At 44.6% G+C, this 72,089-nt stretch overlaps 1 protein-coding gene and 1 long non-coding RNA gene across 2 annotated transcripts; both read right to left on the reverse strand.

Moving 5' to 3' along the window:
• Nucleotides 1-9,686: 9,686 nt before the first annotated feature.
• UTS2 (urotensin 2) lies at nt 9,687-15,199 on the reverse strand. The gene is made up of 5 exons (XM_077256381.1): nt 15,143-15,199; nt 14,792-15,089; nt 12,174-12,299; nt 10,734-10,777; nt 9,687-10,004 (listed from the first exon to the last, which is right to left on the reverse strand). The coding sequence occupies exons 1-5, from the start codon at nt 15,197-15,199 to the stop codon at nt 9,885-9,887; spliced, it is 645 nt and encodes a 214-aa protein (XP_077112496.1). The 3' UTR covers nt 9,687-9,884.
• Nucleotides 15,200-16,585: 1,386 nt separating this feature from the next.
• LOC143768891 (uncharacterized) lies at nt 16,586-41,778 on the reverse strand. The gene is made up of 3 exons (XR_013214103.1): nt 41,737-41,778; nt 40,696-40,820; nt 16,586-16,644 (listed from the first exon to the last, which is right to left on the reverse strand). It is a non-coding gene; the product is annotated as an uncharacterized LOC143768891 (long non-coding RNA).
• Nucleotides 41,779-72,089: the final 30,311 nt, after the last annotated feature.

Here is a 72,089-nt window from a genome sequence, read left to right on the forward strand (position 1 = left end):
TTGTGGCTCCGCTCTGCTTAGCTTCTGCAGAAATCTCTTGCTGCAGCTCCTCTCCACATTCCTTGTGGTTCTGCTCTGCTTAGCTTTTGTTGCTACGCTATCTCTTGCTGCTCTTCCGCTCCTATCTGCAGCCTTCCTCTTCTCTTCCTGTGTGAACAGGTCCCAATCTGCTCCTTCATTCTCTTTTCCTTCTGACTTGACTTGTTTCCGTACCTGCACCTCCAGTGTGAACAGGTCCCTACCTGTTCCTTCATACTACATATTCATACCTGCACCTCCTGTGTGAACAGGTGCCTACCTGTTCCTTCATACACCACACCAACCTGCCCTGTGTTCTCTGCCGTGCCTGCCAGCCCTGTGTTCTCTGCCATGCCTGCCAGCCCTGTGTTCTCTGCCATGCCTGCCAGCCCTGTGTTCTCTACCATGCCTGCCAGCCCTGTTTTTTCTGCTGTGCCCGCCAGCCCTGTGTTCTCTGTGTTCTCTACTGTGCCTGCCAGCCCTGTGTTCTCTGCCATGCCTGCCAACATGTGTTCTCTGCCGTGTCTCTGCCAGCCCTGTGTCTCAGCCGTGCCAGCCTACTCGTCTGAGTTTCCGCTGTGCTCTTCTGCCAGTCCTGCCTGAAGCCCGCACCTGTCCTAGGGTTCCTGTTCTCCAAGTGGGATCAGCAGCCACAGCCAGACACCACCCTGGAGTAGCACCTGGCAGCTGCCTGCTGCACAAGCCTGTCCTCACCATCAGAGGCTCCAGTGAAAACCCAGGCAGCTGTCATAGTCATGCCCCTTCCAGGGCAGTCTGGTTTGTGGCACAGTGGGGCCACAAACCCCCCAAGCTCACGCCCACCAGTCAGGGCATGAGTGTGACAAATAGTAGGTTTATGCACCACAGCAACCCTTTGAAGGAACCTACACCTTGAGGTTCGAGGGACTCCAGAGGCGCTAGCAGCTTCAAATAAGTGTTTACTGCTTTGTAATGGTATTTTAGCAGCTGCTCTCTTAATCCAATGAATTTGGCAGAAACCTTCCTCATTATGCCTTTATCTGCATGAACTCTGTCTGTGCTCTGTTTCAGTCACAAATCTCTTCACAGCATGATGATCACTTTTAAGTTTTCGTGAAATATCTAATGTTTTCATACCTTGTCCAAGGCATTGCACTATTTAATGCTTTTCAGCAGCAGAGAGATCCTGTTTATTTCCCATATTGCTCCTTTAATTAAAATCACCTGGAAAACTAATTATCACGTGTTTAATATTGATTTCAGTGATCCATTGAGCCCTGAGACACAATACCATCCAGGAGTTTATTTGAAAAACAAAACAATTAAATCTTTATGACACTTAAATCCAATTTGCATAATAATTTGGAACACGGTGTATATAATTCTTCCTACCTCTACACCTGCACACCACTACACAGCAACGCACTGCTCTGCAATGCACCTCTCTATACTGTCACCCACAAGCTTCCACCCACCATGCTGTCCCCCAAGCATTGTCCCTTCTTCATAATGTCTCCCTCAATATACCCATTTCCATACTGTTAACCACAAGCTGCCCCTCTCCATACTGTTCCTCACACTTCTCCTCTCCATAATATCCCCCACAAGATACCCGTTTCCATACTGTTATCCACATTCTTCCCCTCTTCATACTGTTCCGTACAAGCTGCCACTCTCTTTAATGTCACATACTCCTTATCTATACTGTCCTTCATGATATGCCACCCTCAATACTGTCCCTCACAATCTGCCTAATCTCCTTACTATCCCTCAACATTGTCCCCCGCACGCTGCTCTCTCTCAAAATGTTCCCACCTCATGCACCTTGTCCCACTATACTGCCACCTCACACTAACACCACCATCCCCCTCCACCATCTAGAATAACAGTCTGCTGTATATTCAGCTTCTTCTGTGTGCTTAGCATCCCACTACCTGATAAGTTATTCGCCTCTGCCGGGTTATATTATATAGGAGCAGTATTATAGTAGTTATATTGTTGTACATAAGAGCAGTATTATAGTAGTTATATTCTTGTATATAGGGTCAGTATTATAGTAGTTATATTCTTGTACATAAAGGGCAGTATTATAGTAGTTATATTGTACATAGGAGCAATATTACAGTAGTTATATTCTTGTACATAGGTGGCAGTATTATAGTAGTTATATTCTTGTACACAGGGGCAGTATTATAGTAGTTATATTCTTGTACACAGGGGCAGTATTATGGTAGTTATATTCTTGTACATAGGGACAGTATTATAGTAGTTATATTCTTGTACATAGGACCAGTATTATAGTAGTTATATTCTTGTACATCGTGTAGCGTGGCTAAAGGGTGTCTAATCGACGGGAGATATGTGTCGCATAGATGGCTTGCCGCTGTGATGTAGCCATAGCTACATATATGTCTGTCAGGACCTGTGGTGATGTCACAACCACATGCCTGATCATGTGATGGGTTCTGGGTGTGGTTAGACCTATAAAAGAAAGCCTAATACTTAACACAGTGGATATGTGTGGAGCTGCTAGGCTCCTGAGTGTGTTAAAGTTCCAGGTCTGAGCCTGGTGGACTGGACACTTTGTTTTTCCTTTTCCTGTACTAAAGGCTATTTGTTTGCTGTTATTTTGCCACATGGTTTATGATGTAATAAACCTATGAACTTTTTAAAGGAACGTGCCTCCCTGAAGTGTCAGCCATCGCACCTGAGTGAGTGAAACCCCTACAATTGGTGGTAGACGTGCGGGCAGCGTCCCCAGCGGAGACGAAAAGTCTGTTATTGAATGTCCTGGGTCAAGTCTGTTGTAAGCCAGCCGAGGAAAATGGAGGAACTGCTGAAACACTTGGTCCAGTTGCAGTCACAGCAGGAGCAACGGCAGCAGGTACAGCAAGAGACCAACAGGCTGTTGATGCAGCAGAAACAACAGAGCCAGCAGGAGCAACGGCAGAGCCAGCAGGAGCAACGGCAGCAGATGCAGCTTCTGGCAACCACCATCCAGAGCAAGACAAGCGCCCCAACCCCAGGTTTGGCTGATGACACCCACGTCTAGAAGACGGTAAGACGCGCATTACAGAAAATGACTCCCGGGGATGATGTTGAGGCCTTCCTGACGGTGTTTGAGAGGGTCGCTGAGAGGGAAAAACTTCCGCCAGAGCAGTGGGCAGAGGTGTTGGCACCTTACCTGACGGGGGAACCTCAGAAGGCATACTATGATTTGACCTTGCAGGATGCCAAGGAGTATGACAAATTGAAAGCCGAGGTTCTCGCACGTTTGGGGGTGACACTGACTGTTAGGGCACAGCGAGTTCACTCCTGGGCTTATCACCGGGACAAACCGCCTCGCTCCCAAATGTTTGACCTATTGCACCTGGTCCAGAAATGGCTGCAGCCAGAGTCCTCTACGCCTGCACAGATGGTAGAACGAGTGATGATGGATCGGTTTGTGCATTCCCTCCCGAGGTCCATACAGACTTGGGTGGCCCAGGGTGATCCCCAGAATGCCGACGAACTGATCGGACTGGTCGAGAGATACCAAGGGTTGGAAGGCTCCTCCTGGAGACAACCCATGCCGTACTGGGGGTCCCAGAAGAGAGCGGAGTCCCAAAAAGGGGTGGTGCGTCCAAGGTCACAAAGGGAGGGGGAGGTGGTGCCCAAGGTCCCTACGGGTGATATTATTTGTTGGAGGTGCCACGGGCCAGGACATATAGCTGCTCGTTGTTCCCAGACCACTGAGCAGATGGACTGCAGCATGGGACGCCGTTGTTCATACTATGCGTATCCAGCCTGCAGTGTGAACTCTCCGCCCAACGAGGGACCTCAAGCGTGTCCCGTAAAGGTGAACGGTCGAGCAGTAACGGCACTGTTAGACTCGGGGAGCCTAGTGACCCTGGTGAGGGCCACTTTTCCTCTCCACCTACTCCCGGGAAAGAAGGTCGGAGTGCGGTGCATCCATGGTGATGCAAAGGACTACCCTGTGGCTAGGGTGGACATTGAAACGGCATGTGGCACTGAGTCCCACATAGTCGGCGTCGTGCAGGACTTGTTGCACCCTATAATTATTGGCCGGGATTTCTGTTTGTTTTGGGATTTGTGGGGAAAAGGTTCTGAGCTCCCTAGCAAGAGTAGGGAACCAGTGAACCCTGGAAGGGTATCACCACACCCAGAGACAATCCCCTGCATCTGACACTATGGAGTTATAGGTAACCGGTGAAAATTTTGGGACTGCCCAACATAGGGACCCCACTCTGAGGGAAGCCTTTAATAATGTCACAGTTATTGACGGGGTGGTACAGGAGCCGGGAGCAGACACAAGGTTTACCCATTTTCTGATGGGTGGGGAGTTGTTGTACCGGGTCACGAAAATAAGGGAGGAGTTGGTAGAGCAGTTGGTAGTACCGGGTCCATATAGACGGAAGGTGTTGGACATGGCCCATTCACACATCTTGGGTGGACACCTAGGGGTGGGAAAAACGCAGGAACGGATTGTGCAGAGATTCTATTGGCCTGGGTGTCACCGAGAAATAGTGAACTATTGCAGGTCCTGCCCTACATGTCAGCTAACTGCTCCCACTCCTCATTTCCGGAACCCCCTTGTGCCACTGCCCATTATTGAGGTACCGTTCGAGAGAATTGCCATGGACTTGGTTGGTCCCTTAGTTAAATCAGCCCGAGGCCATCAGTATATATTAGTCATCCTGGACTATGCCACACGCTATCCTGAGGTAATTCCCTTGAGAAATTCTTCCTCAAAGAGTATAGCCCGCGAGTTGGTCCATGTCTTTTCCCGGACAGGTCTGCCGAAAGAGATCCTGACTGACCAGGGGACACCTTTCATGAGCAAGGTGATGAGGGAGTTATGCAAAGCCCTGAAAATCTCCCAGTTGAGGACCTCGGTGTACCATCCCCAGTCAGATGGTCTTGTTGAGAGGTTTAACAAGACACTGAAGAGCATGCTGAGAAAGGCTATAGAGAAAGACGGTAGAGACTGGGATTGTCTCTTACCCTATCTGATGTTTTCCATTCGTGAAGTTCCACAGGCCTCCACAGGGTTCTCACCGTTTGAGCTTCTATATGGCCGACATCCGCGAGGACTCCTGGATGTAGCCAAGAAAACCTGGGAAGCCGAAGCCACGCCCCACAGAAGCCTCATTGAGCATGTGGCCCTGATGCAGCAGAGGATTGCAAAGGTGATGCCTATTGTGAAAGAACACCTCCTCCAGGCACAAGAAGCTCAGGCCAGAATCTACAACCGGTCTGCAAGAGTGAGGCAGTTCAATCCGGGAGACCGAGTTCTTGTGTTAGTTCCGACGGTGGAAAGCAAGTTCTTGGCCAAATGGCAAGGGCCATATGAGGTTGTCGAGAAACATGGTGAAGTAAATTATAAAATTCACCAACCAGGAAGACGGAAACCATTCCAAGTATACCATGTCAACCTCATCAAGCCGTGGCAAGATAGAGAGCCGACAGTAACTCCGTCGTTGTTAAGCAACCCAGAAGGTGAGGTTGGAGCGGTTACTATAGCGGAGACGCTATCGAAGACCCAGAAACAACAGTGCCAGGAGTTACTCCAGAAAAACAGGGACCTGTTTTCAGAGTTGCCAGGACACACGAAGGTCATAGCGCACGAGGTCCTAACAGAGCCACATGTTCGGGTGAACGTGAAGCCCTATCGTATTCCTGAGGCTCGACGAGAAGTTATCTCCAAGGAAGTGGAGCGTATGTTGAAGCTTGGAGTCATTGAGGAATCCAAGAGTGGTTGGTCGAGCCCAATTGTCCTGGTCCCAAAACCTGATGGAGAGTGGAGGTTTTGCAACGACTATCGGAAGTTGAATGAGGTCTCCAAGTTTGACGCTTATCCCATGCCCCACGTTGATGAGCTCATCGAAAGGCTTGGACCTGCCAGGTACATAACCACCTTGTATTTGACGAAGGGGTATTAGCAGATCCCCATGGCACAGGAAGCCAAGGAGAAGACGGCGTTTTCTACACCAGATGGATGTTTCCAGTATGTCCGGATGCCGTTTGGCTTACAGGGAGCTCCAGCGACCTTCCAGAGGGCTATGGATAGAATCCTTGCACCCCATAAGGCATACGCTGCTGCGTATCTGGATGATATCGTCATCTTTAGCCCGGATTGGGAGAGTCATCTGGAAAAGGTCCAAGCGGTGTTTGATGCTATAAGAGAGGCCGGTTTTACAATAAACCCGAAGAAGTGTGCCTTGGGTAAAGAAGAAGCTAAGTACCTTGGATACTTAGTGGGTCGTGGAGAAATAAAACCCCAAATCAGTAAAGTGGAGGCAATTCAAACATGGCCAAAACCAGTTTCCAAGAAGCAAGTTAAAGCCTTCCTGGGTATCGTGGGATATTACAGGAGGTTCATCCCAAACTTCGCCACGATGGCTGCGCCTCTGACTGACCTGCTAAAAGGGACAAAATCAGTAATGGTTAAGTGGTCCGAAGAAACAGAGTCAGCCTTCCAAGGAATGAAAGAGGCTTTGTGTAAGCAACCCGTTCTGATGGCCCCAAACTTCAAAAAAGAGTTTATTCTTCAGACAGATGCCTCAGATGTCGGGGTGGGTGCAGTCCTTTCCCAGGAGCTACATGGGGAAGAGCATCCTGTCCTCTATCTGAGTAGGAAGTTGTCCTCGTCTGAAAAGAACTACTCAGTCGTTGAGAAGGAGTGCTTGGCCATAAAATGGGCGGTGGACACATTGCGGTACTATCTGCTGGGATGTAAATTTATATTGATATCCGACCATGCCCCACTTAGGTGGATGAGGGAAACGAAGGGTAGAAATGCTAGGGTCACCTGTTGGTTCTTAGCCCTGCAGGACTTCTGTTTCCATGTGGAACATAGGGCCGGAAAGCTGCACGGTAATGCTGATGCCCTGTCAAGAATCCCTTGTCTAGTGGGGGAAAATGCCAAGCCCCACGGCTTTAGGCAGAGGGGGAGGTATGTAGCGTGGCTAAAGGGTGTCTAATCGATGGGAGATATGTGTCGCATAGATGGCTTGCCGCTGTGATGTAGCCATAGCTACATATATGTCTGTCAGGACCTGTGGTGATGTCACAACCACATGCCTGATCATGTGATGGGTTCTGGGTGTGGTTAGACCTATAAAAGAAAGCCTAATACTTAACACAGTGGATATGTGTGGAGCTGCTAGGCTCCTGAGTGTGTTAAAGTTCCAGGTCTGAGCCTGGTGGACTGGACACTTTGTTTTTCCTTTTCCTGAACTAAAGGCTATTTGTTTGCTGTTATTTTGCCACTTGGTTTATGATGTAATAAACCTATGAACTTTTTAAAGGAACGTGCCTCCTGAAGTGTCAGCCATCGCACCTGAGTGAGTGAAACCCCTACAATAGGTAGCAGTATTATAGTAGTTATATTCTTGTACACAGGGGCAGTATTATAGTAGTTATATTCTTGTACAAAGGATCAGTATTATAGTAGTAATATTCTTGTACATAGGTGGCAGTATTATAGTAGTTATATTCTTGTACATAGGATCAGTATTATAGTAGTTATATTCTTGTACATAGGTGGCAGTATTATAGTAGTTATATTCTTGTACACAGGGGCAGTATTATAGTAGTTATATTCTTGTACATAGGATCAGTATTATAGTAGTTATTCTTGTACATAGGTGGCAGTATTATAGTAGTTATATTCTTGTACACAGGGGCAGTATTATAGTAGTTATATTCTTGTACACAGGAGCAGTATTATAGTAGTTATATTCTTGTACATAGGGGCAGCATTATAGTAGTTATATTCTTGTACGTAAGGGCAGTATTATAGCAGTTATATTGTATATAGGAGCAGTATTATAGTAGTTATATTCTTGTACATAGGATCAGTATTATAGTAGTTATATTCTTGTACAAGGGAGCAGTATTATAGTAGTTATATTCTTGTACATAGGGGGCAGTATTATTGTAGTTATATTGTTGTACATAGGGACAGTATTATAGTAGTTATATTCTTGTACAAGGGAGCAGTATTATAGTAGTTATATTCTTGTACATTGGAGCAGTATTATAGTAGTTAAATTCTTGTACATAGGGGCAGTATTATAGTAGTTATATTCTTGTACATAGGGGGCAGTATTATAGTAGTTATATTGTTGTACATAGGGACAGTATTATAGTAGTTATATTCTTGTACAAGGGAGCAGTATTATAGTAGTTATATTCTTGTACATTGGAGCAGTATTATAGTAGTTAAATTCTTGTACATAGGGGCAGTATTATAGTAGTTATATTCTTGTACATAGGATCAGTATTATAGTAGTTATATTCTTGTACATAGGTGGCAGTATTATAGTAGTTATATTCTTGTACACAGGGGCAGTATTATAGTAGTTATATTCTTGTACACAGGGGCAGTATTATAGTAGTTATATTCTTGTACATAGGGGCAGTATTATAGTAGTTATATTCTTGTACGTAAGGGCAGTATTATAGCAGTTATATTGTATATAGGAGCAGTATTATAGTAGTTATATTCTTGTACATAGGATCAGTATTATAGTAGTTATATTCTTGTACAAGGGAGCAGTATTATAGTAGTTATATTCTTGTACATAGGGGGCAGTATTATTGTAGTTATATTGTTGTACATAGGGACAGTATTATAGTAGTTATATTCTTGTACAAGGGAGCAGTATTATAGTAGTTATATTCTTGTACATTGGAGCAGTATTATAGTAGTTAAATTCTTGTACATAGGGGCAGTATTATAGCAGTTATATTCATGTACATAGGGGGCAGTATTATAGTAGTTATATTGTTGTACATAGGGACAGTATTATAGTAGTTATATTCTTGTACAAGGGAGCAGTATTATAGTAGTTATATTCTTGTACATTGGAGCAGTATTATAGTAGTTATATTCTTGTACATAGGGGCAGTATTATAGTAGTTATATTCTTGTACATAGGGACAGTATTATAGTAGTTATATTGTTGTACATAGGGACAGTATTATAGTAGTTATATTCTTGTACATAGGAGCAGTTTTATAGTAGTTATATTTTTGTACATAGGAGCAGTATTATAGTAGTTATAATCTTGAACATAGGAGGCTGTTTTATAGTAGTACCATTATTGCAAAAGAGGAGCAGTATTATAGCAGTTAGATTTTTATTAATATGGGGCACTATTATAGTGACGTCAAGACTTTCAGCCACATGACTAATTGAGCGTTAAAAATGGGAACCTAGGATATTTAGATCTATTTGGAATAGAATATCCAGCCCTCAGATCCTTGGTCATTATTCAGATACTCAAATGCTCAGTTTAAGGCCACGATCACACTCTCACTATTTGGTCAGTATTTTACATCTGTATTTGTAAGCCAAAACCAGGAGTGGGTGATTAATACAGAAGTGGTGACGTGTTTCTGTTATACTTTTCCTCCGATGGTTCCACTCCTTTTTTTGGAATACAAATACTGATGTAAAATACTAACCAAATACTGAACGTGTGAACGTGGCCTAAACCACATAATTGGTGTGGCTAAGCTACTGCATGTTCAAGTGAAACAATGTGAAAGCAACCTTGAACTTTTTTTGTAAACCATGTTTTTACTATTGTGCTGTTTGCTTTTATAAGACAATTTTGATCATTTTTGGCAATATGGATCAAATAAATTGACTCATCATAATATTGTTATTATTACTTTTATTAAATAGCTTTCATTGAAGAAAAGAAAATATTATACCAAATATCAGCAAAACACAAAATATTGTTTCTGAAATGTAAAATTTTGCAGAGTTCGTCTTCTCATCCGTTATTCCGTCTTCTGTTGAGATGAGGCATCGTTGTGAATACAGTGGTGTAGAAATAAGCATAAATCCTATAGATATTTCATGTTCCTCACATTCAGACACAGTATTTCCAGAAACATTCAGACAAATTCCCTGCTCGCTTCTTATGAGGTTTACGCTCTTTAGATTGTAGGCGGCTCAATAGTGATATTTGTGGCTGCTTGTCAAGTAATTTCTGTAATATAGAAAAATACAATATTTGTTATTCTTAATTTCACTCCCATCATGTACTGAGTTAGAGAACTTTCTCTTGTGCTCATTATCTTCTGTTGAATAACATAGTTTGAAATATAATTCACAGGAAGTGAAAGTCTATTTCATAACTTCTAACACTGGCCCTATGTACAGCAATAGAATTATAGTAATGCTAACCCGAAGTACAATATTATAACTACTATAATGCTGCTCACTAAATACAAGAATATAACTACTATAATACTGCCACCTATATACAAGAATATAACTACTATAATACTGCTCCTGTGTACAAGAATATAACTACTATAATACTGCCTCTATGTACAAGAACATAACTACTATAATACTGCCCCTATGTATAAGAATATAACTACTATAATACTGCCCCCATGTACAAGAATATAACTACTATAATACTGCCCCTATGTACAAGAATATAACTACTATAACACTGCCCCTATGTAAAAGAATATAACTACTATAATACTGCTCCTATGTGCAAGAATATAACTACTATAATACTGCCCCTATGTACAAGAATATAACTACTATAACACTGCCTCCTATGTACAAGAATATAACTACTATAATACTGCTCCTATGCACAAGAATATAACTGCTATAATACTGCCCCTATGTACAAGAATAAAACTACTTTAATACTGCCCTTTATATATAAAAATATGACTAATATACTATAACCCACCTCTTTCATAACATCATCCATATTATAATTTCCAAGGCTTAGTCCTAGTTAAAAGGAGAAATATATTTATTAAAGTACAATTGAATAATTTGCTAACACTACAAATAATTCATTATTTATGTGACAACTGATGTGTATGTCAATTTGCCTAGTTCCATGTCCTTGTCTGAGATTGTTATCAGCTATAGCTAGTACCTGAAGAATGAGGGTATTTTAAAGGGATCACTCAAAGACTGTTCCACCAGACTGAAAATTGATGTCTGCTCTACTAAATAACTGAAGACCAGGAGCTGCTTGTCTAAACCATTGAACTCTAAGATCTGTTCTACCGAAACAATAGAAGACCAGGAACTACTCAAAAATGGTGACTTTTCGCTAAATAATTGCTCCACCAAATTAGTGAAGACTAGTGATGAGCGAGTATACTCGTTGCTCGGGTTTTCCCGAGAACGCTCGGGTGGTCTCCGAGTATTTGACTGCTCGGGGATTTAGTTTTCATCAAACCAGCTGAATGATTTACAGCTATTAGCCAGGCTGAGTACATGTGAGGATTCCCTAGCAACCAGGCAACCCCCAAATGTACTCAGCCTGGCTAGTAGCTGTAAATCATTCAGCTGAGGCGATGAAAACTAAATCTCCGAACACTAACAAATACTCGAAGACCACCCGAGCGTGCTCTGGAAAACCCGAGCAACAAGTACACTCGCTCATCACTAGTGAAGACCTATTTGGACCCCACCAACTTTCTGAACATGGAGGACTGCACAAATACAGGCTTCTTTTCTATCTGAGAATGTGTGCAAACTGTTAAGCGCTGCGGAATATGCTAGCGCTATATAAAAGTAATGATTATTATTATTATCTCAGTGTAGATGCACTTTCTTCTTACATACTAATACAAGCAGCCTGAGAAGAGTAAGGAAAGGATGACCAATGATCCCTCCCCATGGCCTCTACAATGGTAAACTATAGCTTTAATTTTCCTTCTACAGTTAAGCAAAGAATTGCAAAACTCAAGAGAATGTAATTATTTGGTTTGGACTCTCTTAAACTGATACTTTATCAAACCCTTTTCAATTCCTGAAAAAATATTTACAATTTTCTGAGACTGTTGAGCTTGCTTGACCCCATCAATGAACCTGCGTCTATCTAAAAAACGAGGAGCTGATGCCCTATTATCAGTGGGATTTCCAACCACCCCCCCCCAACTGACAGCAGGGTAATAGGGGCCCGATTCTCGAAATAGTTTCAGCTCCCATTGTTGGGATCTGCACTAGAATATGCATGAGTTGTGAACATCCTGATAAAGATCCTTAGTCCCAGTGCAAAACACATTGGGTCTTTGAGCTCTTTAAGGCACCCGGACCTAAGTGCAACTATTCCCCCTATAGCAATGCCCCAGCTTCTTCTATTATTCATGAATCATTTCATATACTGCACCTTCTTTGCTGAAAATGTCATCTGTATCAATATCTGTATCTCTGCCCTTGTCCAGAAATGAGGGGAGATTCTGTAATAAGTGGGTGTCCTCCCAGCTGCTCACGTCCCCAAAATCCATCTTTGAATCTGTGAAAGGGAAGACAGAATAATAGAGAACCTATTAATTAATTACCTAAAATCTTAGGACAAAGAAAATCTACAAAAAAAAATCTACTGTTATTGATGACAAATAGCTAAATGTTTGCCATCAAAAACCTGTACAAAACAGAATCAGAATTGGTGTAACAGGAGGTAATGATAATAATTGTGAAAGATGTTAGATGATGATGGCCATCCTAGGAGATTGATCTGAGTGTAGACATAAAAATGCTTCCGCTCACTGACAGCACGTAACAATCAATATAAATCTTCTAGATAAAGAGACTGTAAACTATTTGCAATCAACGATACAAAAAGCAAACAAATAAAACTAAGAAGAAGAAATGCAACACATAAGAATTAGGAAAAAAACATTCACTGGTTAGTGACAACATGCATCATAAAGGTGCTGCCAGATGGGCTTTATCTGCAGTCATGACTCACAAGACATAACCTGTCGCTATACTCTTTCTTCACCTGCCTGGCTACATAAACCTCCATCGTTTCCATTCGCCACTATTTTTAAAGGGAGATCATTTTTCCCATTGTGAATCACAGTTAGTCAAAGTAAAAAGTTTTTAAAGATGTCCGTGGTCTAGTGGTCCATATATTGCCCAAATTCAGTCTAATATCATTTATGATATTTTCTATTGCCAAATATAAATTATTCAAGGTTTTATACATTTCATACACTCAACAAAAGACCATACTAAACAGCGTCGGACTGAGGTCCAAAGTCCCACCGGTAATGGTCAATGACAGGTAAATATTACATAATCCTTATGAACAAATGTACCTATGTCCATATATATTCATTTACTGGGTAGTTTGTGAACAATTAGATGCTGCTTATTTCTGCGCAGGGGCCCACCGGGAAATTCACCTGTTCTGCTATGGGCCAATGATTTTTGTCTGAAAACAGAGAGACCACACTGATCAATAAAATGTCAGGAAAAGACAGGTTGACATGTTTTGTGATCAGTCCCTTTAAATTAGATCTTTTTAATTAATCCCTCATTTATATTATTATTATTTATTTATATAGCACCATTAATTCCATGGTGCTGTATATTTGGAATGCATAACTAAACAAAAAGTACAATTCCTTTACTCCAAGATTATAAGGACACTAAATATATAACATTTTTTTTTTTTTAAATGTGTGAGATGAATTTTCTGAGGATTATCTGTTTCGTGTCTTATGAAATTTCATTCACATTACTTCCTGGACTGATGTATTTCTCCCACTTTAATATATTGTAGCAAACTATTAGGACAGCAGAAATATGCTAAATATATACTGAACGTGCTGCTACTGCTACATGTACAATATTGTCTAGAATGGACGGTATTGTAGCAAACCCTCAGCTGTGAGACATACAAAGGATGCAAGCATGTTTTCATTCACTGGCAGTAAGCATTTATTCTGAAACACAAAAAATATTAGAAAGTTTCAGAATGTTTCATTAAACAGGAATGAATGATAACCTGGGGGGAAGGTGGGTAAAATAAATAATTAGGGACCAAAATTGCACATGCAAAATATATATTGTTTCTACATACATATAATAAACCAAAATTACGCAGAAAAGTGTTCAGTATGTAAAATCTATGTCACAGCTGAAAATATGAGTTGTTTATATATATATATATATATATATATACACATATTTATATTAACTAATGTGTATTTATATAAATATACAGACAATATATCTCAATATAGATATGTATATATGGATATATATCTATGTACAGTATATAAACATTTATATATATCTATACAGTGAAATGCAATATGACAATTGATGGTAAGATATATGTACATGTGTCTATATGTTTGACATAAATTAATGGATATGATAATAATTGCATGCAATTTGTATAACACTGAATATCACATAATGAATTGTTAACAATGATTTTTGAAAAGCACCTTAATAAACTGGATGAATGAAGAAACAGAAAATGATAGAAAATAAAGTAGAAAATATTGAAGAATTAATAATTAGAATTTTAAACACATTCCACTAATTTTTGCTCCAAATTGTAAGTCTTTCTGCAGATTTGACATTCATGTGTCCCCTAGGTTTATATGACTTTGTTACTATGATGTGAGAAGTCTGAAAATAGATTAAAAAAAATAAAATAAAACTATTAATGAAGGTGACTGTAAATGACTTTGCTATTCCGACTCTCCCTCGGTCCCTCTGGAATATTCACTTAATTTCTTATTACAGTAATATCATCTTAAGAAAAGTAATTTCCTTTTATTGGAAAAAAAAATTACGTGTGGATAATTTTAAGTACGAGACTAATGGAGACATTTTATTCCAGTTTAAGTTTGAGCATTTGACCCTTCGTTATGATCAATCATTAGGAATTGGCTGCAGGATAATAAAATGTTCGGTTAAATATTCTTGTTAAAGAAATGTTATTAGTTGGTGAAGGGGTTTGGATAAAGTTCTAATTTTCCTTACCTGGTATTCGGTAGGAAATCTCATTGGGGTCCAATATTGGAAGTGATCGGAGTGGGCTGAAGACAATTGCAAGGATGAATCCGCAGGAGAAGAGCTTGTGCATGGCTGCTGGACCAGGATGCAGATGCTTCTCTGTCTGGTTTCCTTTAATTGCCGGGTTTATCATTAAAGTATCATTTCTTATATAGAGTTCTATGACGACATAGGAAACATCACTCTCCTCCAAAAGACAGATGACGAGCCAATGGTTCCTTCCCCACAGAATTCTTAATGCGAGACACTTTGCGTTGATGTCATTCTTCAAGGTTCATAGACAATAAATTTACTGTCTCCTAGGCCCTTGCTACAAACCGTTACAGCAAATGTGCCATAGCCAATGAAGCAAAGTAACTTTCTCTTATAAATCATCGAGCCAGGAAAGGGTCAACTCTTGGTGGAGGAGATGACCGGGGCAATGAGGCCAGTGATTTATGGGCCTGCACCTAGTTTGACGTAAGAGACTGGACTTTGAAAAGTGGATTTTTTACGGAGGTGGATAGATGAGGTGTCAGGTGGTGTTTGGGGGTGTCACTGTTCTTACAGTTAGAAGATGAAATGGTCGTTGCTCACATTCGGTGAATCGAATGAACTTGTTATTAATAATAGATTTTACGTTATTTTTTTCCCAGTGCTTTTAGAATAATCAACCAGTGCATGATAGTGCTTATCCCTTTCCTTCCTACACAGATTAGAATAAAGTTAAAGCAAGGATGCCAGAGCACGTTATGCCAAAAAAAGACAAACATGTTGAACAGGTAAGTGGATCTGTCAGTGGATTTCACAATACAAACTGCATACTGCATATATATTGTTAAATAGATACTGCATCTGAGACCTGATAAGGCTAGTGGCCAGGATGAGGCTGGTGTACTTACTTTGAAATTCCAGATTGGCTGTATAATCCTTTTAAAAAATTTTAGGTGGACTCATAAAATACTCGTTTTAATATCATCATAATACAGCCGGGGCAGCATGGTGACTCAGTGGTTAGCACTGCAGCCTTGCAGAGCTGGGGTCCTGGGTTCAAATCCTACCAAGGACAACATCTGCCAGGAGTTTGTATGTTCTCCCTGGTGTTAGCAGGGGTTTCCTCTGGGTTCTCCGGTTTCTTCCCACATTCCAAAGACATACTAATAGGGATTCTAGATTGTGAGCCCCAATAGGGACAGTGCCAATAATGTTTGTAAACACTGTGGAATCAATGGTGCTATATAAATTAATAAAATAAATGAAAATAAATAAATTCTGACATGGATTTGCACACCAGCCTCTAGAGGTTAAAATTAGTTATTTACTGACGCATGCAATGGGTATTGTGAGATCTAGTAAAATAACTGAGTTAAATGAATTGGCTAATTTTCACAACCAATTTCAAATAGGAACAAAGCACAGTCTCCTATGAAGCTAAGCTTTTGACACCAGAGAGCTAAAATGGCAGTGGCGAAACCCTTCAGAAAGCACTGGTAGGAGCTGAGGTGTGCACCCACGATTCCTCTATTTAAATGCCACTGTTGATAGCAGCATTCAAATAGTTAACAGCAGCGTTCAGAGCTTAGATCCAGCCACTACTATTAGAAACAGATGCTAGCTGTGAAACAGCTGGCACTTACCGCCTGTCGAGAGGAATTGGCTCCTGAGCCAGATCCACACACTGCAACCCCACCTGCAACATTACAGAAGATGAGTTTTAATGTAGGGATCTCAGGGGGAGGCAGGAGTGGGAGTCACATTTTGAAAAACAGGTTCTTTGTTTGTGCCTTTTTAGACTTTGCTCTATTCTGCTTACCACACCAAGTTAGACATCCCTTCCTCACCTATAAAATAAATGTAACAGTAACCAAAATTAAAGGCCCATTTTCCTGCAGTTTTATGTAACACTATAAATAAAACACAGAGATACCTTCATGAGTACAGAAAATGTAGTAACTGTTATACAAGTATAGACTCCCATCTTTCTGTGTACCACTAAATATAAAGGTTGCATGCCTCTAACATGTATACCCATGTTGTAATCCTACTTTTTCAGATGGCAAACTACTTTATTAACATAGTTATGGATAGCTACATGTGTACAGCATCAAAATCATCATCAGAACATGAATACAGAACCAAAGCCAACATCAGTACATGAATATAGAATCAGAGCAAGTGTCAGTATTAGGGTTGAGCGACTTTCATTTTTTTAAGATCGAGTAGGGTTTTGGGAAACCCGATTTTGTCCAGAGTCGAGTCGAGTGCAGTCGGCCGATTATCGCTAAAAGTCGGGGATCGACCGAAACACGAAACCCAATGCAAGTCAATGGGGAAGCATAGTCGGCAGTGAGTGGAGGCCAGGAAAACACCTACAGTGCCCATTTTAATGCCAAAAACATCCATTCTTGTTTCTGAAGCTTGCCAATCTTAATTAACTGTATAATAATAGTTGGGCATAGGGAATTGGGGGAAAGTTGTGGGGGGAGTAGGGCTGGCTCAAGTTTTTCGTGGGCCCAGGAAATGCGGACTACGTCACGGCGGTGTTGCAGGGAAAGGTAAGTATTTAAACGTTGCAAGTGCTGTGATCCTGAGCAAGCAGGGGGGGCCCACTCGTTTGCATTGGCACTGGCACAGGGCCCCTCAAAGTACGGCGGTGTGTTTGCATGGCGGGGGCGCCTCCCACCAGCAGCGACACTTTTGCGTACTCTGAGGGGCCCTGTGCCAGTGACGTCGCCAACGAGTATGCCCCCCCACCTGATGAAGGAACCTGCACTTTCATCTGCACCTTCCTCTTTGTCCCTGTGTAAGGTGGTATAACATGCGGGAAGGGGAACCTTACTTTCAGCAGGGTCAGATTCTGGCTGTGTAGAGTACAAGGGGAATGTAGTGGTCTAGGTCAATGTACCAGCAGACTCATTTAGCAGTGGCTGGGCAATGGGCAGGATGAGGAGGAAACAGATATAGGGCCAAAGAATAAAGTAGGCTAAATGCAGTTCAAAATTGGTAACAGGACTAAACAGGCGGCATTGCTTTGTTCAGTGGAGTAGCAAACCCAAGAGCAGCAGACACTGTTTCAAGGGCATAACCACACTAGTAGGCCAAATGCAGTTTAATATCTGATAGTATAGGGCGAAAGCCAGAATGTGGAAGCTCAGCTTTGTTCAGTTGAGGACAACACCAGGGAGGGGCAGAAGCCGTTAGTAGGCCCTAACCACCATTTTTTTTTTTTAAAAACCACTTAATGAGAGCCGGAAGGTTGAAGCTCAGCTTTATTTAGTTGAGGACAACACCAGGCAGGGGCACACAGACAGACACCTTTAGTAGGCCGGAAAAGCCTATTGCATTTTTTAAAATGGTAATTTGGAGCAGAAGGTTGAAGCTCAGCTTTATTTAGTTGAGGGCAACACCAGGCAGGGGCACACAGACAGACACCTTTAGTAGGCCGGAAAAGCCTATTGCATTTTTTAAAATGGTAATTTGGAGCAGAAGGTTGAAGCTCAGCTTTATTTAGTTGAGGACAACACCAGGCAGGGGCACACAGACAGACACCTTTAGTAGGCCGGAAAAGCCTATTGCATTTTTTAAAATGGTAATTTGGAGCAGAAGGTTGAAGCTCAGCTTTATTTAGTTGAGGGCAACACCAGGCAGGGGCACACAGACAGACACCTTTAGTAGGCCGGAAAAGCCTATTGCATTTTTTAAAATGGTAATTTGGAGCAGAAGGTTGAAGCTCAGCTTTATTTAGTTGAGGACAACACCAGGCAGGGGCACACAGACAGACACCTTTAGTAGGCCGGAAAAGCCTATTGCATTTTTTAAAATGGTAATTTGGAGCAGAAGGTTGAAGCTCAGCTTTATTTAGTTGAGGGCAACACCAGGGAGGGGCAGAAGCCGTTAGTAGGCCCTAACCATCATTTTTTTTTTTAAAAACCACTTAATGAGAGCCGGAAGGTTGAAGCTCAGCTTTATTTAGTTGAGGACAACACCAGGCAGGGGCACACAGACAGACACCTTTAGTAGGCCGGAAAAGCCTATTGCATTTTTTAAAATGGTAATTTGGAGCAGAAGGTTGAAGCTCAGCTTTATTTAGTTGAGGACAACACCAGGCAGGGGCACACAGACAGACACCTTTAGTAGGCCGGAAAAGCCTATTGCATTTTTTAAAATGGTAATTTGGAGCAGAAGGTTGAAGCTCAGCTTTATTTAGTTGAGGGCAACACCAGGCAGGGGCACACAGACAGACACCTTTAGTAGGCCGGAAAAGCCTATTGCATTTTTTAAAATGGTAATTTGGAGCAGAAGGTTGAAGCTCAGCTTTATTTAGTTGAGGACAACACCAGGCAGGGGAACACAGACAGACACCTTTAGTAGGCCGGAAAAGCCTATTGCATTTTTTTAAATGGTAATTTGGAGCAGAAGGTTGAAGCTCAGCTTTATTTAGTTGAGGACAACACCAGGCAGGGGAACACAGACAGACACCTTTAGTAGGCCGGAAAAGCCTATTGCATTTTTTAAAATGGTAATTTGGAGCAGAAGGTTGAAGCTCAGCTTTATTTAGTTGAGGGCAACACCAGGCAGGGGCACACAGACAGACACCTTTAGTAGGCCGGAAAAGCCTATTGCATTTTTTAACCCCTTCACCCCCAAGGGTGGTTTGCACGTTAATGACCGGGCCAATTTTTACAATTCTGACCACTGTCCCTTTATGAGGCTATAACTCTGGAACGCTTTGACGGATCTTGGCGATTCTGACATTGTTTTCTCGTGACATATTGTACTTCATGTTAGTGGTAAAATTTATTCGATATAACTTGCATTTATTTGTGAAAAAAACGAATATTTGGCGAAAATTTTGAAAATTTCGCAATTTTCCAACTTTGAATTTTTATGCCCTTAAATCACAGACATATGTCACGCAAAATACTTAATAAGTAACATTTCCCACATGTCTACTTTACATCAGTACAATTTTGGAACCAAAATTTTTTTTTGTGACGGAGTTATAAGGGTTAAAAGTTGACCAGCAATTTCTCATTTTTACAACACCATTTTTTTTTAGGGACCACATCTCATTTGAAGTCATTTTGAGGGGTCTATATGATAGAAAATACTCAAGTGTGACACCATTCTAAAAACTGCACCCCTCAAGGTGCTCAAAACCACATTCAAGAAGTTTATTAACCCTTCAGGTGTTTCACAGGAATTTTTTGAATGTTTAAATAAAAATGAGCATTTAACTTTTTTTCACACACAATTTATTTCAGCTCCAATTTGTTTTATTTTACCAAGGGTAACAGGAGAAAATGGACCCCCAAAGTTGTTGTACAATTTGTCCTGAGTACGCTGATACCCCATATGTGAGGGTAAACCACTGTTTGGGCGTATGGCAGAGCTCGGAAGGAAAGGAGCGCCATTTGACTTTTCAATGCAAAATTGACTGGAATTGAGATGGGACGCCATGTTGCGTTTGGAGAGCCCCTGATGTGCCTAAACACTGAAACCCCCTACAAGTGACACCATTTTGGAAAGTAGACCCCCTAAGGAACTTATCTTGATGTGTGGTGAGCACTTTGACCCACCAAGTGCTTCACAGAAGTTTATAATGCAGAGCCGTAAAAATAAAAAATCATATTTTTTCACAAAAATGATCTTTTTGCCCCCAATTTTTTATTTTCCCAAGGGTAAGAGAAGAAATTGGACCCCAAAAAATGTTGTGCAATTTGTCCTGAGTACGATGATACCCCATATGTGGGTGTAAACCATTGTTTGGGCGCATGGCAGAGCTTGGAAGGGAAGGAGCGCCATTTGACTTTTCAATGCAAAATTGACTGGAATTGAGATGGGACGCCATGTTGCGTTTGGAGAGCCCCTGATGTGCCTAAACATTGAAACTCCCTACAAGTGACACCATTTTGGAAAGTAGACCCCCTAAGGAACTTATCTAGATGTGTGGTGAGCACTTTGACCCACCAAGTGCTTCACAGAAGTTTATAATGCAGAGCCGTAAAAATAAAAAATCATATTTTTTCACAAAAATGATCTTTTTGCCCCCAATTTTTTATTTTCCCAAGGGTAAGAGAAGAAATTGGACCCCAAAAAATGTTGTGCAATTTGTCCTGAGTACGCTGATACCCCATATGTGGGTGTAAACCATTGTTTGGGCGCATGGCAGAGCTTGGAAGGGAAGGAGCGCCATTTGACTTTTCAATGCAAAATTGACTGGAATTGAGATGGGACGCCATGTTGCGTTTGGAGAGCCCCTGATGTGCCTAAACACTGAAACCCCCTACAAGTGACACCATTTTGGAAAGTAGACCCCCTAAGGAACTTATCTTGATGTGTGGTGAGCACTTTGACCCACCAAGTGCTTCACAGAAGTTTATAATGCAGAGCCGTAAAAATAAAAAATCATATTTTTTCACAAAAATGATCTTTTCGCCCCCAATTTTTTATTTTCCCAAGGGTAAGAGAAGAAATTGGACCCCAAAAAATGTTGTGCAATTTGTCCTGAGTACGCTGATACCCCATATGTGGGTGTAAACCATTGTTTGGGCGCATGGCAGAGCTTGGAAGGGAAGGAGCGCCATTTGACTTTTCAATGCAAAATTGACTGGAATTGAGATGGGACGCCATGTTGCGTTTGGAGAGCCCCTGATGTGCCTAAACATTGAAACTCCCTACAAGTGACACCATTTTGGAAAGTAGACCCCCTAAGGAACTTATCTAGATGTGTTTTGAGAGCTTTGAACCCCCAAGTGTTTCACTACAGATTATAACGCAGAGCCGTGAAAATAATTTTTATTTTTTTTCTCAAAAATGATTTTTTAGCACCCAGCTTTGTATTTTTACAAGGGTAACAGAATAAATTGGACCCCAAAATTTGTTTTCCAATTTGTCCTGAGTACGCTGATACCCCATATGTGGGGGGGAACCACTGTTTGGGCGCATGACAGAGCTCGGAAGGGAAGGAGCGCCATTTGGAATGCAGACTTAAATGGATTGGTCAGCAGCCGTCACGTTGCATTTGCAGAGCCCCTGATGTACCCAAACAGTACAAACCCCCCACAAGTGACCCCATATTGGAAACTAGACCTCCCAAAGAACTTATCTAGATGTGTTTTGAGAACTTTGAACCCCCAAGTGTTTCACTAAAGTTTATAGCGCAAAGCCGTGAAAATAAAAATTCTTTTTTTTTTTCACAAAAATGATTTTTTAGCCCCCAGTTTTGTATTTTCACAAGGGTAACAGGATAAATTAGACCCCAAAAGTTGTTGTCCAATTTGTCCTGAGTACGCTGATACCCCATATGTGGGGGGGAACCACTGTTTGGGTGCATGACAGAGCTCGGAAGGGAAGGAGCGCCATTTGGAATGCAGCCTTAAATGGATTGGTCTGCAGGCGTCACGTTGCATTTGCAGAGCCCCTGATGTACCCAAACAGTACAAACCCCCCACAAGTGACCCCATATTGGAAACTAGACCTCCCAAGGAACTTATCTAGATGTGTTGTGAGAACTTTGAACCCCCAAGTGTTTCACTACAGTTTATAACGCAGAGCCGTGAAAATAAAACATCTTTTTTTTCCCACAAAAATGATTTTTAGCCCCCCAAATTTTTATTTTCCTAAGGATAACAAGAGAACTTGGACCCCAGAAGTTGTTGTTCAATTTGTCCCGAGTACGCTGATAACACATATGTTGGGGTAAACCCCTTTTTGGGCGCACGGGAGAGCTCGGAAGGGAAGGAGCACTGTTTTACTTTTTCAACGCAGAATTGGCTGGAATTGAGATTGGACGCCATGTCGCGCTTGTAGAGCCCCTGATGTGCCTGGACAGTGGAAACTCCCCAATTCTACCTGAAACCCTAACCCAAACACACCCCTAACCCTAATCCCAACGGTAACCCTAACCACACCCCTAGCCCTGACACACCCATAATTCTAATCCCAACCCTAATCCAAACGTAAATGTAATCCAAACCCTAACCCTAACTTTAGCCCCAACCCTAACTTTAGCCCCAACCCTAACTTTACCTCCAACCCTAGCCCTAACCCTAACCCTAACCCTACCCCTAACCCTAACCCTAAACGTGACTGAAATACGTGGCACTGAAATACGTGGCACTGAAATACGTGGCACTGAAATACGTGATACGTGGCACTTAAATACGTGGCACTGAAACACGTGGCACTGAAATACGTGATACGTGGCACTGAAATACGTGGCACTGAAATACGTGGCACTGAAATACGTGGCACTGAAATACGTGGCACTGAAATATGTGATACGTGGCACTGATACGTGGCACTGAAATACGTGGCACTGAAATACGTGGCACTGAAATACGTGGCACTGAAATACGTGGCACTGAAATACGTGGCACTGAAATATGTGATACGTGGCACTGATACGTGGCACTGAAATACGTGGCACTGAAATACGTGGCACTGAAATACGTGGCACTGAAATACGTGGCACTGAAATACGTGATACGTGGCACTGAAATACGTGGCACTGAAATACGTGGCACTGAAATATGTGATATGTGGCACTTAAATACGTGGCACTGAAACACGTGGCACTGAAATACGTGATACGTGGCACTGAAATACGTGGCACTGAAATACGTGGCACTGAAATACGTGGCACTGAAATACGTGATACGTGGCACTGAAATACGTGGCACTGAAATACGTGGCACTGAAATACGTGGCACTGAAATACGTGGCACTGAAATACGTGGCACTGAAATACGTGGTACTAAAATATGTGGCACTGAAATACGTGATACGTGGCACTGAAATACGTGGTACGTGGCACTGAAGTATGTGATACGTGGCACTGAAATACGTGGCACTGAAACACGTGGCACTGAAATACGTGGCACTGAAATACGTGGCACTGAAATACGTGGCACTATGACTGTCAGAAAATGTTCATTAAACGGTTAGGGGTGAGGTTAGGGGTAGAGTTAGGGTTAGGGTTTGGATCCCTTTATCACCTTGATGGTGGTGGGTGGCTTTTCAGTGTGTTTAAATGCATGCGTTTTTAACGCAAACAAACGCATGTGCTTAAAAACGCAAGAAAATACTGCAGGTTGTATTTCTGAAAATGAACGCATGCAGAAAAAAAACGCATGCGTTTGAAAACGCGACCAAACGCGTACAAAAAAACCGCATGCGTTTTCAATGTTAAATATAGGGAAAAAACGCATGCGTTTTTTTGTGCAAAAAACGCTGCAGACAAAAACGCAAGTGTGAAACCAGCGACGCTCTTTATAGCAAAAAAGTTTTTGCGTCTCCACATTTTGAGACCTATAATTTTTCCACATTTTGCTCCACAGAGTCATGTGAGGTCTTGTTTTTTGCGGGACGAGTTGACGTTTTTATTGGTAACATTTTCGGACACGTGACCGTTTTTGATCGCTTTTTATTCCGATTTTTGTGAGGCAGAATGACCAAAAACCAGCTATTCATGAATTTCTTTTGGGGGAGGCGTTTATACCGTTCCGCGTTTGGTAAAATTGATAAAGCAGTTTTATTCTTCGGGTCAGTACGATTACAGCGATATCTCATTTATATCATTTTTTTATGTTTTGGCGCTTTTATACGATAAAAACTAAAATATAGAAAAAATAATTATTTTCGTATCGCTTTATTCTCAGGACTATAACTTTTTTATTTTTTTGCTGATAATGTTGTATGGCGGCTTGTTTTTTGCAGGACAAGATGACGTTTTCAGCGGTACCATGGATATTTATATCAGTCTTTTTGATCGCGTGTTATTCCACTTTTTGTTCGGCGGTATGGTAATAAAGCGTTGTTTTTTGCCTCGTTTTTTTTTTTTTTTTCTTACGGTGTTTACTGAAGGGGTTAACTAGTGGGGCAGTTTTATAGGTTGGGTCGTTACGGACGCGGCGATACTAAATATGTGTACTTTTATTGTTTTGTTTTTTTTATTTAGATAAAGAAATGTATTTATGGGAATAATATATATTTTTTTTTTATTATTTATTTAGGATTTTTTTTTTTTTTTTTTTTACACATGTGGAAAAATTTTTTTTTAACTTTTTTACTTTGTCCCAGGGGGGGACATCACAGATCATTGATCTGGCAGTGTGCACAGCACTCTGCCAGATCGACGATCTGCTGTGCAGGGCTGCAGGCTTACCAAGTGTCTGCTCTGAGCAGACACTCGGTAAGCCACCTCCTTCCCTGCAGGACCCGGATGCCGCGGCCATCTTGGATCCGGGACCTGCAGCCAGGAAGGAGGTAGGAGACCCTCGCAGCAACGCGATCACATCGCGTTGCTCCGGGGGTCTCAGGGAAGCCCGCAGGGAGCCCCCTCCCTGCGCGATGCTTCCCTATACCGCCGGTACACTGCGATCATGTTTGATCGCGGTGTGCCGGGGGTTAATGTGCCGGGGGCGGTCCGTGACCGCTCCTGGCACATAGTGCCGGATGTCAGCTGCGATATGCAGCTGACACCCGGCCGCGATCGGCCGCGCTCCCCCCGTGAGCGCCGCTGATCGGTGATGACGTACTATCCCGTCGGCGGTCATACGGGCCCACCCCACCTCGACGGGATAGTACGTCAAATGTCGGGAAGGGGTTAAAATGGTAATTTGGAGCAGAAGGTTGAAGCTCAGCTTTATTTAGTTGAGGACAACACCAGGCAGGGGCACACAGACAGACACCTTTAGTAGGCCGGAAAAGCCTATTGCATTTTTTAAAATGGTAATTTGGAGCAGAAGGTTGAAGCTCAGCTTTATTTAGTTGAGGACAACACCAGGCAGGGGAACACAGACAGACACCTTTAGTAGGCCGGAAAAGCCTATTGCATTTTTTAAAATGGTAATTTGGAGCAGAAGGTTGAAGCTCAGCTTTATTTAGTTGAGGACAACACCAGGCAGGGGAACACAGACAGACACCTTTAGTAGGCCGGAAAAGCCTATTGCATTTTTTAAAATGGTAATTTGGAGCAGAAGGTTGAAGCTCAGCTTTATTTAGTTGAGGACAACACCAGGCAGGGGCACACAGACAGACACCTTTAGTAGGCCGGAAAAGCCTATTGCATTTTTTAAAATGGTAATTTGGAGCAGAAGGTTGAAGCTCAGCTTTATTTAGTTGAGGGCAACACCAGGGAGGGGCAGAAGCCGTTAGTAGGCCCTAACCACCATTTTTTTTTTAAAAAACCACTTAATGAGAGCCGGAAGGTTGAAGCTCAGCTTTATTTAGTTGAGGGCAACACCAGGGAGGGGCAGAAGCCGTTAGTAGGCCCTAACCAAAGTTGAAGGCCAAATGCAGTTTAATTTCTGATACTATAGGCCGAAAGCCAGAAGGTGGAAGCTCCAATTTAGACAGTGGAGGACAATTTGAATTAGGGACTGCAGACAGACTTAGTAGGCTGTCCCCTGTGGACCATGCATCCACCACATTAACCCATTGCGCCGTAATGGACACGTAATCTTCCGTGGCCATGCCTACAGGTCCATGCGTCTGTTGTCAGGTGCACCTTTGTACTCACAGATTGCCAGAGTGCATGGACAATGCGGTCTTCTACATGCTGGTGGAGGGTTGGGATGGCTTTTCTCGCAAAAGAAGTGTCGACTGGTTAGCTTGTAGCGTGGTACAGCGTAGTCCATCATGGCCTTATTAATAGTAAATAAAATATATAACTAGGCTCTATGAACTTTTAAATAGGTTCCAGGGGTACACGGGCAGCATTGGTGTGGTCAGTGGAGGAGTATTGCAAGTAGGGGCTGCAGACAGGCTATCAAAGGCCTAAAATACCAAACAGTAGGCACTCATGGCAGTTTTATATCGGTTACATGGATACACAGGCAGGCACTCCAGGCAGCATTGTGGTCAGTGGAGGAGTATTGCAAGTAGGGGCCGCAGACAGGCTATCAAAGGCCTAAAATAACAAACAGTAGGCAGTCATGGCAGTTTTACATCGGTTACATGGATACACAGGCAGGCACTCCAGGCAGCATTGTGGTCAGTGGAGGAGTATTGCAAGTAGGGGCCGCAGACAGGCTATCAAAGGCCTAAAATAACAAACAGTAGGCAGTCATGGCAGTTTTACATCGGTTACATGGATACACAGGCAGCTAGGTGGTGAGTGGAGGAGTATTTAAATTAAGGACCGCAGACAGGCTATCAAAGGCCTAACATAACAAACAATAGGCTCATGGCAGTTTTACAGCGGTTACATGGATAGACGGGCAGGCAGCTTGGTGGTGAGTGGAGGAGTATTTAAAGTAGGGACCGCAGACAGGCTTCAAAGGCCTAACATAAGAAAATGGGCTGGCTGTAGGCACTTTATAATTGGTTCCAGGGGTACACGGGCAGCAGTGGTCTGGCCAGTGGAGGACTAGTGGAAGGAGGGACCGCAGACAGGCTTCAAAGGCCTAACATAAAAAAATGGGCTGGCTGTAGGCACTTTATAATTGGTTCCAGGGGTACACGGGCAGCAGTGGTCTGGCCAGTGGAGGACTAGTGGAAGGAGGGACCGCAGACAGGCTTCAAAGGCCTAACATAAAAAAATGGGCTGGCTGTAGGCACTTTATAATTGGTTCCAGGGGTACACGGGCAGCAGTGGTCTGGTCAGTGGAGGACTAGTGGAAGGAGGGACCGCAGACAGGCTTCAAAGGCCTAACATAAAAAAATGGGCTGGCTGTAGGCACTTTATAATTGGTTCCAGGGGTACACGGGCAGCAGTGGTCTGGCCAGTGGAGGACTAGTGGAAGGAGGGACCGCAGACAGGCTTCAAAGGCCTAACATAAAAAAATGGGCTGGCTGTAGGCACTTTATAATTGGTTCCAGGGGTACACGGGCAGCAGTGGTCTGGCCAGTGGAGGACTAGTGGAAGGAGGGACCGCAGACAGGCTTCAAAGGCCTAACATAAAAAAATGGGCTGGCTGTAGGCACTTTATAATTGGTTCCAGGGGTACACGGGCAGCAGTGGTCTGGCCAGTGGAGGACTAGTGGAAGGAGGGACCGCAGACAGGCTTCAAAGGCCTAACATAAAAAAATGGGCTGGCTGTAGGCACTTTATAATTGGTTCCAGGGGTACACGGGCAGCAGTGGTCTGGTCAGTGGAGGACTAGTGGAAGGAGGGACCGCAGACAGGCTTCAAAGGCCTAACATAAAAAAATGGGCTGGCTGTAGGCACTTTATAATTGGTTCCAGGGGTACACGGGCAGCAGTGGTCTGGCCAGTGGAGGACTAGTGGAAGGAGGGACCGCAGACAGGCTTCAAAGGCCTAACATAAAAAAATGGGCTGGCTGTAGGCACTTTATAATTGGTTCCAGGGGTACACGGGCAGCAGTGGTCTGGTCAGTGGAGGACTAGTGGAAGGAGGGACCGCAGACAGGCTTCAAAGGCCTAAAATAACAAACAATAGGCTCATGGCAGTTTTACAGCGGTTACATGGATACACGGGCAGCTTGGTGGTGAGTGGAGGAGTAGTGCAAGGAGTGTCTGTCCCAGTACTCCCAAAATATAAATAGATGTTAATGTCTCGCAAAACAACCAAAACAAAAAAAAAGGTGGCATACTTAGGTACAGGGGTGGGCTCATCTGCTGAGTTTCTGACATAGTAATTTGGCAGTAACTATTTAATGGTGCCAATATAGGACACAGACACAGACTACTTTAAGTTGCATCATAGATGTCTACAAATTTGTATTGTCAGTGCCAGACATTGAATGATGTCAGCGAATAGACTAAAGATTGGTGGAGCTGTGCGACATAATTTTGCACGTGGTAGAGCACATTTTGAGCTGGGGTAGGGGGGAACTCTCTTGAGGCCGGCGGGACCGCCCCAGGGCCCCTCATGTTACAACGGTGTGTCTGACGTTGGGTGCGCACCACCACCGCCAGAGACACTACATTGTACTATGAGGGACCCAGTAGCAATGCCGTCAACCAAAAGCGAGCACACCCACCTCTTCAGACAAACAGCAGTCTCACGGGTGCTTGCGCCAAGTCGCGATACCACGGCCCCGTGTGGGGAGTTTTGCCATTTAGGGAGGTGTAAACATGTCGTATGCTGTACAATCAGCTGCAGCAAATTAGACATTAGAAAAGTAATTCACAGGCAAGAGCTTTTCATAGGAAAGCTAGGTGTCGGCCGGGCAAGGTGGGGCAAAAGATTTCGAAATCCAGTTGTGGTTCATTTTAATGAATGTTAGATCGTCAACATTTTGGGTAGCCAGACGAGTCCTTTTTTCGGTTAATATTGAACCTGCAGCACTGAATACTCTTTCTGATAGGACACTTGCTGCCGGGCAAGCAAGCTCCTGCAATGCATATTCTGCCAATTCTGGCCAGGTGTCTAATTTGGAGGCCCAGTAATCAAATGGGAATGACGGTTGAGGGAGAACATCGATAAGGGATGAAAAATAGTTAGTAACCATACTGGACAAATGTTGTCTCCTGTCACTTTCAATTGATGCAGCAGTACCTGTCCTGTCTGCGGTCATAGCAAAATCACTCCACAACCTGGTCAGAAAACCCCTCTGTCCAACGCCACTTCTGATGTGTGCACCCCTAACACTCCTAGTCTGCTGCCCCCTGGAGCTCGTGTGAGAACGATCACGTGCGCTGTGTGCTGGGAATGCCTGAAGCAAACGGTCAACAAGAGTTGATTGTTTGGTTGCTAATATTAGTTCCAAGTTCTCATGTGGCATAATATTTTGCAATTTGCCTTTATAGCGTGGATCAAGGAGGCAGGCCAACCAGTAATCGTCATCGTTCATCATTTTCGTAATGCGTGTGTCCCTTTTTAGGATACGTAAGGCATAATCCGCCATGTGGGCCAAAGTTCCAGTTGTCAAATCTCCGGTTGTGATTGGTTGAGGGGCAGTTGCAGGCAAATCTACGTCACTTGTGTCCATCAAAAAACCAGAACCCGGCCGTGACACGCAACCAATTTCCTGTGCCCCCGGGAAAGGTTCGGCATTAAAAATATACTCATCCCCATCATCCTCCTCGTCCTCCACCTCCTCTTCGCCCGCTACCTCGTCCTGTACACTGCCCTGACCAGACAATGGCTGACTGTCATCAAGGCTTTCCTCTTCCTCTGGTGCAGACGCCTGCTCCTTTATGTGCGTCAAACTTTGCATCAGCAGACGCATTAGGGGGATGCTCATGCTTATTACGGCGTTGTCTGCACTAACCAGCCGTGTGCATTCCTCAAAACACTGAAGGACTTGACACATGTCTTGTATCTTAGACCACTGCACACCTGACAACTCCATGTCTGCCATCCTACTGCCTGCCCGTGTATCCTCCCACAAATAAATAACAGCACGCCTCTGTTCGCACAGTCTCTGAAGCATGTGCAGTGTTGAGTTCCACCTTGTTGCAACGTCTATGATTAGGCGATGCTGGGGAAGGTTCAAAGACCGCTGATAGGTCTGCATACGGCTGGCGTGTACAGGCGAACGTCGGATTTGTGAGCAAAGTGCACGCACTTTGAGGAGCAGGTCGGAGAACCCAGGATAAGTTTTCAATAAGCACTGCACCACCAGGTTTAAGGTGTGAGCCAGGCAAGGAATGTGTTTCAGTTGGGAAAGGGAGATGGCAGCCATGAAATTCCTTCCGTTATCACTCACTACCTTGCCTGCCTCAAGATCTACTGTGCCCAGCCACGACTGCGTTTCTTGTTGCAAGAACTCGGACAGAACTTCCGCGGTGTGTCTGTTGTCGCCCAAGCACTTCATAGCCAATACAGCCTGCTGACGCTTGGCAGTAGCTGGCCCATAATGGGACAACTGGTGTGCAACAGTGTCATCTGCCGATGGAGTGGTTGGCAGACTGCGTTCTGTGGAAGAGCTGTAGCTTCTGCAGGAGGACGAGGAGGAGGAGGAGGAGGGGGTGCGAACGCCTACAGCCAACTGTTTCCTAGACCGTGGGCTAGGCACAACTGTCCCTAAATTGATGTCGCCTGTGGACCCTGCATCCACCACATTCACCCAGTGTGCCGTGATGGACACATAACGTCCCTGGCCATGCCTACTGGTCCATGCATCTGTAGTCAGGTGCACCTTTGTACTCACAGATTGCCTGAGTGCATGGACGATGCGCTGTTTAACATGCTGGTGCAGGGCTGGGATGGCTTTTCTGGAAAAAAAGTGTCGACTGGGTAGCTCGTATCGTGGTTCAGCGTACTCCATCAGGGCTTTGAAAGCTTCGCTTTCAACTAACCGGTAGGGCATCATCTCTAACGAGATTAGTCTAGCTATGTGGGCGTTAAAACACTGTGTACGCGGATGCGAGGATAAGTACTTCCTTTTTCTAACCAGAGTCTCATGTAGGGTGAGCTGGACTGGAGAGCTGGAGATCGTGGAACTTTCGGGTGTGCCGGTGTACATGGCAGACTGAGAGACGGTTGGAGACGGTATTGTTTCCGCCGGTGCCCTAGATGCAATATTTCCTCCTACAAAACTGGTGATTCCCTGACCCTGACTGCTTTTGGCTGGCAAAGAAACCTGCACAGATACTGCCGGTGGTGCGGAAAATGGTGGCCTTACAGTGACGGAAGGGATGTTGCGTTGCTGACTAGCTTCATTGGCCGAGGGTGCTACAACCTTGAGGGACGTTTGGTAGTTAGTCCAGGCTTGAAAATGCATGGTGGTTAAGTGTCTATGCATGCAACTAGTATTTAGACTTTTCAGATTCTGACCTCTGCTTAAGCTAGTTGAACATTTTTGACAGATGACTTTGCGCTGATCAGTTGGATGTTGTTTAAAAAAATGCCAGACTGCACTCTTCCTAGACTCGGATCCCTTTTCAGGGATTGCAGACTGAGCTTTAACCGGATGGCAACGCTGTGCTCCAACAGGTTTTGGCTTTGACACGCGTTTTGGGCCAGATACGGGCCCGGCAGATGGAACCTGTTGCGATGTTGATGCCTGCTGCGGCCCCTCCTCCACCTCCGCTTCTGAACTACTGCCGCCTGCACCCTGTTCCCCCAATGGCTGCCAATCGGGGTCAATAACTGGGTCATCTATTACCTCCTCTTCGAGCTCGTGTGCAACTTCGTCTGTGTCACTGTGTCGGTCGGTGGTATAGCGTTCGTGGCGGGGCAACATAGTCTCATCAGGGTCTGATTGTGGATCTGTACCCTGAGAGGGCAATGTGGTGGTCTGAGTCAAAGGAGCAGCATAGTACTCTGGCTGTGGCTGTGCATCAGTGCACTCCATGTCAGAATATACTTGTAATGGGCATGGCCTGTTAAGTGTTTCACTTTGTAAGCCAGGGACGGTATGTGTAAAGAGCTCCATGGAGTAACCCGTTGTGTCGCCTGCTGCATCCTTCTCTCTTGTTGTAGTTTTTGCTGAGGAGGACAAGGAAGCGACTTGTCCCTGACCGTGAACATCCACAAGCGACGCGCTGCTTTTACATTTACCAGTTTCGGAAGAGGAGGCAAAAGAGCTAGAGGCTGAGTCTGCAATGTAAGCCAAAACTTGCTGTTGCTGCTCCGCCTTTAAAAGCGGTTTTCCTACTCCCAGAAAAGAGAGCGTTCGAGGCCTTGTGTAGCCTGACGACGAAACTGGCTCCACAGCTCCAGACTTAGGTGGAATATTTTTATCCCCACGACCACCTGATGCTCCACTACCACTACCATCATTACCAGCTGACAATGAACGCCCACGACGACCTCTTGCACCAGACTTCCTCATTGTTTTAAAATCTTAACCAAAGTAACTTTATTTGTTGCTGTCAAACAACTTACACGGTGAGCTATAACTTCAGTATGATTTCAATATCCCTTAACAGGTTGGTGAGACCACAAGGAAAATCAGGCACAATGGTACACACTCTGTTTTCTGTGGCACAAAATCACAGAGATGACACACACGCAGGACTGTCACTCAAGCACTAATGTCAATATTAATCTCCCACCTAATTTATTTTTATTTTTTTCTCAGGGAGACTTTAGAAACCAAATAATATTAAAAAAAAAAAAAAAAAAAGGCTTTCTATGGCCCACAATTAGAGAGAGAGAGGTGGCACACCCAGGAGTCAAGACTGGCGCACAAGCTGAAAGGGCAATATTACTCTCCCACTGTTTTTTTAAGTTTTTTTTTTATTTCAGGGAGACTTTAGAAACCAAATAATATTAAAAAAACCAAAAAAAAAAATAGCCTTTCTATGGCCCACTGAATGAGAGAGAGAGGTGGCACACCCAGGAGTCAAGACTGGCACACAAGCTGAAAGGGCAATATTACTCTCCCACGGTTTTTTTATGTTTTTTTTTTTTTTTTCAGGGAGACTTTAGAAACCAAATAATAAGAAAAAAAATAAATAAATAAATAGGCTTTCTATAGCCCACTGAATGAGAGATAGCACACACAGCAGTGGCACACAAGCCCTGACTGAGGCCAATATTTTTCTCCCACTGATTGATGTAGTGTTTTTGTGTTGAGGTAGATTTTAGAACACAAATCAAGGAAAAAAAAAAAAAATGCTTTCTATGGCCCACTGAATGAGAGAGAGGTGGCACACCCAGGAGTCAAGACTGGCACACAAGCTGAAAGGGCAATATTACTCTCCCACTGTTTTTTTATGTATTTTTTGTTTTTTAAGGGAGACTTTAGAAACCCAATAATATTTAAAAAAATAAATAAATAGGCTTTCTATGGCCCACTGAATGAGAGGGAGAGAGGTGGCACACCCAGGAGTCAAGACTGGCACACAAGCTGAAAGGGCAATATTACTCTCCCACTGTTTTTTTATGTTTTTTTTTTTTTTTTCAGGGAGACTTTAGAAACCAAATAATATTAAAAAAAAAAAAAAAAAAATAGCCTTTCTATGGCCCACTGAATGAGAGAGAGAGGTGGCACACCCAGGAGTCAAGACTGGCACACAAGCTGAAAGGGCAATATTACTCTCCCACTGTTTTTTTAGGTTTTTTTTTTTTTTTCAGGGAGACTTTAGAAACCAAATAATATTAAAAAAAATAAAAAAATAAATAGGCTTTCTATAGCCCACTGAATGAGAGATAGCACACACAGCAGTGGCACACAAGCCCTGACTGAGGCCAATATTTTTCTCCCACTGATTGATGTAGTGTTTTTGTGTTGAGGTAGAATTTAGAACACAAATCACGGAAAAAATAAATAGGCTTTCTATGGCCCACAATTAGAGAGAGGTGGCACACCCAGGAGTCAAGACTGGCACACAAGCTGAAAGGGCAATATTACTCTCCCACTGTTTTTTTATGTTTTTTTTTTTTTCAGGGAGACTTTAGAAACCAAATAATATTAAAAAAACCAAAAAAAAAAATAGCCTTTCTATGGCCCACTGAATGAGAGAGAGAGGTGGCACACCCAGGAGTCAAGACTGGCACACAAGCTGAAAGGGCAATATTACTCTCCCACTGTTTTTTTAGGTTTTTTTTTTTTTTTCAGGGAGACTTTAGAAACCAAATAATATTAAAAAAAATAAAAAAATAAATAGGCTTTCTATAGCCCACTGAATGAGAGATAGCACACACAGCAGTGGCACACAAGCCCTGACTGAGGCCAATATTTTTCTCCCACTGATTGATGTAGTGTTTTTGTGTTGAGGTAGAATTTAGAACACAAATCACGGAAAAAATAAATAGGCTTTCTATGGCCCACAATTAGAGAGAGGTGGCACACCCAGGAGTCAAGACTGGCACACAAGCTGAAAGGGCAATATTACTCTCCCACTGTTTTTTTAGGTTTTTTTTTTTTTTTTCAGGGAGACTTTAGAAACCAAATAATATTAAAAAAAATAAATAAATAAATAGGCTTTCTATAGCCCACTGAATGAGAGATAGCACACACAGCAGTGGCACACAAGCCCTGACTGAGGCCAATATTTTTCTCCCACTGATTGATGTAGTGTTTTTGTGTTGAGGTAGAATTTAGAACACAAATCACGGAAAAAATAAATAGGCTTTCTATGGCCCACTCAGTGAGAGATGGCACACACAGGGATGGCACTGTAGCAGAAATGCCAATCTTAATCTCCCACAAAAAAAACAAAAAAAAAACAGGGACTGTCCTACAATTACTATCTCCCTGCAGTAATCTAAGCCAGGTATGGCAGGCAGCAATAGGAGTGGACTGATGCACAAATTAAATAAAAAGTGTGGACAAACAAAAAAGATAGCTGTGCAGAAAGGAAGGAACAAGAGGATATGTGCTTTGAAAAAAGCAGTTGGTTTCCACAGTGGCGTACACACAGCAATACAGCTATCACGGAGCCTTCTAGGGCAGCCCAATGAGCTACAGCGCTGAGGGGGAAAAAAAAAAAAATAGCTTCCACAGTCCCTGCACACCGAAGGTGGTGTTGGACAGTGGAAATCGCTGCAGCACAAGCGGTTTGGTGGTTAGTGGACCCTGCCTAACGCTCTCCCTGCTTCTGACGAAGCGGCAGCAACCTCTCCCTAAGCTCAGATCAGCAGCAGTAAGATGGCGGTCGGCGGGAACGCCCCTTTATAGCCCCTGTGACGCCGCAGACAGCAAGCCAATCACTGCAATGCCCTTCTCTAAGATGGTGGGGACCAGGATCTATGTCATCACGCTGCCCACACTCTGCGTTCACCTTCATTGGCTGAGAAATGGCGCTTTTCGCGTCATTGAAACGCGACTTTGGCGCGAAAGTCGCGTACCGCATGGCCGACAAGCACAGGGGTCGGATCGGGTTTCATGAGACGCCGACTTAGCCAAAAGTCGGCGACTTTTGAAAATGATCGACCCGTTTCGCTCAACCCTAGTCAGTATATTAATACAGCACCAAAAAATACCATCAGTACATAAAAATAGCACTAGAGCCACAATCAACACATAAATGCCAGAATCACACTCAATACATGAAAACTGCAGAAAAACCACCATCAGTACATGAACGTAGCATCAAAGCCACTATCAGTACAGGAATACAGCACAAGAAACACCAGAAACACATGAATACATCACCAGAACCATCATAAGTATATGAATACATCACCAGACTCATCATCAGTATATGAATACATCACCAGAACTATCATCAGTATAGGGATACAGCACCAATAACGCCATAATTACATGAATACATCACGAGAACCACTATCAGTATAGGCATATAGCACCAGAACTACTACCAATGCATAAATATGTCAACAGAACTTTCATTAGTACAGGAATACAGCACCAGAGGCAACATCAGTAGAAGAATAAAGCGCCAGAACCACCATCAGTACATGAATATTTTAGCAGAATCACCATGAGCACATGATTAGAGCAAAAAAGCCACTATTCGTACAGGAATACAGCAGTAAAACTATGATCAGTACATGAATACATCATCCCAGCTACTATCAGTACATAAATACCTTAACAGAACCTTCATCAATACAGTAATGCAGCATCATCAGTATATGAATACAGTACAAAAACAAGCATTACTACTTAAATGCATCACCAGAACCATCAGCAATACATGAATACATCAACAGAACCAACATCAGTACAAGAACACAGCACTGGAACTGCCATAAGTACATGAATACATTACCAGAGCCAGCATCAGTATGTGAATATAGAACCAGAGCAAAGATCAGTATAGAAATATAGAACCAAAATCAACTTCAGTACATGAATACATCACCAGAGCCACCATAAGTACAATAATGTAGCACCAGAACTACTATCAGTACATAAATACATCAACATAACCTCCATCGGTACAGAAATACAGTAGCAGAGCCACTATCAGTACATGAATACATGACCAGAGCCAACATCAGTACATGAATATAGAACCAGAACTAGTGTCCGTACAAAAATACAGCACCAGAACTACCATCTTTACATGAATAACTCAACAGAACTAACATCAGCACATGAATATAGCACCAGAGCCAGTCATTATCAGTATAGTAATACAGCACCAGAACTACTATCAGTACATGAATGCTTTACCAGAACCAACATCAGTACATGAAAACAGCATTAGAACCATGAAAAAGAAGCAACACGGCACTCGTACTAATAATCGGTATAGGTGCTCAAGTAAGGTATCCAGCCCAGGAATCCAAAATCAGAAAAAACTTGGCGCTCAAGAAGAATTTTGGTGTAAAGAAGAAGATCCTTTAATGTGCATCCACGCGCGTCTCTGAGCTACTTCTGCCGTATTCCACATGCGCTGACATCCACAGGATCTCCCATTGCATCCAGGCCAGTTGAATAATCCAGTTGGAACCAACACTGACCCCATACATGCTTTACCTACTATACCAGTAAAATTGTTCTGATGAACGTCCGGATGTGGACCAAAAATGTTCAAACTTATATCTTTGTGGATGCACATTAAAGGATCTTCTTCTTTACACCAAAATTCTTCTTGAGAGCCAATTTTTTTCTGATTTAGCATTAGAACCATAATCAGTACATGAAAACAGAAACAGAGCCAACAACAGTTCAGGAATACAGCACCAGAACCACCATCAGTATACACAGAACCAAAACTGCTATCCATAGAAGAACATTGTACAAGAACCACCATGAGTACATGAATACATCAGCAGAATCATCATCAGTATATGGATACATGAGAACAACCACCATCAGTACATGAATACACCGCTCGGTGACTCAGTGGTTAGCACTGCAGCCTTGCAGCGATGTAGTCCTGGGTTCAAATCCCACCAAGGACAACATCAGCAAGGAGTTTGTATATTCTCCCCGTGTTTGCGTGGGTTTTGTCCCAGTACTCCGGTTTCCTCCCACATTCCAAAGACATACTGATAGGGAATTTAGATTGTAAGCCCCATTAGGGACAGCGATTATAATGTGTGCAAACTGTAAAGTGCTACGGAATATGTTAGCGCTATATAAAAATAAAGACTATTATTACCTCACCAGAACCACCATAAATACATGAATATAGCACTAGAGCCACTGTCAATACAGGGATACAGCACCAGAACTATCATTAGTACATGTATATTGAAATACAGCCAGCAACAGTACAGTAATACAGCAGCAGAACCACCATGAATACATGAATACATCTCCAAACCATCATCAGTATATAAATATAACATTAGAACCACAATCAAACCACCACCATACATTACCAGAACCAACATCAGTATACGTATTAATACATCACCAGAAACATTATCAGCACATGAACACAGTACCAGAACCACCGTCAGTATATACAGAACCAAAACTACTATCCATACAAGAATAAAGCACCAGAATCAACATAAGTACATGAATACATCACCAGAACCACCATCAGTACTTGAATACATCACCAAAACCACCAACAGTCCATGCATTTAGCATCAGAGCCACCATCAGTACAGGAATGCATCACCAGAACCATCATCTGTAGATGAAAACAACACCAGAATCATCCTCAGTACATGAATACATCACCAAAACGATCATCATAATATGAATACAGCATCAGAACCATTATCAATACATTACCAGAACCACCATTAGTATATGATTACACCACCAGAACCATTATCAGCACAAGAATACGGCACCAGGATCACTTTGAGTACATCAATACATCACCAGAATCATCATCAGCATATGAATTCATCACCAGAACTACCATCAGTATACGGATACATCACCAGAACCACCATCAGTGCATGAATACATCACCAGAATTATCATCAGTATACAGTTATATGAAAAAGTTTGGGCACCCCTATTAATCTTAAGCTTAATGTTTTATAAAAATTGTTTTTTTTGCAACAGCTATTTCAGTTTCATATATCTAATAACTGTTGGACACAGTAATGTTTCTGCCTTGAAATGAGGTTTATTGTACTAACAGAAAATGTGCAATCTGCATTCAAACAAAATTTGACAGGTGCATAAGTATGGGCACCCTTATCATTTTCTTGTTTTAAATACTCCTACCTACTTTTTACTGACTTACTAAAGCACTTTTTTGGGTTTTGTAACCTCATTGAGCTTTGAACTTCATAGCCAGGTGCATGCAATCATGAGAAAAGCTACTTAAAGTGGCCACTTGCAAGTTGTTCTCCTGGTTGAATCTCCTCTGAAGAGTAGCATCATGGGCTCCTCAAAACAACTGTCAAATGATCTGAAAACAAAGATTATTCAACATAGTTGTTCAGGGGAAGGATACAAAAAGCTGTCTCAGAGATTTAACCTGTCAATTTCCACTGTGAGGAACATGGTAAGAAAATGGAAGAACACAGGTACAGTTCTTGTTAAGGCCAGAAGTGGCAGGCCAAGAAAAACATCAGAAAGGCAGAGAAGAAGAATGGTGAGATCAGTCAAGGACAATCCTCAGACCACCTCCAGAGAGCTGCAGCATCAACTTGCTGCAGATGGTGTCACTGTGCATCGGTCAACTATACAACGCACTTTGCACAAGGAGAAGCTGTATGGGAGAGTGATGCGAAAGAAGCCATTTCTGCAAGCACGCCACAAACAGAGTCGGCTGAGGTATGCAAAAGCACATTTGGAGAAGCCAATTTCTTTTTGGAAGAAGGTCCTGTGGACTGAGGAAACCAAGATTGAGTTGTTTGGTCATACAAAAAGGCGTTATGCTACCCACAGTAAAATTTGGTGGAGGTTCCATCATGCTTTGGGGCTGCGTGGCCAATGCCGGCACCGGGAATCTTGTTAAAGTTGAGGGACGCATGGATTCCTCTCAGTATCAGCAGATTCTTGACAATAATGTTCATGATTCAGTGACAAAGTTGAAGTTACGCAGGGGATGGATCTTTCAGCAAGATAATGATCCAAAACACCGCTCCAAATCTACTCAGGCATTCATGCAGAGGAACAATTACACTGTTCTGGAATGGCCATCCCAGTCCCCAGACCTGAATATCATTGAACATCTGTGGGATCATTTGAAGAGGGCTGTCCATGCTCGGCGACCATCAAACTTAACTGAACTGGAATTGTTTTGTAAAGAGGAATGGTCAAAAATACCTTTATCCAGGATCCAGGAACTCATTAAAAGCTACAGGAAGCGACTAGAGGCTGTTATTTTTGCAAAAGGAGGATCTACTAAATATTAATGTCACTTTTCTGGTGAGGTGCCCATACTTATGCACCTGTCAAATTTTGTTTGAATGCAGATTGCACATTTTCTGTTAGTACAATAAACCTCATTTCAAGGCAGAAACATTACTGTGTCCAACAGTTATTAGATATATGAAACTGAAATAGCTGTTGCAAAAAAAACAATTTTTATAAAACACTAAGCTTAAGATTAATAGGGGTGCCCAAACTTTTTCATATAACTGTATGTATAAATCAACAGAGCCACCATCAGTACAGGATTACAGTTTATGAATATATCACCAGGAATACCATAAACTTGGAATTCCCAGTATGACCTGAAATCTCTATTCAATCACTACGTTTCTTCTATAAAATAATAGCAGCTAAGCTCTCCTCTGGTGCAAGAGGGATATTATGATATCATGCGAGCCCTGTAGCCTGTCAGCGGCTGTTTCACTCTAACCTCTTTTGGACAAATAAGACATCCAGTCAGAGCTGGGGCTGATTTAGATTCCTCTGGGTGTTTGATTTATCTAAAAAAGGAGAACGTGCAGCATCCACTCATTGGTTGTTGGTCTCGCGTGAATGTCCTGCAAGACCTTGGAGAGCCAGTGCCATCACCATTGGAATTGCGCCAGCACTGGCGAAGATAAGTATAGCTGTTATTATTTTGTAAACGGGGAACATAGTAATTGAGTAGGGGTTGTCCAAGTAGTGGACAACCCCTTTAACAACTACCAGGAGATACTGGATGGTGCTGTTATCAGCAATTATCAAATTATGGACCATACAGTAACCACAGCACAGATTAGGCACAGTCCTTATCACAAATAAACATTTACACCTAGGTACCTTATAGGTGATGTCTTCTTGGATTTTTAGTATTTCTCATTCCTTTAGTTTCCATCTTGTTTAGACGCCAAGGTAAATTTCATACCCTCAGCTCATCTCTGCAGACTTCTTTGTTCTATGGCCTTCTGCAACACATTTAAAAGAATAGTATCATTATAATGTCTCCTGTATACAAATATGTACCCCTGTTGTGCCCTTGAGTAAAAAATTAAGCCTCTTTGTGCTTCCTGCACAAAATATGAGCCTCACACTGTCCGTCTTTTGATACAGTACCTCCGCTCTGAGCCCTTTTATGAGCTACAACTGCCACATTGTTTCCCTTATGAACTATAACCGCCACACTTTCCGCCCTTATGAGCTATTAACACACCATCTGCCATTATTAACCTTAAACACTAAAAAGTCCCCCTGATTAAAACTAACTATCCAACTTTCTGCCCTTATGAACTATAACCACTGCACTGTTTGCCCTTATAAATTATCACTTCAACTCTGTCCTCTATTATGCACTATAACTCCACGCTGTCCCCTTATGAACTATAACCACCATACCGTCCTCAGTTAAAAAATATAACTGGCATACCGCCCTTCTTTATGAACTATGGTCTACTTGCAACATCATCCTCCTTTATGAACTTTAAATGCCATATCGTCCTTCGTTATGAAATACAACTGCCAGACCATTCTATTTTATGAACTATTGCCTCCATACCATCTTCCCTTATGAACAATAGTAGTGGTAACCACACTGTCCCTTCTTAAGCCTCATTGAGATGCTGCACATATGTGTTGTATCCATTTTTTTCACATATATAAAGCACACACCTATTATAATCTAAGCATACACCCATTATAATCTATGCTGCTGTTCACATGTCTGTTTTTTTCTGAAAAGGCCAATACCAGCTTATGGGTCCATGTAAACCACATACAGTACACGGATGGCACACGTAGTATCCACCCTTATAAACTAAAACTGCCAAACTGTTTGCCCTTATGAAGTATATGTAATGGTTCAGTATGGGGATTCAATATACTGACCTGCTGTTGTGAGGTTGATTCCCCTATCTGCTGAGCTATTGCCTTTTTCCCCTGTCCAAATGCTGATGTTTCCAGTTGTCTTTGTTCTCCCTTCCTGGTTTGTTCCTCTCCATGTGTTTTCCATTTTCTCATTTTAGTCTGTCCTATCACATTCTGGCTTGGGTTTTATATGTTCACCCTTCCCTGCACTTCCTTGTTGGCTATACCTCTAGGTGGACTTTGGGCTTTGCCTTGCATGGTAAATACTAGTGATGGGCGAACCCGAACAGTAAAGTTCGCTGATAACAGCAAGACCAGGCGCCGATGGGAGCATTCATAAGCCGGCGTGGACCCCCTTCATTTTTGACAACCAGCCAAGCTAAAGCACACAGCTGAGGGCTGGTATTCTTAGGCTGGTAAGGAGACATGGATATTGGTCCATGGTCCAAATAGCAGCCTGCATCCACCCCAGAAAAGGCGCATCTATTATATGCACCAATTCTGACACTTTGCCAGGCTCCTACCACTTGCCCTGTGGCGGTGGTAAGTGGAGAAATATTTTTTGGGTTGATGTCAGCTGTTTTATGGCCGCAGACATCAATCCCACAGGTTAGTAATAGAGGTGTCTATAAGACCAGAAGTAGGAAACACTTTGACCGGCGTGCGTTCCAGAGTGGAACGCAGTGGAGACATGCCGTGGGTCTGAGAGCACAAGTACTTGGCCCCGAGCAATGACCTGTGATGGCGTAGCAGTCTCGCGAGACCGCTACATTATCAGGTCATTTTGCAAGGCATTACTGGGAACGGCATCGGGAAGGCCGCGGGAAGGCTGCTGGTGACGCCAGAAGGTAAGAATATCACGATTTTTTATTTTTTAAATTATTTTTAACATTATATCTTTTTACTATTGATGCTGCATAGGCAGCATCAATAGTAAAAATAGAGAGAGAGCAAGAGAGAATTTCCCTGATGGGAAATTCTTCTGCGCATGCTCAGTTTCAAAAGACGGCATCCGTCGCTGGATTCCTGCTTTTGACAGTCAGCGACGGATCCTGCATCCATAGGCTTCCATTATAGCCAACGACAGACGGCACAGGATCCGTCGCTTAGCGATTTTCCGATATACATAAAAAACTTTTCTCTGTGCATTGTCTCCGCCCGACGGACAGCAATTTTACGACGGATCCAGTGCACGACGGATGAAACGGAAGGGCATCTGTCACAATCCGCCGGTAATACAAGTCTATGAGAAAAAAACGGATCCAGCAGAAACATTTGCCTAAGGCCTTTTTCACACTTCCGTTTTTTAAAATCTGCACAGGATCTGTCAAAATGTTGAAAAGACGGATCCTGTAAAAAACGGATGCACCGGAGCCATTTTTTTTTACGTTTCCAGGGCATCCTAGAAGGCTATGTGCACACATTGTGTATGCGCCTTCACCCCGGTTTTTTGCTGCGAAAACGCAAACACAGCACAACCCATGATAAAAATAATTTAAAAAAATAAAAAAATTGTGACATTCTTACCTTCCGGCGTCCCGCGCAGCCCCCACAGCCTTCCCGATGCTCGCGATGCTCCGTTTCCCAGTGATGCCTAGCAAGACAATGACCTGTGATGACGTAGTGGTCTCACGAGACCGTACGTCATTGGGTCATTTCTCTATTCATCACTGGGAACTGGAGCTGCCGGCAGCATCGCAAGCATCGGAGGGGCCACGGGAAGGCTGCGGGGGCCGCGCGGGATGCCGGAAGGTAAGAATATCATGATTTTTTTTTTTTTAACATTATATCTTTTTACTATTGATGCTGCATAGGCAGCATCAATAGTAAAAAGAGAGAGAGAGAATTTCCCTGACGGGAAATTCTTCCGGCCATGCTCAGTTTGAAAAGACGGCATCCGTTGCTGGATTCCTGCTTTTCACAGTCAGCGACGGATCCCGCACTGCCCGTCGTTGGCTATAATGGAAGCCTATGGGCGCAGGATTCGTCGCTGAGCGATTTTCCAACCTGCAGAAAAAACGTTCCTCTGTGCTTTGTCTCCGCCTGACGGACAGTAAAGACAAGTCTACGAGAAAAAAACGCATCCTGCGGGCAAAATCGCAGGATCCATTTTTTTCACAAAACGACGCATTATGACGGGAGATGAAAGACGGAAGTGTGAAAGAGGCCTAAGCCACCCGGCTCAGTCGAGGCAGAACAATACTGCAAATGCAGATGGAGAGGGGCGTTCAACTACAAGGAACCTCTCTCCAGAGGTGCACAGCCCCGTGACATGTAAATTGGAGCAAAGGGGTGTGCGGTCAGGTAAATTAAAGCAAGGCTGAGTGCGCATGCGGCGGGTATTTAATAAGCCCTATGATGAAGTAGTAGACTTCGGTGCCAATTACGCATGCGTGGAGGCTGCGCTCCACATCTCCGAATGAACACTGTCCCACCCCTCTGGCTTGTTGATTATCAGCGCGGTGCATGTGAAGAGATACATAAACAAGGAAGCCAATCCTCAGGGTTGAGTTACAGTGGATGTACATATGAATATCCACAAGGGGTGAATAGATATGCAGACTGATAAATAAGTGGCAATCATTTGGTTACCATTACAAACAAAAATTATCACATTAAAGGGAACCTGTCACCCCCAAAATCGAAGGTGAGCTGCGGCCACCGGCATCAGGGGCTTATCTACAGCATTCTGGAATGCTGTAGATAAGCCCCTATGTATCCTGAAAGATGAGAAAAAGAGGTTAGATTATACCCCCCTCCCTTGGCGGTCCCGCTGCGGTCCGGTCCGATGGGTGTCGCGGTCCGGTCCAGCGCCTCCCTTCTTCATACGATGACGTCCTCTTCTTGTATTCACGCTGCGGCTCTGGCGCAGGCGTACTTTGTCTGCCCTGTAGAGGGTCAGAGAGGCCCGGCGCCTGCGCACTGCAGTACTTTGCTCTGCCCTCAACAGGGCAGACAAAGTACGTCGGAGCCGCAGCGTGAAGACAAGAAAAGGACATCATCATAAGAAGATAGGAGGCCCCGTACTGGACCACGACGCCCATCGGATCGGACCGCCCGCCCAGGTGAGTATAATCTAACCTCTTTCTCATCTTTCAGGATACATCGGGGGCTTATCTACAGCATTACAGAATGCTGTAGATAAGCCCCTGATGCTGGTGGGCTTAGCTCACCTTCGATATTGGGGGTGACAGGTTCCCTTTAATATGTGGGCCCCGAAAACAGGGCATAATAAATAGTCATGGCAATAAATGTGATAATGTTGTAGACACACAACCAGGCATTTGGATATCATTCCAATTGATTGGAAATAAGTAAGGATTCACAAGAAACAGGTATATGACATTCTAATTTAGCCCAGAGGGGGACACGGAGTCCATCCGGAATATCCAACCACACTCCTCCTGTAACAGCATTCTATCAAAGTTCCCACCTCTGGAATTATGTCTTACCACCTCTATCACATTGAACAAGATTTATTTAACCCCTTTCTGACATCGGACATAATAATCTGTCCGTGTGCCCTGGGCCTATTTGACCAGGGACGAATTATTACGTCCACGCAATCGTAAGCGCACACGGGTGGTGAGCGGGCGATCGCCGTGTGGGTGTCAGCTGACAGCACTCAGTGCCAGGAGCAGCCACGCACTGCTCCCAGCACTTTAACCCCTTGAAATGCTGCAATTGAACAGGATTGCCGCATTCTGGGAGCTGGCAGAGGGCTGACCGCCCCTATGCCTTTGGATTGGAGACCCCTCTGCATGACGCAGGGTCCCAATGTTGTCATGGTGACCGGATGTCGCCATGATGACATCCGGGTCACCAGAGCTAGGAAACTTGTTGATCATGTGCAGTGCATGATCAGCAACTTTCCCTGTCAGTGCAGAGCTGACAGTTTGTACAGCATGGGGATGCTACTGCATCCCCATGCTGTAGAAGCGATCAGCCTGCAAAAAATGATAGTCTCACAGTGGGACAAAAAAAAAGTAAAAAGAGGATCTGCAAGGAAGAATGGCAGAGGATCCTCAAATCCAGGTGTGAAAAACTTGTTGCATCATTCCCACGAAGACTCATGGCTGTACTAGCTCAAAATGGTGCTTCTCATCAATACTGAGCAAAGGGTCTGAATACTTAAATACTTATGACCATGTGATATTTCAGTTTTTCTTTATTAATAAATTTGCCAAAATGTCTACATTTCTGTTTTTTTCAGTCAAGATGGGGTGCAGAGTACACATTAATGAGAAAAAAAATAAACTTTTTGGAATTTACCAAATGGCTGCAATGAAACAAAGAGTGAAACATTTAAAGGGGTCTGAATTCCGTACCCACTGTATATCTCTGGATGGATATACTGTGGAGGGAAGTCCCGAGGATGACACCTGGGTATCATGCAGCATCCATTTATTCTACCTCCTGATGAGCCATGTGTGGTGAAATGTGTAGAGGTTACAACCTACTGACCTGATAAGTACCCCTTTTTGCTGTCTGACTTACATGAACTGTCTCACACACTGTTCTTAGATTATTATTAATCCTTGACTATTATTATTATTTTTATTATACATTTTTATAGCGCCATTTATTCCATGGTGCTTTACACATGAAAGGGGCAAATATAGACAAGTACAATAAACATGAGTAAAACAAGGCACACACAAGTACAGAAGGGGAGAGGACCCTGCCCGCGAGGGCTCACAGTCTACAGGGGATGGGTGAAGATACACTAGGAGAGGGTAGAGCTGGTCGTGCAGTGGTTCAGCAGACTAAGGATCACTGCAGGTTGTAGGCTTGTCGGAAGAGGTGGGTCTTCAGGTTCTTTCTAAAGGTTTCCATGGAAGGCGAGAGTTTGATGTGTTGGAGTAGAGAGTTCCAGAGTACGGGGGAAGCACGGGAGAAGTCTTGTAAGCAGTTGTGGGAAGAAGAGATAAGAGGGGAGTAGAGAAGGAGACCTTGAGAGGATCGAAGGTTGCGTGTGGGTAAATACCGGAGGACCATGTCACAGATGTATGGAGGAGACAGGTTGTGGATGGCTTTGTATGTCATAGTTAGGGTTTTGAACTGGAACCTCTGGACAATAGGACGCCAGTGAAGGGCTTGGCAGAGAGGAGATGCTGGGGAAAAAGGGGAGACAGGTGGATTGGTTGGGCAGCAGAGTGTAGGATGGATTGGAGTGGTGCCAGAGTGCTAGAGGGGAGTCCAGAGAGTAGGAGGTTGCAGTAGTCAAGGCGGGAGATGATAACGGCATGCACTAGCGTTTTTGTGGTTTCATGGTCAAGGAATGCATGAATCTGCTCTTGGCGGTTAGAAGGTCGTTGGTAACTTTAATTAGGACAGTTTCAGTTGAGTGATGCGGTCGGAAGCCAGATTGTAACCGGTCAAAGAGGGAGCAGGAGGAGAGGTAGGAGGACAGTTCAAGATGAACACACTGTTCCAATAGTTTTGAGGCATAAGGGAGAAGAGATAGATATATAGGTGATAGCTAGACACAGAGGATGGGGTCGAGGGAGGACTTTTTGAGGATGGGTGTGATCGAGGCATGTTTGAAGGATGAGGGGAAGACACCATTTGTAAGTAAGAGGTTGAAGAGATGTGTTAAGGATGGGATGAAGACTGTGGCGAGGTTAGGGATTAGGTGGGACGGGAGCGGGTCAAGTGTGCAAGTGGTGAGATGTGATCTTGACAGGACGGTGGAGAGCTGATCTGTCATGGTGGAGAAGCTGGTTTTGGAGGAACAGGGCTGAGCAGCTAAGAGGAGGGGCATTGGGGGCTGTGGACCAAAGCTTTCTCTGATCGTATCAATCTTCTGCTTAAAAGAAAGAAGCAAAGTCTTCAGCAGAAATGAGAGGAGAGGGAGGTGCTGGGGGACGGAGTAGAAAATTGAAAGTGTTGAAAAGACAGGGAGAATATAAAGAGATGAGAAGTTTGTTTTGCAGCAGTGTGGACTTGAAGCTGGCAAGGGACTGTTTGTATGCAATGAAGTGCTTGGCAGAGCGGGATCTCTTCCATCTCCGCTCAGCGACAATGGAAGCCCGTCTCAGTTCTTTGGTCAGGCTAGTCAGCCAGGGCTGCCTGTTGATTGTACGAGTTTTGCTATGTGTGAGGGGGGCAGCCGAATCAAGCTGTTGCTGTTATTGTGATGTTATAAAAAGTGGCAGCAGCATCTGTGTCATGTAAGGAAGCTATGCCTGTAAGAGGGAGAAGGGACTGTAAATTGAGGATTCACTCCTGTATAATTAAAGTTGCCTGCCTGTATTCTCACTTGGGGGTTATATTATGTATCCTAAGTAGTGATGAGCAAGTGTGCCCTGAGTTTCTCCGAGCATGCTCGGGTGGTCTCCGAGTATTTCAGCGTGCTTGGAGATTTAGTTTATGTCGACGCGGTTACATGATTTGCGGCTGCAGCTTGAATACATGTGGGGACTCCTTAACAAACAGGCAATCCTTGAAATACTCAGAGACCACCCGAGCATGCTCAGAGAAACTCGAGTAATGAGCACACTCGCTCATTACTAATCCTAAGGACTCCCAGAGTCAGCCATCGTTGAGTGGGTGCGCTATATCCGCTGTCAAGTAGGGAGCCATCCTCCGCTGATAGGCAGGCCAATTCAGATAGGAGGCAGCATAGGAAGTGGAAATATACAAATAATATCAGATATTAACAATATTTACTTTATAATATCCAACATCTGAATGATGCTCAATGGTTCACTTACCGTTGCATTTTTTGACACTGGCCTACCCACATCTTGAGCTTCAGCTCCCCTCTGGCCTTGATTTCTTCCCCTCCATCCCCATTATTGCATAATTGGGTGACTGATTCCACTTATCTAGAGGGATAATCAGGGCAGCGAGGGTCAGCCGCCGAGGAATGGGGCACCATTGTTGTATTGACATAACTAGGATGCCAACCTCCTCTGGTAGGCAGGGGACAAATTGAGGGTCCCTAATGTAGAGTGAACCTAGTGTGCACTTTTTATGTATGATGTTTGTGCTGTTTTAATTATTTACATTAAAAGTTATATTTTATATCTATTTCTGGGAATTCCTATGTTAAGTCAAAAATAATAAACAATCATATCCCTCACCTGTCCGAAGTCAAGATGTCCCACGCCGTAATCCATGTCTGCGATATATGGTTTACAAAGTTGACGGTGCCATGATGCGACTGTCCAGGCTGAAAATGATGGGAGAATGGGGTGCTGCAAGTGCATCCACAGTGACTTGCGGTGACAACATTGAGGTTACCGCAGGTCATTGAGACTGTGTTCCCACACTTCACTGTTATCCGAGACGATAAACTGCGGTCACCTCAATGAGATAACCACAGTTCATCGTTCAGGTTCACAGTGTAGTGCCGGTGGGAACGCAGCCTTAGTGACCTGTGGTAACCTCAATGACGTCACCGCTAGTCACTGACGCTGCCCTCGCAACAGCTCATTCCCCTTGGTTTTCAGCCTAGACGGTGGCATCATGGCAGCATCCAGGTTGCAAACCACATGTTGCAGACATAGATTACGGCGTGGGGCATCTTTACTTCGAACAGGTGAGGGATATGGTTGGTTATTTTTTCTTTTTTTATAGGTGACATGGGCATTGGTGGATTATGCATGGTGAGTATATAGTTATTTATTATTTTCTGTTTCTTTACAGAGAACGTGTGCTTCAATGGAATGGGCGTGAGGTGAGGATAACTTTGTTATTTTTAAATAAATTTGTAAAACAGGATGTGGATTTTTATTTCAAATAAAGGTCTTTATTCTGTGTTATTTATTTACACTATGACTATGGGGTTAGTAATGGAGAGGCATCTTATAGATGCCTTCCCATTACTAACCAGTTGACTTGATGTCACCTGACAATACAATACAAAGTTGAAATCAACCTCACAAATCACTGCCACACTTTCCTCCCTTCTGAACTATACCTGCCACACCTATCTCCCTTATCAAATATAACTGCCACATCGTCCTACTTTATGATCTGTGGCCTCCATACCATCCTCCCTTAGGAAGCATAACTACCACATCGGCCAATTTTATGAAAAATAGCCACCACACTGATCCACCACTTATGAATATAATAATTACACTGTTCCTTCTTATGAGCTATTACTACCACACTATCCACACTTACGTATAATTGTCAGGAAGAATAGCAGTTATCTAAATGAAAATGTAGTCAACAACTTATCAAAGGTGCAAGGTCATCTTAAATCGAACCTCCACCCCACAAAACAAATTTCACATTACATTCATAATATATAGCCCTAATTAGGGATGAGTATTTTGATTTGCACTGTCCTGGTCTGGTGTCCAGTCTGGTCCTCCATGGAACCTGGTCCTCATACAGTGTAACAACCCTGCCAGGCTCACTACATGGCCTTCCATTCCCCACCTGCCTGTTACATCAACTCACTCACCCAGTGCCATGCTGTGAAAATCTGTCTGCTGCCGGTTCCATGCCATGTGCTCAATGGCCGTTTACACTGTGTACACTTCCTGGCTGTGTGCATAGGGGGGCGGTGCCAGCAACTCCGGATTCTTATTGAGACTGTGTGCACCTCCCTAAGGTGTCCCTGCCAATAGCCTAGAGGCCTCGCATACTTAAGGCATCCTCACCCATTGGAGGATGCCTGAGCAAACTATTTCCCTCAGTTAGCATTTGCTACTGAGCTGCCAGGTCGTGTCTGTTTCCTGTCTCTGAGGGCAGCAATACGCAGGCCTTTATCTGTGTTCTGTTTGTGTTCGCCACCCAGTGGGGCGTTGTACCCTGGTCTGAATCTGTGTTCAGTTACTTCTCTGTCTGTACTCTGGTCTATGTCCGTTCCTGTTCCTTCTTTGTTTGGTTACCATTCTCACTCTGCTGTCTGTACCTCTGCATTACCTCTCTGCTCTGCTTGCCACTCTTGTGGCTCTGCATCTCTCTGCTCTGTTTGCCACTACCTGTGGCTCTGTGCCTCTCAGCTTTGCTCACCACAACCTGTGGCTTTGCACCCTCTGGCTCTCGGCTTTGCCTCCTGCGGTTCTGGCTCTTGGCGTTGTCTCCTGCGGTTCGCTCTTGGCTCCGCCTCCAGCATCTCTGCTCTTGGCTGGGTGTCCAGCATCTCTGCTCTTGGCTCCACCTCCAGCGGCTCTGTTCTTGGCTCTGCCTCCAGTGGCTCTGTTCTTGACTCCGCCCCAGCGGCTCCGTCCTTGGCTCCGCCTCCTCTGCCTTCTTCTCTGCTCTTAGCTCTGCCTTCTCCTTCTTTGCTCTTAGCTCTGCCTTCTCCTTCTCTGCTCTTAGCTCCGCCTTCTCCTTCCTGCTCTTACTCCGCCTCCTGTGGTTCTGCTTTGCATCCGCTCTTGCTCTATCTCTGTTCAGCAACTTGCCATACAGGTCCCTACCTGTTTCTTTATATTCACCAGTCTGAACAGGTTCCTACCTGTTTCCATATACCCTCCAGTCTGAACAGGTTCTTACCTGTTTCCATATACCCGCCTGTATACCAGTTCCTACCAGAGTATCAGCCCTGTCCGCCTGTCTGCCAGAGTGCCAGCAGTGCCCGCCTGTCTGTGTCACGGAGAGACTAGGTGGGCGAGAGCTTATAACCCGGGCCCCTGCAATTTCCCTAAGACTAGGGAAATACTGACTGGCCCTCTACCTGAAGTTTACACTGATGGTGTGCATGTTCAGGCCTCGAACCTCACCCTGCCTCCTGATACAACCCTGAGCTGGAAACCTCCGCCCTCCACCCAGTGAATGCAATACACCAGTACCCACAGTTAGCACAGACCAGGATAGAGGAAAATATACATCACGCCACAGTCACTCAGGAATACACTATAAATGTGCAGGGCAAAATAAACACAAATATAGGAAGGAGTAAATAAGACAAGGGAAAATACACCACCAGCAACGATACTCCAACGACCAGCTCTCCACTCCAGACCGAGATAACAAATGCGCAAGACAGAAGCTATAATCGGCGACACCCAATGATCAGGAGAACTATAAAAAGGCAATGGGCATGGCCCAGCCTCCAATCCGAGGATCAGGTAAATTAACCCCGGAACAGCTAGACAAAATCTAGCCGACGCCAATGAGCAAATAGTGGTCAAAAGCGGAACTACCGCTGTCTGTCGGATGACCTGGTCTGAACAGCGTCCGACATGACAGTACCCCACCTTCTACGAGGGACCCCAGGGCCCTCACGGCCTATAGGACCCGGCTTGTCCGGATGACGACGATGAAAAAACCTGATCAGCCGATCCGCATGAATGTCTGAGGCTGGTACCCAGGACCACTCCTCAGGCCCATAACCACGCCAGTGTACCAAGTACTGTAAAGTGCGGCGCACTACACGACAGTCAACCACCTTGGAGACTTCAAATTCCAGGTTACCATCCACCAAGACTGGAGATGGCATAGGCGCCGCGTCCACAGAACCCACCACCCTCTTCAGAAGAGACCTGTGGAACACGTTGTGTATCTTATACACCGTAGGGAGCTCCAGTCGGTACGCTACTGGGTTAATGACGGCGGTGACCCTAAATGGACCAATAAACCGTGGACCCAATTTAAGGGACGGAATTTTGAGTCTTATGTTTTTTGGGGATAACCACACCCACTCATCCACACTCAGGTCCGGACCTGGCACACGCCTACTGTCAGTCACACGTTTGTACCTAGCACCCACACTCAACAGGCGCTGTTTAACTCTCCTCCAGACTGACGACAATTGTGCTCCTAAGTGGTCCTCCTCCGGAACGCCGGAAGAACCCCTTTGACTCAAAGTACAAAATTGAGGATGTAGCCCTTAAACACAAAAAAACGGAGACTCCCCAGATGACTCCTGGCGATGATTATTGATGGCAAACTCAGCCAAAGGAAGAAAGGTAGACCACTCCTCCTGATTATCAGAGACAAAGCAGCGTAAGTACTGTTCCAAATTTTGGTTCATACGCTCAGTCTGACCATTTGACTGAGGATGAAACGCCGAAGAATGAGACAACTTGATCCCCAGCCGTGAGCAAAATGCTTTCCAAAATTTTGCCACAAACTGAGACCCCCTATCAGACACGATGTCAGACGGAACCCCATGAAGTCTGACCTCCTCCTGCACAAATACCTGCGCCAGAGTCTTAGCGTTAGGCAACGAAGGCAAAGACACAAAGTGCAACATTTTTGAGAACCGATCAACAATCACCAAGATGACCGTGTTCCCAGCTGATGAGGGCAAATCAGTGATGAAATCCATGGAGATTTCCGTCCATGGCTTACTAGGTACCTCAAGAGGAAGTAGTGTGCGAACAGGACGGGAGCGAGGCGTCTTAGCCCTAGCGCACGTGGTACAAGCTGACACGTATGAGACCACGTCCTGTCGGATCTTGGGCCACCAAAACCGACGTGACACCAACTCCAAGGTACCTCTAACCCCTGGGTGGCCAGCCAGGACAGCATCATGATGCTCCACCAAAACCTTTAAGCGGAGATGAAGCGGTACAAAAGATTTGTTGATAGGAAGCTCAGATGGTACCTCCTCCTGAGCCTCGGCAATCTCAGCCTCCACCTCGGTAGTGAGAGCCGAAACCACAACACCCTTTTGGAGGATGGGTACTGGATCCTCCCGAGGTTCTCCCCCCGGAAAACACCTGGACAGAGCATCTGCCTTAAGGTACCTTCACACGAAACGACGCTGCAGCGATAGCGACAACGATGCCGATCGCTGCAGCGTCGCTGTTTGATCGCTGGAGAGCTGTCACACAGACCGCCCTGCGCTTAGTAACCCGATGTTTACCCTGGTTACCAGTGTAAAATATCGCTGGTATCGTTGCTTTTGCTGTCAAACACAACGATACACGGCGATCGGACGACCAAATAAAGTTCTGAACTTTATTCAGCAACCAGCGACATCACAGCAGGATCCTGATCGCTGCTGCGTGTCAAACTAAACGATATCGCTAGCCAGGACGCTGCAACGTCACGGATCGCTAGCGATATCGTTACAAAGTCGTTTCGTGTGAAGGTACCTTTAGTGTTTTTAGACCCCGGTCTGTAGGTGACAACAAAATTGAACCGCGTGAAAAACAATGCCCAGCGTGCCTGCCTGGGAGACAGACGCTTGGCAGACTCCAAATAAAGCAAATTCTTATGGTCGGTAACAACAGTGACCTGATGAATCGACCCCTCCAAGAAGTGTCGCCATTCCTCAAAGGCCAATTTGATTGCCAACAACTCTCTGTTGCCGATATCGTAGTTACGTTCGTCGGGCGACAATTTCTTGGAAAAATAGGCGCACGGACGCAAACCGCTCAAGGATGAGCCTTGTGACAGCACCGCCCCCACACCAACCTCAGATGCATCGACTTCCACCACAAAAGGTTTCGATACATCTGGCTGCACCAGAATGGGGGCTGAAACAAACCTGTTTTTAAGAGATTCGAATGCGCACACAGCAGCCTCAGGCCAAACGGAGAAATTGGTACCCTTTTTAGTCATGTCAGTTAGCGGTTTAGCAATGGTGGAAAAATCCTTGATAAATTTCCTATAGTAGTTAGAAAACCCAAGGAACCGCTGAAGTGCTTTCAGGTTATCAGGCCGTTCCCAATGCAACACCACTTGCACCTTAGCGGCGTCCATTTTAAAACCAGAGGCAGACACGATATAGCCCAAGAAAGGCAACTCCTGTACCGAAAACACACATTTCTCCAGTTTTGCATACAGCTTATTCTCTCTGAGAAGCTGTAACACCTGCCTGACATGATCTAAATGAGTGTCACGGTCGCAAGAATATATGAGGATGTCATCAAGGTACACAATAACGAATTTCCCCAAAACATGCGAGAACACATCATTTATGAAATGCTGAAACACTGCAGGTGCGTTTGTCAACCCAAATGGCATCACCAAATTTTCAAAATGACCCTCAGGGGTATTAAAAGCCGTCTTCCACTCATCACCTTGACGGACTCTTATGAGGTTGTACGCCCCCCTGAGGTCAAGCTTGGTAAACCACTTAGCACCTGCCACCTGGTTGAACAAATCCGGTATCAATGGCATAGGGTATGGATCACGAACCGTAATCTGGTTTAACTCCCGGAAATCCAGACACGGCCGTAGTCCACCATCTTTCTTCTTAACGAAGAAGAACCCTGCTGCCTCCGGAGAGGATGAAGGCCTGATGTGCCCTTTGCTCAAACTTTCAGCAATGTAATCCTTTAGCGCTTGTCTCTCCGGACCGGAGATGTTAAACATCCTTGCTTTGGGCAATTTAGCCCTTGGTTTAAACCTGATCGTACAGTCATAGGGACGATGTGGTGGCAACTCTGAACAACCCTTCTCAGAGAACACATCCACAAAATCCAGAAGTGACTCAGGGACACTTGAAGTCACAGCAGCAACACATGTGGCCAAGCAATTCTCCTGGCAGAAATCACTCCACTGAATTATGTCCTGAGTTTTCCAGTCTATCACCGGGTTGTGTGTAGACAACCATGGAAAACCCAGAACCAATGGTGCCGGAAGACTCTTGAGCACCTTACATGTAACATGCTCAGAATGAAGAACCCCAATGTGGAGTTTAATCTCAGACACAAACTCAGCAATCTCCCCCTGTGGGAGAGGAGCAGAATTGATAGCGACCACGCGGATAGGATGAGGCAGTTTTTCGATCCTAAAACCAGCAGTGCGCGCAAACTCCTCATCAATGAGATTTGTGGCAGAACCACTATCCACAAAAACAGTGATTGGCAGCTCTCTGCCAGCAACAACAACCTTGGCAGGGAGCATGCACTGAGATACCATCATGGAGGACATACACAAGCTCAGATTGGACTCCTCCACACCCTCTGAGTTTAGAAGTCTTTCCGCCGTTGCATTTTTCTTTGACAGCAGAGGACAGATATTAATAAAATGACCAGTTTTACCGCAGAAAAAGCAGGCTCCCTGCCTCCCATGTACAGAAGCCTGATGCTTAACATGTGATACCCCTGCGATTTGCATAGGTTCCGTGGGCTCACCTGCAGCAACCTCACGTAAACCCAAACCTCCTCCCACAGATGACGTCACATGCTCTCCCAGACGCAAACGGCGATCAATACGGATAACAAGACTTATAGCGGAATCTAGTGAAGTAGGAGTCTCGTACATCAGGAGGGCTTTTTTAACCCTGTCAGAAACTCCATGAATAAAATGACTCCGCAGTGGGGAATCATTCCACTGAGTGTCGACCGCCCAGCGGCGGAATTCAGAACAGTAATCCTCTGCTACTCGCTCCCTCTGTCAAATAGTGCGTATCTTAGATTCTGCTAGAGCCATTCTGTCAGGCTCGTCGTAGATGTTTCCAAGTGCAGAAAAAAAACTCTCCACAGAGTCAAATGCAGCAGAATCAGATGGCAAAGAAAACGCCCATGCTTGGGGATCCCCGCTTAATAATGACAACACCAGGCCCACACGCTGAGCCTCATTACCGGAGGAAGTCGGACGCATCCGAAAATATAGTTTGCAAGCCTCACGAAAAGTAACAAATTTACTGCGTTCCCCAGCAAATTTTTCAGGCAACGGATACTTAGGTTCAGCAACTTTATCTGTAACAACAGCTTGCACATTAGATACTGCTATTCCCTGTTGCTGCACTGCCCCCCTCAACTCAGTGACCTGTAGGAACCGCGCCCTCAACTGGCGGTTTATGGAAATCATGGGATCCATGGAAATAATGTTGGCCAATTATAATGTCACGGAGAGACTAGGTGGGCGAGAGCTTATAACCCGGGCCCCTGCAATTTCCCTAAGACTAGGGAAATACTGACTGGCCCTCTACCTGAAGTTTACACTGATGGTGTGCATGTTCAGGCCTCGAACCTCACCCTGCCTCCTGATACAACCCTGAGCTGGAAACCTCCGCCCTCCACCCAGGGAATGCAATACACCAGTACCCACAGTTAGCACAGACCAGGATAAAGGAAAATATACATCATGCTGCAGTCACTCAGGAATACACTATAAATGTGCAGGGCAAAATAAACACAAATATAGGAAGGAGTAAATAAGACAAGGGAAAATACACCACCAGCAACGATACTTGTTGTGAATTTGCGTTTTGCTCCCTCTAGTGGTCATTAGTGATTTGACACTGGAGCTTCTGTCTTCTCCTATATGCTCACCTGGGCCGTTAGTTCAGGGGCGTTGCTATATAAGCTCTCTGGACCTTCAGTTCTATGCCTGGCATCGTTGAATTCAGAGCTAATCTGTTGTGCTCTTGTCCTTTGATCCTGGTTCCTGTATTTCAAGCTAAGTCTGCTTCATTGCTTTTTGCTTTGGTTTTGTTTTGTATTTTTGTCCAGCTTGTTCCAATCTGTATCCTGACCTTTGCTGGAAGCTCTAGGGGGCTGGTGTTCTCCCCCCGGACCGTTAGACGGTTCGGGGGTTCTTGAATCTCCAGCGTGGATTTTTATAGGGTTTTTGTTGACCAGATAAGTTATCTTGCTTTATTCTGCTATTAGTAAGCTGGCCTCTCTTTGCTGAACCTGGTTCATTTCTGTGTTTGTCATTTCCTCTTACATCACCGTTATTATTTGTGGGGGGCTTGTATCTTGCTTTGGGGTCCCTTTCTCTGGAGGCAAGAGAGGTCTTTGTTTTCTTCTCCTAGGGGTAGTTAGATTCTCCGGCTGGCGCGAGTCATCTAGCGATCACCGTAGGCATGATCCCCGGCTACTTCTAGTGTTGGCGTTAGGAGTAGCTATTTGGTCAACCCAGTTACCACAGCCCTATGAGCTGGATTTTTGTATCTCGCAGACTTACACGTTCCTCTGAGACCGTGTCCACTGGGGTCATAACAGTATGCCAGGCCAGTATTGAATGTTTGATGCATTGCAGAAGTGGGATTATAAGAAAGAAAATTTTGAGTTTTTTTTTTCTCTCTCATTTTTTTTTTTTTTTTTTCTTTTCCCCTTTACCTCAGAGTGGCTTAAGCTTGCTGCAGACATGAATGTCCAGACCTTGATTACAAGTGTGGACCAGCTTGCTGCTCGTGTGCAGGGTATACAAGATTATGTTATCAGAAATCCTAGGTCTGAACCCAAGATACCGATTCCTGAACCGTTTTCAGGAGACCGATTTAAGTTTAGGAATTTCAGGCATAATTGTAAATTGTTTTTGTCCCTGAGACCCTGTTCGTCTGGAGACTCTGCTCAACAAGTAAAAATTGTTATTTCATTCTTACGGGGTGACCCTCAAGATTGGGCTTTTTCGTTGGCGCCAGGAGATCCGGCATTGGCTGATATTGATGCGTTTTTTCTGGCGCTCGGTTTACTTTATGAGGAACCCAATCTTGAGATTCAGGCTGAAAAAGCCTTGCTGGCTATGTCTCAGGGCCAGGACGAGGCTGAAGTGTATTGCCAAAAATTTCGGAAATGGTCCGTGCTGACACATTGGAACGAGTGTGCACTGGCTGCTAATTTTAGAAATGGCCTTTCTGAAGCCATTAAGAATGTTATGGTGGGTTTTCCTATTCCCACAGGTCTGAATGATACCATGGCCCTGGCTATTCAAATTGACCGGAGGTTGCGGGAGCGCAAAACCGCAAATTCCCTCATGGTGTTGTCTGAACGGACACCTGATTTGATGCAATGTGATAGAATCCTGACTAGAAATGAGAGGAAAATTCATAGACGCCAGAATGGCTTGTGCTACTACTGTGGTGATTCTACACATGTTATCTCAGCATGCTCTAAACGTATATCTAAGGTTGTTAGTCCTGTCACCGTTGGTAATTTGCATCCTAAGTTTATTCTGTCTGTAACTTTGATTTGCTCACTGTCATCTTATCCTGTCATGGCGTTTGTAGATTCAGGTGCTGCCCTGAGTCTTATGGATCTCTCATTTACTAAGCGCTGTGGTTTTATTCTTGAACCATTAGAAAATCCTATACCTCTTAGGGGTATTGATGCTACGCCATTAGCAGAAAATAAACCGCAGTATTGGACACAGGTTACCATGTGCATGACTCCTGAACACCGCGAGGTGATACGTTTTCTTGTTTTGCATAAAATGCATGATGTGGTTGTTTTGGGGCTGCCATGGTTACAGACCCATAATCCAGTCCTTGACTGGAAGGCTATGTCAGTGTCTAGTTGGGGCTGTCGTGGTATTCATGAGGATTCCCTGCCTGTGTCTATTGCTTCTTCTACGCCTTCGGAAGTTCCGGAGTATTTGTCTGATTATCAGGATGTCTTTAGCGAGTCCAGGTCCAGTGCATTGCCTCCTCATAGGGAATGTGACTGTGCAATAGATTTGATTCCAGGCAGTAAGTTTCCTAAGGGAAGACTGTTTAATCTGTCAATACCTGAACATACCGCTATGCGTTCATATATCAAGGAGTCTCTGGAGAAAGGACACATCCGTCCGTCTTCTTCCCCTCTTGGTGCGGGATTCTTTTTTGTGGCTAAAAAGGACGGATCTTTGAGGCCTTGTATTGACTATCGGCTTTTAAATAAGATCACTGTCAAATTTCAGTATCCTTTGCCGCTGTTGTCTGACTTGTTTGCCCGGATTAAAGGTGCCAAGTGGTTCACCAAGATAGACCTTCGTGGTGCGTACAACCTTGTGCGCATTAAGCAAGGTGATGAATGGAAAACCGCATTCAATACGCCCGAAGGTCATTTTGAGTACTTGGTGATGCCTTTTGGGCTCTCTAATGCCCCTTCAGTTTTTCAGTCCTTTATGCATGACATTTTTCGGAACTATCTGGATAAATTTTTGATCATTTATCTGGATGATATTCTGTTTTTTTCTGATAATTGGGACTCGCATGTGGAGCAGGTCAGGATGGTCTTTAAAATTTTGCGTGAAAATTCTTTGTTTGTCAAGGGCTCAAAGTGTCTTTTTGGTGTACAGAAGGTTCCCTTTTTGGGGTTCATTTTTTCCCCTTCTGCTGTGGAGATGGACCCAGTCAAGGTCCGAGCTATTCTTGATTGGACTCAGCCCTCGTCAGTTAAGAGTCTTCAGAAGTTCTTAGGTTTCGCTAACTTCTACCGTCGTTTTATCGCTAATTTTTCTAGCATTGTGAAACCTTTGACGGATATGACCAAGAAGGGCTCCGATGTGGCTAATTGGGCTCCTGCTGCCGTGGAGGCTTTCCAGGAGTTGAAACGTCGGTTTACTTCGGCGCCTGTTTTGTGTCAGCCTGATGTCTCGCTTCCCTTTCAGGTTGAGGTGGATGCTTCAGAGATTGGAGCAGGGGCCGTTTTGTCGCAGAGAGGCCCTGGTTGCTCTGTTATGAGACCTTGCGCCTTTTTCTCTAGGAAGTTTTCGCCTGCTGAGCGAAATTATGATGTGGGCAATCGGGAGTTGTTGGCCATGAAATGGGCATTTGAGGAGTGGCGTCATTGGCTCGAGGGTGCTAAGCATCGTGTGGTGGTCTTGACTGATCACAAAAATCTGATGTATCTCGAGTCTGCTAAACGCCTGAATCCTAGACAGGCCCGCTGGTCATTGTTTTTCTCCCGTTTTGACTTCGTTGTCTCGTATTTACCAGGTTCAAAGAATGTGAAGGCCGATGCTCTTTCCAGGAGCTTTGTGCCTGATGCTCCTGGAGTCGCTGAACCTGTTGGTATTCTTAAGGATGGAGTTATCTTGTCAGCTATTTCTCCAGATCTGCGACGTGTGTTGCAGAGATTTCAGGCTGATAGGCCTGATTCTTGTCCACCTGACCGACTGTTTGTGCCTGATAAGTGGACCAGCAGAGTCATTTCCGAGGTTCATTCCTCGGTGTTGGCAGGTCACCCAGGAATTTTTGGCACCAGAGATCTGGTGGCCAGATCCTTTTGGTGGCCTTCCTTGTCAAGGGATGTGCGGTCATTTGTACAGTCCTGTGGGACTTGTGCTCGAGCTAAGCCTTGCTGTTCTCGTGCCAGCGGCTTGCTCTTGCCCTTGCCTGTCCCTAAGAGACCTTGGACACATATCTCCATGGATTTCATTTCTGATCTTCCGGTGTCTCAAGGCATGTCTGTTATCTGGGTGATATGTGATCGCTTCTCCAAGATGGTCCATTTGGTTCCTTTGCCTAAGCTGCCTTCCTCTTCCGATCTGGTTCCTGTGTTTTTCCAGAACGTGGTTCGTTTGCACAGCATCCCTGAGAATATTGTGTCAGACAGAGGATCCCAGTTCGTTTCCAGATTCTGGCGATCCTTTTGTAGTAGGATGGGCATTGATTTGTCGTTTTCGTCTGCTTTCCATCCTCAGACTAATGGACAGACGGAGCGAACTAATCAGACTTTGGAGGCTTATTTGAGGTGTTTTGTCTCTGCTGATCAGGACGATTGGGTGACCTTCTTGCCGTTGGCTGAGTTTGCCCTTAATAATCGGGCTAGTTCCGCCACTTTGGTTTCGCCGTTTTTCTGCAACTCTGGTTTCCACCCTCGTTTTTCTTCGGGTCATGTGGAACCTTCTGACTGTCCTGGGGTGGATTCTGTGGTGGATAGGTTGCAGCGGATCTGGAATCTTGTGGTGGACAACTTGAAGTTGTCACAGGAGAGGGCTTAGCGCTTTGCCAACCGCCGCCGCAGTGTGGGTCCCCGACTACGTGTTGGGGATTTGGTGTGGCTTTCTTCCCGCTTTGTTCCAATGAAGGTTTCCTCTCCCAAATTTAAACCTCGTTTTATTGGTCCTTACAAGATATTGGAAATCCTTAATCCTGTATCCTTTCGTCTGGATCTTCCTGTGTCGTTTGCTATCCACAACGTGTTTCATAGGTCCTTGTTGCGGCGGTACGTTGTGCCTGTAGTTCCTTCTGCTGAGCCTCCTGCTCCGGTGTTGGTTGAGGGCGAGTTGGAGTACGTGGTGGAGAAGATCTTGGATTCTCGTCTCTCCAGGCGGAGGCTTCAGTACCTGGTCAAGTGGAAGGGCTATGGTCAGGAAGATAATTCCTGGGTGGTCGCCTCTGATGTTCATGCGGCCGATTTAGTTCGTGCCTTTCACGCCGCTCATCCTGATCGCCCTGGTGGTCGTGGTGAGGGTTCGGTGACCCCTCACTAAGGGGGGGGTACTGTTGTGAATTTGCGTTTTGCTCCCTCTAGTGGTCATTAGTGATTTGACACTGGAGCTTCTGTCTTCTCCTATATGCTCACCTGGGCCGTTAGTTCAGGGGCGTTGCTATATAAGCTCTCTGGACCTTCAGTTCTATGCCTGGCATCGTTGAATTCAGAGCTAATCTGTTGTGCTCTTGTCCTTTGATCCTGGTTCCTGTATTTCAAGCTAAGTCTGCTTCATTGCTTTTTGCTTTGGTTTTGTTTTGTATTTTTGTCCAGCTTGTTCCAATCTGTATCCTGACCTTTGCTGGAAGCTCTAGGGGGCTGGTGTTCTCCCCCCGGACCGTTAGACGGTTCGGGGGTTCTTGAATCTCCAGCGTGGATTTTTATAGGGTTTTTGTTGACCAGATAAGTTATCTTGCTTTATTCTGCTATTAGTAAGCTGGCCTCTCTTTGCTGAACCTGGTTCATTTCTGTGTTTGTCATTTCCTCTTACATCACCGTTATTATTTGTGGGGGGCTTGTATCTTGCTTTGCGGTCCCTTTCTCTGGAGGCAAGAGAGGTCTTTGTTTTCTTCTCCTAGGGGTAGTTAGATTCTCCGGCTGGCGCGAGTCATCTAGCGATCACCGTAGGCATGATCCCCGGCTACTTCTAGTGTTGGCGTTAGGAGTAGCTATTTGGTCAACCCAGTTACCACAGCCCTATGAGCTGGATTTTTGTATCTCGCAGACTTACACGTTCCTCTGAGACCCTGTCCACTGGGGTCATAACAGATACTCCAACGACCAGCTCTCCACTCCAGACCGAGATAACAAATGCGCAAGACAGAAGCTATAATCGGCGACACCCAATGATCAGGAGAACTATAAAAAGGCAATGGGCATGGCCCAGCCTCCAATCCGAGGATCAGGTAAATTAACCCCGGAACAGCTAGACAAAACCTAGCCGACGCCAATGAGCAAATAGTGGTCAAAAGCGGAACTACCGCTGTCTGTCGGATGACCTGGTCTGAACAGCGTCCGACATGACAGTCTGCCAGAGTGCCAGCTGTGCCCGTCTGCCTGCCTGTATCTCCGTCAAGCCAGTCCGCCTATCAGGCCTCTGCCGTACCCGTCCGTCAGCCAGTGTCACAGCCGTGCCTGCCTGCCTGTGTCTTGTCCCCCGGTTGGGATCAGCATCCTCAGTCAGACTCCACCCTGGAGTGGTACCTGGTAGCTACCTACTGCACAAGTCTGACCTCACCATCGGAGGCTCCAGCGAACACCTCGGAAGCTACTTAGTTATGTCCCTTCCAGGGAAGTCTGGTCTGTGGTCCAGTGGGGCCACACCCCCGCACGCCCGTGCCAACCAGTCTGGGCGCGAGAGTTACATACAGTATCTGCCCAGGGCATTCTTGGCAAGAGGTTCCTGTGATGCTGGGTGCAAAAATAAAAACTGACTGGCACAGAGAACCAGACTGGACTTTGGACCACAGCAGCACGAATCAACTTGCTAATCTGTCCTCTCAATGTATTATTCTAAGGTAAAAACTGAAATTGACTTATGGATACCATGGAGTTCTCTAATTAATTTTCCCAGCTCAATCTTGTGGGATTCCGAATTATTATGTCGCTCTGTGCTAGAAATAGGTGTAAAATAGTCTAGATTGTCTGAATTATCAAATGTTAGATAAGAGGTTTGTTCGTTTGTTTTAAAATCAACCTTGCCTTTTTATGTGATATTATGCAATATTGCAATTTTATGCTTTTTTGCCCTCTCTCGCCCAACATAAGTATTTAGATTTTCTCACCACAAAGAGCCTCTTTCAGCTTCTTCGTCCTACGATAAACTTCTCAGTAATGGTGCATATCCTCTCTTTTTCCACAGATCACTACCCTTTGGCTTGGAACCATGTTATATTTGGCAGAGATAAGCTGTTTGTATGCACATGTTGCTATCTATTCCATGATGGAAAACCTAGAGGACTAGTAGGGGGTGCGGTGTGTATGCCCCCTTGTTCTCTTCAAGCAGAGCCATTCATTTGGACCTCTTATGTCATTATTAACTGATCAGTAAGAGGCTAGGAGACAAATGTCTTCTCTTTATCTTGTTTATATTCATTATGAGCAAAAGTCGATTTGGCATGACCGGAACGTGATGCCCACGTGGCCGTCTTCAGGGTGCCAGGGCTCTTGAAGATGCTATCAGATGTGCTACATCTGTAAAGGACACACACTAAGAACTGGCTGCAATGCACTTTCTGTTGGTCTCACCATATGTTGGAACACTTGTAATCACAAAAACAGAAATAAGTGCATGGATCACAGGGCCAAAGAACAGAATCAATGCATTCGTGCTATATTAATTGAGGTATCATATTCATTGTATAATAGCCATAGCATTCACACACAATTACTATTACTTTATGAATATACAGTGGCCAAATTACTGTTATTGTGAAGAGTTAAGCAAGTTGAAGATGAAATGATCCCTAAAAGGCCTAAAGTTAAAGATGACACATTTCCTTTGTATTTTACACAAAAAAATTGTCATTTTTTTAATTACATATAGTGAAATGGGCCAAAGGAAAAGTTTGGGCACCCTTGAAATTTTGTGTGCTTAGATAACTTAATTAGCCTGTTAGAGTTATGGCTTGTTCACTATCATCATTAGGAAAGGCCAGGTGATGCAAATTTCCCAAGTTTCTACAAATCCAACCTCCACTAACCTTGTGCTAAAAAACAGCAACCATGTGTTCTTCCAAGCAGCTGCCTAGCACTATGAAAATTAAAATGGTGGAGGCCCACAAAGCAGAAGGCTATAAGAAGAAAGCAATTTCAAGTTGCCCTTTCTTCAATTCGAAATATAATTGTCACGATCCATGTTTGGATCTGTGGCAGATCTGTTTTCCCTCAGATTAAAACCTTTTTCCTTTCAGGTCATCGAGGGTTAATGCAGTTTCCCCCATCCCCATCGGTGGTGACCACTCCCATCATCCTTCAAAAGGTCACCTTATGCATCAGCTGACTTTTGGTTATACAGGTCCTTTTGGAGACCAACCTGGCTGTAGAAAGAGCTTGCTGAGTGCTGTGGTTCTTCAGCTGAATTCTTATCTGATGCCTTACTCTGCTGTGCAGTGCATTGCAGCATAGAAAGCTAAGTGTGATGTTATTGTTTCTTTGTCCCCTTGTTGTCTGAAACTTCCCCTGTGTTGTATTAGGCTAAGTTCACACTAGCGTTGTGCGCCGCTGCGTCGGCGACGCAACGCACAACGCACGCAAAAACGCGGCAAAACGCACGCAAAAACGCTGCGTTTTGCGACGCATGCGTCGGTTTTTGCCGAAAATCGGACGCAAGAAAAATGCAACTTGCTGCGTTTTCTTGGTCCGACGCTTGCGGCAAAAAAGACGCAAGTGTCGCACAACGCAACACAAAAAAACGCATGCGTCCCCCATGTTAAGTATAGGGGCGCATGACGCATGCGTCGCCGCTGCGTCGCCGACGCAAACCCGACGCAAATTAGCTTAACGCTAATGTGAACGTAGCCTTAGTGCAGTGGGACCAGTGCTCTCACCTGCCAGTTCCCTACTTAGGAATAAGAACAGGGCAAGTGTGGGACCTGGTATCCTGTTCATCGACGGGGTGAAAGAACCCCTATAGGGACGCTAATAAGAGCAGGGTACATCCTCAGGTGAGTGCAGGAAGTGTCGTGTCGTGTCACGCCAGGACAGTCACTTCGTGACATTATAACCAACCGACCCATTTTTTCTGGTGAGCCATGGCTCAAATGCAGGCCTTTGCCCAACTGCTTCAGACCCTCACCGAGGAGTTTAAGGTGCTGCGTGTTGAGGTGGTGCTGCAGCAGTTGGCTGGGTTTTGGGCTTCGGCCCAGGTGCAGGTTCAACTAGAACCCAAGATATCTCTTCCTGACAGGATCTCTGGAGGGAGAGATACATTTTTGTTTTTTTCAGGAGGGCTGCTAGTTGTACTTCAGGCACCACCCTCGTTCATCAGGAAGTGAGAAACAGCATGTGGGGATTATAATCTCCCTTCTTAAGGGTGAACCCCAATCCTGGGCTTTCTCCCTGCTGGCCGGTTCTCCATCTTTACGGTCTGTGGACGAGTTTTTTGCGGCATTGGCGCTTGTGTACGGGGATCCTGATGGCGTCTCCCTGGCGGAATCCCAACTGCGTAAAATCAAGCAGGGTGGTCAGCCGGCTAAGGAGTACTGCTCGGAGTTCAGGAGGTGGGCCACTGACACACAGTGGAATGACCCTGCCCTTAGGAGCCATTTTAGACAGGGTCTGTCTCCAAGGTTGCAGGATACTCTTGTGCAGTACGCCGCCCCCAGGTCATTGGAGGCCGCCATGTCCCTTGCCATACGGGTAGATAGGCGCTTGAGGGAGACATACACCATGCCCCGGTAGTCCTTGCTAGGGAGGGGGACACACCTGAGCAGGCGGACGAACCCATGCAGGTGGAAGGAGTTGGTTCCCAAACGGGGTTGCCTGCGGTTTGCCGTGTTGTGGGGGCATGTTTTTACTGTGGGCAGACTGGTCATTTCATCGGTGTCTGCCCAGCTCGTGCCAAAATACCTGTACTATCTAAGAAGCCGCGTCCACCTGGTCGTGTGGAGGGAGGCGACCAGGGAGTGTATATTTCCTCCATTTCTTCTTCCTCAGTGTACCCTGTCAGCTGAAGTAGTGGTTGGCGGGATAACAGAGTGTATACCGGTGCTTGTGGACAGTGGAGCAGGTGTCAATCTGGTGGATGCTTATTTTGTCCAGACCCATGGCCTGAGGTGTAGGACCCTAACTAAACCCCTAAGCATCCAGGCTATTGACTCCGTACCACTCAGCCAGGGGTGCATGACCCAAGTCGTGGATGATATACACCTGCATATAGGGACTCATCATGAGGAGTTCCTGTCGTGCTACGTCTTGGGGGGAATGCCAACACACATTGTTTTAGGACCCCTTGGTTGAAAAAACACAACTCGGTCATAGATTGGCGGTAAAGGGAAGTGGTCAGCTGGGATCAGTAGTGTGAGGGCTGCTGCCCGGGGGCACCTGTCTCTGCCATCCTTCTACAACCTACCCCTTCTTCTCCAGTGGGGGCAGCAGAGGTGCTGTCAGGGAGTAGGGGCAGGACTCAATGCTCACCACATTCTAACCCTGAGTGTCGGAATCCCCTTAGGGTGAGGGGTCAGGGGATGGTGGTGGTTCCCTCTGAGCATTGTGGGGGTGTGAGTGTGATGACACAGGGGGACACCTCTGTTGTCAATTCCTCAAAGAATTCACCGTCTTGTGGCAAATGTATGCATGGAAATAAACGTTCAGGTCCGGACCTTTGTGTGAATGAGTACATATGGGTGTCCACCAAAAACATCAGGTGGAAGTGTGCAACTGGGACCTGGAGTTCCAGGGTGATTGAGCCATATCGAGTGTCGGCCATTCTCAGCCCGGGGACTTTTCAGTTGGAATTACCCCCAGTTATAAATGTACACAACTCATTCCCCAGGTCGGCGCTCTGGAGATTTGTGTCGCCTCCGGAGCCTACGTTGTTGGCATTTTCTTCAGGCCACGTTTGCCATAAACCTGAGAGTCAGGTGACTGCCAAGATGAACTCTGGTGGATCGAGGCGTCGTCACCATAGGTTATTATCTGATGAGGTCCGGTGTTGAGGGTCCAGAGGCCCCTCATTGAAAGGGGGGTACTGTAATGATCCATGTTTGGATCTGTGGCAGATCTGGTTTCCCTCAGATTAAAACCTTTTTCCTTTCAGGTCATTGGGGGTTAATGCAGTTTTCCCCCCCGGTGGTCGCTGGTGTAATTACATTGCTGCCTAGTCGGCTGATGCGGGTGGTGACCACTCCCACCATCCTTCAAAAGGTCACCTGATGCATCAGCTGACTGTTGGTTATACAGGTCCTTTTGGAGACCAACCTAGCTGGAGTCAGGAGCTTGCTGAGTGCAGTGGTTCTTCAGCTGAATTCTTAACTGGTGCCTTACTCTGCTGTGCGGTTTATTGCAGCATAGAAAGCAAAGTGTGGTGTTATTGTTTCTTTGTCCCTTTGTTGTCTTACCTTACCTTGTGTTGTATTAGTGCAGTGGTGGGACCAGTGCTCTCACCTGCCAGTTCCCTACTTAGGGATAAGAGCAGTGCAAGTGAGGGATTAGGTATAGTATTCAGTGACGGGTTGAAAGAACCCATATAGGGATGGTAGTAAGAGCAGGGCACATCCTCAGATGAGTGCAGAAAGTGTCCATTCCCCATTCCCTACCAACAGGGCGCACTGTTGTTAAAGTGTCCCTGATGTACCCTTGTGTGTTTCGCCGTTTGGTGACTGTCCACTCGTCGGGTCATGTCACGCCAGGACAGTCACTTCGTGACAATAATGTAGAAATGTCAGTTACCAGGAACTGTTACGTGCCAATTTGCAACTCAGAACTGATAACGGTCTTGATTTTACAGATGCTGAAGAGGTTTGAGGTTTCATAATGGACCCAGTGGAATACAGAGCAGTCATGTTTTATTGCTCTCAGTCCACATAAAGTGGGTCAGGGGAAATCTGTAATGAACACCCCTTATATATAAAAGCCTAGCCTCCTCTAGCCTTGGGCTAAAAAACTGCTGCCATGGATTTTTCTAAGCATTTGCCTCGCATTCGGAAAATGAAAATGATGGAGGCACACAAAATAAGAGACGGCTATAAGAAGACAGCAAAGTGTTTTCAGGTAGCCATTTCCTCAGTTAAAAATGTAATTAAGAAACGACAGTTTACAGGAACAATGGAGGTCAAGATAAGGTCTGGAAGACCAAGCAAAATTTCAGTGAGAGCTGCTTGTAGGATTGCGAAACAGGCAAATCAGAACCCCCACTTGACTGCAAAAGACCTGAAGAAAGATTTAGCAGACTTTGGGATTGTGGTACAGTGTTCTACTGTTCAGAGACATCTGCATAAATATGGCCTTCATGGAAGAGTCATCAGAATAAAACCTGTACTGCATCCTTACCATAAAAGTCAGCATCAGACTTATGCAAAAGAACATCTAAACAATCCTGATGCATTTTGGAAACAATTCCTGTAGATCGATGAGGTTTAAATAGAACTCTTTGGGCACAATGATCAAAGGTATGTGTGAAGAAAAAAGTGCACAGAATTTCAGAACAAGGACATCTCGCCAACCATTAAGCAATAAAGCATGTTGGTTGACCAATCATGCTTTGGGGGTGGTGTTACATCCAATTTCTCAGGTAGAGGGGAAAAAGGATTCAATGAAATTTCAACAAATTCTTGATGGAAACATAACACCATCTGTAAAAAAAGCTGAAATTTAAAAGAGGATGGCTTCTACAAATGGATTATGATTAGGAATGAGCAAATGTACTCCATGATACTCAGATAACACTTGAGTATCTGGGTGCTCAGCACTCAACGAGCATTGGCTGGTGCTTGTATTTGAAGCTCGAATCCCCACTCCGTATGTTTGGCGCCTGTTACACAGCCAATAAGCACGCGGGGATTGCCTGCCAGTCACTGTAATGCTGTAGCCATCTTGGTGGTGGCATTACTGTGATTGACTGCCTTCATTACCTTATCAGAAGTTATAAAAGGACTAGCGCCGCCACGGTCGGCTAACTGACACCGTTGCAGAGCTCAGGGACAGTTCTGATTGGAGGGAGAAAGTAGTTATCTAGGCCTGTCTGTGCACAGTTTGATACTGATGCTGACCTTGAACCATCATACTAAAAGCCCTTCTAAGGCTACGGTCACACATCAGCATTAAGTCAGTATTTCCCATCAGTATTTGTAAGCCAAAACCAGGACTAGGTAAAAAATGCAGAAGTGGTGACGTGTTCTATTATATTTTCCTCTGATTGTTCTTCAACTGGTTTTGGCAGGTGATGAGCAGTGCCTGGGTATTCTCCACACATACCGCTTAGAATTATCACTAAAAAGGTCTATCTTCATCTCCTCAGACCAGAGAATCTTATTTCACATAGTCTTGGAGTCCTTCATGTGTTTTTTTTTTAGCAAACTCTATGTGGGCTTTCTTGTCTTGTACTGAGGAGAGGCTTCCGTCGGGCCACTCTGCCATAAAGCCCTGATTGGTGGAGGGCTGCAGTGATTGTTGACTTTGTGAAACTTTCTCCCATCACCCTACTGCATCTCTAGAGCTCAGCCACAGTGATCTTGGGGTTCTTCTTTACCTCTCTCACACCAAGACTCTTCTCCCATGATTGCTCAGTTTGGCTGGACAGCCAGGTCTGGGAAGACTTCTGCTGGTCCCAAACTTCTTCCATTTAACGATTATGGAGGCCACTGTGCTCTTAGGATCCTTGAGTACTGCAGAAATTCTGTTGTAACCTTGGTCAGATCTGTGCCTTGCCACAATTCTGTCTCTGAGCTCCTTCGCCAGTTCCTTTGACCTCATTATTCTCATTTGGTCTGACATGCACTGTGAGCTGTGAGGTCTTATACAGACAGGTGTGTGCCTTTCCAAATCAAGTCCTATCAGTTTAATTAAACAAGCTGGACTCCAATGAAGGAGTAGAACCATCTCAAGGAGGATCACAAGGAAATGGACAGCATGTGACTTAAATATGAGTGTCTGAGCAAAGGGTCTGAATACTTATGACCATGTGATATTTCAGTTTTTCTTTTTTAATAAATTTGCCAAAATTTCTACATTTGTTTTTTTTTTCAATCAAGATGGGGTGCAGAGTGTACATTAATGGGAAAAAAATGAACTTTTTTGTATTTACCAAATGGGTGCAATGAAACAAAGAGTGAAAAATTTAGGGGTCTGAATACCCATTGCATTTCTGGTGGAGGTGCTCGGCAGCTGTAAGAGGCATCAAATTAATTAAAAGGCATAGTGCCCCTTAATTAATTAGGTGCATATTGTCCCAGCAGTGCCTTCATTAAGTTGTGTACGCCAGTCTTAATTAATCGGGTCCAACGGTTATTAGAAAGTTGCTGAACTTTTCATTATACAATATAAAATTGTAAGAACCCAACTTAAGGTGGGAGCCCTTAAATTAAACTTTAAGGATAATGATGAGTGAATATGCTCCGATAATGTGTTATCTGAGAATCTTATGCCTGTTTGTTAGACAATCCCTGCATGTGTTGCCACTATCTAACGGCCACAAAACATGCAAACTCAAACATATTATTCAAGCAAGTCGAAGACACTCGATTAGCACACGAGCATGTTCAGATAACACCTTTTCCAAGCATGTTAGTTCATCACTATTAAGGACCAAAATTTTATTTGCAGCTTAAATAGTCCCACTACCTATAAAGGTGTGAACTGTCTTGCAACTAGACTGTAATATGGAACAATATAAGTACTGTTAATATAGATATGTGACATGGCAGCGGTATGGGACTAAAATGTTTTATTTTATTCACTTTTATAGAGCCATTTCATAGAGCGATTTACAGACATTATCAACACTGTCCTCATTGGGGCTCATAATCTAATTTCATTATGTCTTTGGAGTGTGGGAGACAAGCGTAAAACCCGGAGGAAACCCACACAAACCCGGGGAGAACATACAAACTCCTTGCAGATGTTGTCCTTGGTTGAATTTGAACCCAGGACTCCAGCGCTGCAAAGCTGCAGTGTTTACCACTGAGACACCGTGCTGCCCGTGCTGATTTAGATAGGACATAAGATAAGGACAATAGGCTTAGTGCATACTGATATAGCATACTGTATAGTTAATGTTTGGGACTAGCCCACAGTGGGAGGAGGTTAGTGAGGTCAGAAAAGAGACTCACTTTCTGGTGGTTGTCAGATAAGGAAGTACAGTAACAAGGACAAGTTAAATTGCAGTGGGCTGCTAGGGCCAGCATGTAACTATCGTTCAAGGCAGTGGGAAGCCAAGACCAAATCCTGTATGCATATTCCAGTACCGTCAGGAGCTCAAGGTCCGGCATGGGGGCTAAAGGGCGCATTGTGTCTTATGGAGCACAGGGGAAGATGGATGCAGAACTGTGTGAAGGGAAGGTAGCGGATCCCGGGTGCACTGTGGAAATGGGCTGGAAATCCCTGGGGCTGATGGAACCAGTGGGTATAGGAATAATCAAAGAGGAATGAGTGATAGCGCTTAAAGGGGTATTACCATAACCAAGATCCTATCCCAATATGTAGTAGGTGTAGTAATAATAATAATAATAATAATATTAGCAAATACCTCCAATTAGAAATGTAGTATAGTTTTTCTGGTTCATTATGTCTCTTTCCTCATTTTCAGGCATCACAGGACCTTAGGTATCGATGCTTACGACCTCTGCTATAATAATAGCTAGTGGATAGTGGTCGTAATCATAATCGTTTGATTGTTAAAGTAAACTTGGTGTATCCTGAGTTGTG

The sequence above is a fragment of the Ranitomeya variabilis genome, chromosome 4, assembly GCF_051348905.1.
Source record: "Ranitomeya variabilis isolate aRanVar5 chromosome 4, aRanVar5.hap1, whole genome shotgun sequence".
NCBI lineage: Eukaryota > Metazoa > Chordata > Amphibia > Anura > Dendrobatidae > Ranitomeya > Ranitomeya variabilis.

What these genes read in the sequence shown, in the direction of transcription:
- UTS2 (XM_077256381.1), bottom strand. Translation starts at nt 15,199, where the DNA reads ATGATTTATAAGAGAAAGTTACTTTGCTTCATTGGCTATGGCACATTT. An exon ending in GATTTCCTACCGAATACCAG is followed by an intron (nt 12,300 to 14,791) that starts GTAAGGAAAATT and finishes TCCCTTTCACAG; the next exon opens with ATTCAAAGATGGATTTTGGG. An exon ending in TGGATGATGTTATGAAAGAG is followed by an intron (nt 10,005 to 10,733) that starts GTGGGTTATAGT and finishes TCTATATTACAG; the next exon opens with AAATTACTTGACAAGCAGCC.